This window comes from Cololabis saira, chromosome 2 (assembly GCF_033807715.1).
Source record: "Cololabis saira isolate AMF1-May2022 chromosome 2, fColSai1.1, whole genome shotgun sequence".
Classification (NCBI taxonomy): domain Eukaryota; kingdom Metazoa; phylum Chordata; class Actinopteri; order Beloniformes; family Belonidae; genus Cololabis; species Cololabis saira.
In genome coordinates this window covers 5,423,473-5,491,457 of record NC_084588.1, presented here as the reverse complement: position 1 = coordinate 5,491,457, position 67,985 = coordinate 5,423,473, and the positions used below count along the sequence as shown (strand labels likewise).

At 40.3% G+C, this 67,985-nt stretch overlaps 3 protein-coding genes across 3 annotated transcripts; 2 read left to right on the top strand and 1 right to left on the bottom strand.

The window, feature by feature from the left end:
* The first annotated feature begins 29,521 nt into the window (after positions 1-29,521).
* Positions 29,522-34,357, top strand: LOC133418967 (coiled-coil domain-containing protein 178-like). The gene is made up of 6 exons (XM_061707934.1): positions 29,522-29,614; positions 31,517-31,643; positions 31,689-31,792; positions 32,142-32,324; positions 33,350-33,570; positions 34,325-34,357. The coding sequence occupies exons 1-6, from the start codon at positions 29,557-29,559 to the stop codon at positions 34,355-34,357; spliced, it is 726 nt and encodes a 241-aa protein (XP_061563918.1). The 5' UTR covers positions 29,522-29,556.
* A 4,873-nt stretch (positions 34,358-39,230) lies between these two features.
* Positions 39,231-54,309, top strand: LOC133418959 (myosin heavy chain, non-muscle-like). Its single transcript, XM_061707920.1, has 7 exons — positions 39,231-39,283; positions 39,412-39,525; positions 39,752-39,897; positions 40,109-40,268; positions 43,723-43,872; positions 51,250-51,372; positions 54,172-54,309. The coding sequence occupies exons 2-7, from the start codon at positions 39,469-39,471 to the stop codon at positions 54,307-54,309; spliced, it is 774 nt and encodes a 257-aa protein (XP_061563904.1). The 5' UTR covers positions 39,231-39,283; positions 39,412-39,468.
* A 6,973-nt stretch (positions 54,310-61,282) lies between these two features.
* LOC133418951 (putative nuclease HARBI1) lies at positions 61,283-62,175 on the bottom strand. Its single transcript, XM_061707908.1, has 2 exons — positions 61,939-62,175; positions 61,283-61,819 (listed from the first exon to the last, which is right to left on the bottom strand). Exons 1-2 carry the CDS (start codon positions 62,173-62,175, stop codon positions 61,283-61,285), a joined length of 774 nt encoding a protein of 257 aa, XP_061563892.1.
* Positions 62,176-67,985: the final 5,810 nt, after the last annotated feature.

Genomic DNA, 67,985 nt, shown 5'->3' with positions numbered 1-67,985 from the left:
AAAATGGCCGACTTCCTGTTCGGTTTCGGCCATGGCGCCAAGAGACTTTTCTTTAAGTTGCGACATGATACAGGTGTGTACCGATTTTCGTTCATGTACGTCAAACCGTATTATGGGGCTTGAGGCGCAAAGTTTTTTCTGTCTGAACCAACCAGATGAAGGGTGGGCGCGCTTTTTGGCGTCTAGCGTCGCCACGGTAACGCTTTTGAAAGAGAAAAGTAATGCGTGTTGTCGCAGGATGGAGACGCACGTTTTGATGTATAACACACTTGGGGGCACGTTACGGTTCGGGCCGTATTAACTGCCGAAGGAATGGCATAAATTGCGCCAAAGTGACACGATTAATTCAAAATGACTGACTTCCTGTTCGGTTTCGGCCATGTCGCCAAGAGACTTTTCTTTAAGTTGTGTACTGATACAGGTGTGTAGCGATTTTCGTGCATGTACGTCAAACCGTATTGTGGGGCTTGAGGCACAAAGTTTTCCGGGGGGCGCTGTTGAGCCATTTTGCCACGCCCATTAATGCAAACCATTAAATATCAAATTTTTCGCCAGGCCTGACTTGCATGCAAAATTTGGTGACTTTTTGGGCACGTTTAGGGGGGCAAAAAGGCCCTCCTTTCGTCAGAAGAAAGAAAGAAAGAAAGAAAGAAAGAAAGAAAGAAAAAAGAAAAATTCCTACAGATACAATAGGGCCTTCGCACTGAAGGTGCTCGGGCCCTAATCATAAAATGACCCCGATATGTCAACAGACATTTAAAAATCATGTTCATTTCAAATACTTATGTCACTGACAACAGCACTCAAACCAGGATATTCCAGTTTAAAAAGAGGAGTTGCAGCCCTCAACTGATGTTTATGTTGTCATTTTTTGTTTTGGCCTGAAGCTCCACCCTCCACCTATCTCCCAATCACAAAGTCAGTATTGTTTCGGCATCCGGGTTGCCAGCTCGGCTCTAATTATCGCAGCAGCCACTACGAACGTGTTGGATGAAAAACCTGGCAACCTCTGGTCGGGGGGAGGAGGGGGAGGGTACATGCCGCTCAACAATATTTTGAAAGTGACTGCGGTACCAGTTTTGGCCATTTCTTACAGACGGCTCCTTTAAGAAAAAAATGACAATTAAAGCAGCACCATGTATCTTTTCCACCTTAATCTAATATTTCCAGTCATTGTGATGGTACATCAACTTCCAACAGGTTTAATGAACCTCTGTCATGGTCTGAGGGGTCTTTATTGCCTTCACTGGCACTATGTAACTTTGAGGAGCATGGTAGGAACCCTGCCACACTAAAAAACTACACATTTTTACGGCTTTGACTGCTTTACGGCATACGTCACTTCCCCCTCCTTCCCGATTCGTAGTCGAGACGAAAATGGGCGGGGCTTGGAGCTCAGAGCTCAGCAGAAGCTGGTAACCCGTTGCTGCGTTGTGGCTGCAGCAGCTCCACACGTAACAGACGTGGGGAAAAGATCGCTAATGGTTTAACTTTTCACCTGCTTGGAGGAAGAACCACGGAGGCCGAGTATCTGACATAACAAAGAGTCGTCGGCTCGCTTGGATCGCGGCTGTAACGACCAAACATAACCTTCCACAGTAAACCACAAACAAACACTCATAACGACCGGGGTCGGATCATTCACACGGGTTTTATTCCCACTTCTCGAGCTAAACGCAGTTGCTGGCCAGCTCTCTGCGCTGCGATTAACCCCAATCTTCAGATAAAACTAGTTCGTTGAGGAAAAAATATTAACTCTATTTGTAGCTGCAGAGCAAAAAAATATTGCTCACGCCTCGGAGCCTCTTCAAAGCAGTCAAAAAAAAGAAAAGAGAAGTAAGAGTAATACAAAACATGTACTGTATGTTGTACTATTATACTAATTTATTGAAACACATGGTGAGTCAAACATTTACCAAACCAGCTGCCAAACACTCCTAAACAAGGTAGCCGGTGACGTGGGTTGTGCAGAACTGCGGCAGTAAATCCCTTATAAAGAGTGGAGCTCCGACGAGGAGCTCCATTCTTTAGTAGGGATTTCATATGGATCCAAACCGTTAATAATCATTATTTTAACCATATACCGCTCCCTGGTTTCCTTGTTTAAGGTATCCCGGTAAATTCCAGTTCCTTTCCAGCAGTTTAACATCTTTTTTTTTGCGTTCCGTCTGTTCACTTGGTGAAACAGAAAAGTAGTTTTGAAAGTCCGTCCCGTCTTCATTAATTATCAAAACAAATGCACGTGACGGGACAGGAGTTTTCCGGCAGTACGCGCTGGTGCTCATGGGAATTGTAGTGTTCTTTCTGGTAAAGCACTAACGCTTTTGTCTAAAGGAGCCGCCAAACTCAACAAAAGCTGAAAGTTACATTGTGCTGCTTTAAGGTAGGAGAGCTGATAGACTGGCAGAGAGAAGATGAGTCTACCGATACTGTCCCTCTTGGTAAAGGTGGGATGAGGAGTCCTTTAAAAACAGCCAAGTGGCTGCTTACCCTCTCGCTCTGAATTTGATCCACTGATCGGCTCTGCTGTTGCTTGTATTAGAGGAATAAATCAATTAATCTCTTTAGCTTATTGTGTTTGATTTCCAACCAGATCTTTCTATTTTTTCCCTCTCTCATTTTGCTGTGTGGTTGCAGGACATGACGGTTACTCACCTGTGATCCATAACTTGTGTAGTATGTGTTTGAAATAAGTTTCGAGTCACCAGGGCCCTCATGTACAAAGACTTGTGTGGATTTCCTACTGAAACATGGCTTACCTATAAATTCCAGAAAACGTCCTACGCACAAAAAAATCCAGATGTATGAACCTGCGTAGGCATGAATCCAAGCACATTTACTTTGTACATCCCGATCAACGTGGAATTGAGCGCACATGTAGGAGTACCAGACTCCTCCCTGTCCACGCCTCCATTTAAATATGCAAATGTATTTAAATAGGCCCTCGAGGGCCGGTTTCCCTGCTTCATTGCACCATGATACAAGAAGCTGTGTCATCAACAGAACTATCCAGACTTTGATGACAAGCTGGTGACGATCATTAATTAGAATCAGGTGTTTTAAAGCAGTGAAACATCTAAAACATGCAGGACACCAGCCCTTCTGGGATTCAGTTTGACACCTGTGACATATATATATATATTTTTTTTAATATTCTTTATTTCATTCAAAAAAATAAAATATTTCAATACAAATACAAATGTTCTTAACTCGTGAATGAAAAGCAAGCAGAAAGAAGAAGAATCTTATCTGATCTGCCCCTTTTTCCAAGAAATAACTTCACAAATAACATAAATTAATCATATAATCTGTACATTAATGGAATGAAAATGCTTCCTGTTAACGTACACATATTCATCCATTGATGGTGCTTTTATAGCAATGTGTGTGCAGTCGATATCTCCGATTACATTAGGAAAACCGGCTAAATATTCTTTCTCTTCTTACTGCGCCATTTGTGATATCTTCTAACACTGCCAAAGCTGCCATTGTTGTTAACGGTATTTCTGCACCACTTTGCTTTTCTATCCACTCGTGTAATTGCAGACAGTTGAATGTGTTAATTGTTCATCAGTGTGTCTCTGATGTGCACATCACTCTGAGGGCTAATTGTTTTCACATTATTAACAGTTTCCCGGCAACACCACTAAGTGTCGCCAACGGACCAATAGCTGTGGAAACGTGCGTACGCCAGCCATGAAGTTGGCGTACGTTCATCTGAACGTTTGCGTGGAAAAGGGCGTACGCCATGTTTTTGTGCATACGCACCCTTTGTACATGAGGCCCCAGGTCCTTTTTGGCAAATGATAATTGTTTTGAAAGAGTGAAAAGAACAGTTATGGAAAAGGTGAATTATAAAAGCCTTTCTTTTATATTCAATTGAATTCAATTAAAAAATACTTCCTGATGGGTAATTAATCGATATATTACATGGAAAAAAGTTGTGGCATGGTGTGCCTGAATTGATTTGTAAAACTTGACTTGTTACATCCTCTGTGGGACCTTTATGCTTGCATACATTGAAATCTAAATTACGAAATTGTGTTAAGCAGCTCCTTTTTAACATTTTTTGTCCCTTTGCAACAGATTAGTCAACCTCTTGCTCGCCAATAGAAAAAATGCACATATTTCATTGGCTTCACATTTCAAATTTAGAGGCTACGTTAATCTTTTTTTCTTTTTTTAACTACCACTATAACATTGGAAGTTTCTTAGTGAAATACACTAACATAAGAGCTATAAGTGCACCATTTAATACTTTATGAACACATTTTTTCTTTTGTGTTTGCACTACAAAAACGAAGTCAAACAAAAAAACAAAATACTCAATGAATAGATCAGCATAATACCATGTATCATAGTGTAGAATAACATGCTGGAGTTGCTGAGGTGTACACTTTCCCAGAAAGGGGGACAAAAGGGGCCAATAGCTCATTCTGGCCCAGTGCCCTACTGTGGGTTAATCAGGCCCTGGTACTAACATACTGACCTCACTTTTCCGGATATTCTAAGAATGTGGGCAACCTCAAACTATTATTTAGCAGGGCTAATCAGAAATTATAAAGAAAAAGAAAACTTGAGCAGACAAAGACAAGACTTTGAAAGGGGCACAGCTGCAGAGAGAATGCTCACACCATGCCTCACTGCACACTGTCCAAGGCAATCTAATACACCTAGTCATGTGGTTCGTTTCCATGGCAGCAAAGATCCTACCCACTCCATTCGTAAAAAAAAACACAGACATATAACACCTCCCACTGCAGACCAGCAAAGTTTAAGAGAAAAGTGTTTCTTTCACTCGTAAATATCTCTTATAAGATAATGCTTGGCTGACTGTTGGTTTAGAGCACAGTTGACCAACCCTGGTCCTCAGGACCCCCTGTCCTGCATGTTTTAGATATTTCCCCTCAGAACCCTGATAAAAATGACTGTCATTAACAGACTTGTGCAGACCTGGGGCCGTATTCACAAAACATTCTTAAGAAAAAAAATCTTTTTAAGTGTCATTTTTTTCTTAAGTTCAAGAAAAAAGTGAAGAATTCATATTCTCCAAAAAAGTTCTTAAGTATTTTCGTAACTTTCTTCCTAAGTTTCTTCTTAAAGGGGACATATTATGGCATTTAATGTATATTTTAAACAGGCCTTGAATGTCTTAAAAACAATCTAAAGCTTGTTTTTTCTACCTAAATCAGAAATTCAGCCTCTGGGCCATGTCTATAGTTTTACAGATAATAAAGCCTTTTTCTGTGGTTCATTTTCAGGGCGGGGGGGGGCTATGATAATGAGGCTCTGCGCTGATTGGCTGCTTGAATGACGTGTAGGAGGGGAGGAGACAAAGCGTCGCTCTAGGCAGAAGAGCAGCGGCTGCGTAGCAAAGCGTGTCCACGGTTCTGCGTTAAATCGACACGTACCCCCGACACGTAACAAAAACAATTAAGACAATATTATAAAATATGTAATTTCCATCTACAGTCTTCACACAGGGTTCCTACACATTTCATCCTTGACACGCACGCACGCACGCACGCACGCACGCACGCACGCACGCACGCACGCACGCACGCGCGCGCGCACACGCACACGCACATACACACACACACACACTCACACACTAGGTGAAACAAATATTTTTCCATACTTTATTTTTCATTTTCCATACATTTTAATATAAACTGAGAACATAATCACGGCGGTTGTTACACCATAATGTGCCACACGTTGCATAACGTTGACACACCTACACTTACCTTGCAAACGACCACACACTAATCATGCCAAGACCAAGCTAACAGAGCACGCCAAACAACTGGAGCAAGCTGACACAGGTCCTTTCCAGGTCAATGCCAGAGAGAGGATACGACCTGCAGGAGCGCAGTACTTAACAGGTGATGCCGATTAACAATCAAGCACAGGTGATGCCGATTGAGTGGGAGGGGGTGGGGCAGAGCAACACCCGACCTGCCACACTGGCAACACGGGTATCCATCGCTGACGGCTGCGTTGTAGCCTGTCCTCCTCCGGTTGCAGATGTCTGCTGTCGATGGGCTGCGACGCGTTTTTTGGCACCTATTTTGATGTCAAACCACTTTTTTTTTTATCTCTGAGGATGATCTTGCCTCTGACCCAACGGAATTAATGGCATCAGTGACCTTCTCCCACGCAGCACTCTTCTTTTTATTGGTCACCTGAATTTAAGTTTCCAAAAAGTAATCTCTGGTTGCTCTCCACTTCTCCCACCAGAACCTCGATCTCAGCGTCTGTGTAATTCCTTTTCTTCGCCCTCTTTGCCATGATTTCGGTGAGGGGGAGGTACTCGATTCACGCATTTTTGAAGGGAGTGTTGCTGCCATATATGGTTAATTGGAGGCGTTTCTGTATGCAAATGACCCTCACCCGGCGCGAGCACGGCAGTTCAGAACAGGTGGGATTTATCATCACTGATGTGCGTACGACCAGTGTCCGCACGTTTGATAAATCCGGATTTTTTTGTACTTACACACATTCTAAATTTCATTCCTACGACAGAATTTAGAACCTTTTGTACGCACGATTGATAAACGAGGGCCCAGATAACCAAATAGATAGAGTGCCGGCAAGAATACTTCCCACATCCAAATTTAAAGCAGGACCACACTTATGTGAACATCTTAATGTTATGGATGTCTGGCGTTATTTGCATCCCTATCATAAAGAATACACGTGGAGTAATGTTAAGGGCTCTCTACAATCTAGAATTTATCTTTGGTTATTATCTTCTCATACATTACAGTTTGTCTCGGAATCTCTACATGGCTATGCTCCCTTTTCAGACCATAAAATGATAGTCATCCAATTTACTAATCCACAGGAACAGACAAAAACAACACGTGGTTATTGGAAACTTAATTGTAATATATTGAAAGATGAAACCTTCTGTGAATTAGTGAAAACAGTGGCTAGTGACATTTTCAACCATAACGAAATGAGTAGTGGGCAAAAATGGGAATTTTTCTAATTTAAAATCAGAGAATTAGCTATTAGACACAGTAAAGAAGTTAAAAATCGTAACAATCATAAAGAAATTGAAACTATAAATGAACTGAATTTCTTATTAAACAAAGGAAACTACGGTGGCCCGTACGGTCAAACACAACAGAAATGTGCGACACGCTATTTCAAATCTCACAACACAACACAACAGAAATGTGCGACACGCTATTTCAAATCTCACAACACACCAGAAAATTGCGACACGCTATTTCAAATCTCACAACACAACACAACAGAAAATTGCGACATGCTATTTCAAATATCACAACACAACACAACAGAAAAGCGTGACACGCTATTTCAAATCTCTTTGGCTGATTTATGGTTCCGCGTTACACCAACGCAGAGCCTACGGCATAGAGTACGGCGTAGGCTCTGCGTCGATTTAACGCGGAACCATAAATCAGGCTTTACCCATTCATTTATGTGCTACCGGCGCAGAGCGGAGCCCGGCAGCGGACGAGAGGCCGCCTGCTGCAGCCGGGTTTACGCTGCGCAAACCCTGCCCGAATTGAACATTGTTTAATTTCAAACAAAGTTTAATTTGTGCCGTGCTGGGAAGACATCTCGCACGTCCAATAGGAGAGGAGTTGGTGGAAGCTGGACCGACTCCTCTCCTTGCGCCGCGGCAGCACACACACATGAATGAATGGAGTTGTCTCGGTTGCTGTGTGGATTATGTTCTCACTCCAAATAAAAAAAATGAACCGTTTCAGGTCTCGATTGGAATCGGGCCGAGACCACCTCTCCTAGGCGATCTCGGAACGCTTGTTTTGTACCGTTTCAGAGCGCGATTGCTGTGTTCACATATACCAAAACGTTCCGATCTTGAGGGGGAAGCGTTCCCTGTATCGGAACAACTGCTTGAAACGGTACAGGTGTGAAAGCACCCTTAGTGTCACAGCTAACCAAATAAGGTCTGGGTCAGCAGATATTTTGTGTGGAGTCCCCCAAGGTTCTGTTTTGGGTCCTTTATTATTTTTGTTGTACTTGATCCCCTTGGGAAAAATCATCCAGAGATTTCCTGATGTCTCCTACCACATGTTTGCGGATGATATTCAGCTGTACTGCTCTTTTAAGCCTACTGAGCTCCACAGGCTAAATTCCTTAGTTCATTGCTTGGTGGAGATTAATCAATGGCTAAGTGTGAACACCTTGCAGCTAAACGTGGACAAAACTGAAACCCTGGTTATTACCCCTGATGCCTCCATTCCTGGGATTAACCAGTATTTGGGTGACTTGGGCCAGTCTGTTAAACCGAGCCTAAGAAACCTGGGTGTTGTGTTTGACAAAGACATGTCATTAGTGCAACACTGCAAACAGCTAACAAGGAATTGCTTCTTTCATCTGAGGAATATTTCTAAACTCAGGAAAATGTTGTTGAAAAATGATTTGGAGCTGGTCATTCACGCATTGGTGTCTTCGCGTTTGGACTATTGTAACAGTTTGTTCTCTTGTTTGTCTCTTGTAGAATGAGCTGTCTCGCCTGCAGCTAGTGCAAAATTCCACAGCAAGAATTCTGACCCGCTCAAATAGGAGGTCACACATAACCCCTATTCTCAAAGCTCTTCATTGGCTGCCAGTTTCCTTTAGGATCAATTTTAAAATTCTGGTTTTAACTTTGGGTAGTGACCGAAAGGACAAGATCGCGGATACAAGCGGCCGAGATGAGTTTCCTCCGCAGGGTGGCTGGACGCTCCCTTAGAGATAGGGTGAGGAGTTCGGTCACCCGGGAGGAGCTCGGAGTCGAGCCGCTACTCCTCCACATTGAGAGGAGTCAGCTGAGGTGGCTTGGGCATCTGTACCGGATGCCTCCTGGACGCCTCCCTAGGGAGGTGTTCCAGGCATGTCCCACCGGGAGGAGACCCCGGGGAAGACCCAGGACACGCTGGAGAGACTATGTCTCTCGGCTGGCCTGGGAACGCCTCGGACTCCCCCCGGAAGAGCTGGAGGAAGTGATGGAGGAAGTGTCTGGGGTGAAGGAAGTCTGGGCATCCCTGCTGAGGCTGCTGCCCCCGCGACCCGGTAACGGATAAAGCGGGGAGAAGATGAGGGTTTTAACTTTCAGAGCTTTGCATGGTCAAATATGCACTATCCTGCATATTTGAGATGTTTCCCTCTTCCAACAAACCTGATTCAAATGATCAGCTCATCATCAAGCTCTGCAGAAGCCTGATAACGATCCTGATCATCTGAATCAGGTGTGTTGGAAGAGGGAAACATCTAAAACATGCAGGGAAGTGGCCCTCCAGGAACGCAGTTTGACATCCCTGGATAAAGGTAACATAGCAGGTGCTTCAGTTTCCTCAGTCAGACATAAAACTAACGTTACAGTTATCACAAACAAGTCAGCATGAGCATGGACGTCGGAACTATTTTCTGAGAGGGGGGGCGGGATTGTTTTTGGGAGGGTCGGGGGAGAGACGCACACTTACAGTATCAATGATTAAGGAACTATAATGCAGCATCTTAATTGTTAAGAAAATTAAACGAAATAAATGAATGAATAAATCAAGCCTTTATTACAGTTTTTCTTGATTGCCTAAGCATGATTTTCAAAACAGGGCCCGTGGTTTCAAAACACTACACACAATTAGCACAACAACACACCAAATTAGCAAAACACTACAGATCCTTTGCAAAATTAAACACGCTTGTAAAAACTATACACTTCTTTTTAAAAACCACACTTTGTTACCATATGAAACACACACGTTTCACATTACTATACTCTGTTTGCACGAGTTACACTCTGCTGTGATAAACCTAAAACACTTTTAGCACTTCTACGTCCCTATGATTAGAGTAGGCTACTATCAACAAAGTACAAATATACAGTTTTTCTTAATTGTTTTGGCCCATTTTTCCATTCAAAGTTTACTTTTTCAAAACAGCTCACACAAAGCCCTTAAAGGTGACCTATTATGGCATTTAATGTATATTTTAAACAGGCCTTGAATGTCTTAAAAACAATCTAAAGCTTGTTTTTTCTACATAAATCATAAATCCAGCCTGTGGGCCCTGTCACTAGTTTTACCGCTTCTAACCTCTTTTTCTGCGCCTCATTTTTAGGGAAGGGGGGGGTATGATATGAGGCTCTGTGCTGATTGGCTCCCTGAATGACGTGTAGCAGGGGAGGAGAATAAACCTCGCTCCGCCAGAGCAGCCCGAGCCTGTAAATAAATCCCAACACTGAATTTTCACAAATGGCAACTTTATTGTTAAAAAAATAAAATATGAGTTGTATATAAATAACATTTATGCACTATTTAAGCCGGATCTGCCCGGCGGATGCTGAACGCTGGCCCCGGAGCCATGCCGGGCGCCCAGGAGCAGCGCTGCTAGAGCAGCGCGCATCACCGCGGCTTTAACGGGGGAATCTGACCGGTTCCGACCGGCCGGGACCGCAGGAACCGGCCTGGACTGGTAGCAGGGACTCCCGGGGACCGACCAGCGGAATTTCAGCCGGATCTGCCCGGCGGATGCTGCGCGACGGGCGCCGCAACGCCACGGCGGGCGCACAGATCCGCTCCGCGGCGCATCCGTGGCGCATCACCCGTTATCGGGGATCAAACTGACAGATTTGCCTGAAAATCTCGGAGGGTGAAGCTGGTCCGACCTGGGACAGACCCCCGAGGACCCAGCTCCCAAACCACCCGGGAACCTGGATGATTTAACCCGGATCCGCTCCGCCGTGGCGCCACGTCCGACTGGCTGAAGGATGGAGCGCTCCAGCCGGGGTAGAGAGCTGGTTGTGGGCGTGGTTTCAGCAGCGGAGGCTGAACCTATGGAAATCTGCTCCCGTCGTGACGTCACGACGGGAGCAGATTCTAATCGGCTCAAAAAAAACCACGTGACACTGGGGGACTCTGTCCGGCGGGGGTCAGACACCTTGCAGAAATTCATGGTATTTTGTCTCCCCAGTGCTGGCAGGGTGAGGGGAGACCACTTTATATATGTTAAAACAAGAAAAAACGTGTTTTTCATAATAGGTCCCCTTTAACAGAAGCTGAAATAACCAAAACACTTTATGATGTTTGCAGAATGACACCACTTTCTCAAAACTTGTCACACATCCATCAAAACCAAACTTTTCCATCAAAACCTAGAATTTTTTCTCAATTGAACATGTGTGTTTTCTCATTTATTTACTGTAACGATGGATAACAAAATTGAAACCACAGCTATCAATATCAACTTTTGTTCAACACCCTCATAGTATTGACTATTTTACAACTGACAACATACTACAATTTGGGTTTTGTATTGAGCACTCTAACTTAGTTATATAACTTAGAAATATACTGTCACAGAGTATTTACAGTAAAATCAGAAAATGTGTATACAGTAAAATATTGTAGATCTGTTTTTGTATTGCTGAAGTTCCTGTCAACACCATTGATTTACATTTGTTCTACTGTGTACAAAATGTCAAGATTCTGACAGAAAAATATTTATTGCAGTACTTGTCACGTACTGTAAGCAATCAAAATGACAGGGTTCAATATGCAGTACAACAAAGGTCAATTCTCAAAGAAAGTACTGTAAATGAAACACAATGAAATGAAACCCTGTAAATATGAAAAAAATAAAAATACAGGAAAATTACGCATTGTCGACACGGGCCTGACGATCAGGCCACATGTCCTCGTCCACGTCCTCCTCGATCTATGCTTGGTGTCAACTTCAAGCTATTGACCTCTTTGATAGGTTACTTGCTTTGTTTTGCAAAGAGAGTTCACACAGGTGCTGATAATTTTTAGAATTGAGAGAGCAGTTCCAATTGGCTGCTACAAAGTGTCTGCAATGTGTTGCCATGGTAAATCAGTTATGTTTTGTGTCTCTTTGTGAGAAGTGTGTTAACTGTTTTGAAAAGTGTATTACAGTAAAAGTCAAAGAAAATTGTGTGAAAGCAATGAGAAATAGTTACAGTAACCGATTCGCCAGAGAGGACTCTTGCTGTGCAAAGAAGGTGTGAGCATTAGATAAAGTTGACCCATGATGTGCAAAATGTGTCAAAGCAATCGAGAAAAACTGTAGTCTTTCTCTGACTTTTGTGCTTGGAGACCAATGAGCTCACCTGCTGCTTTCTATAGTGTAGATACACCTGATTGGTGTGTCTACATTTAAGCAAACAAGTGTTTGCACACCTGATGACTGTGTTGAACCAACTGGTTGGACGGTGTGCTAATTTGACAGTCAGTGCTTTGGTATTGCAAAGAAGTGACTTTATGATAGATTTTTGTGTCTAATGTACGTTTAGTGTGTTTAGTGTTTTGAAAATCACTGTGTGTAGAGTTTTGCAACAAGTGTGAGGTTGACAATGTGCTTATAGTTGTGCAAATATGGGCTGATGTTTTGCTTCTTGAGTGTAAGGTTTTGCTAATAGTGTACTACTTTTAATTTTAGTGTGTAAGCAATCGAAAAAAACTGTAAGACACATAACACTAGGCTATAAAAACAGCATTCAGAAAAAGAACAGTCTGCGCTCCAAAGGGCTTTCACACTTTTCCAAAAGTGGACCTTCTCTCAGTTGACCTGCTGATGAATTCTTAAAGCAGGGCCGAAACATCGCATTCATCAATAAGGTCACTATGCGCATTCATAATGGCCAAATGCGTGAGTCTTTCCTGCTTCATAGTATTGCGCAGCCAGGTTTTCAATCTGCGCAAGGCAGAGAAAGAGCGCTCGGATGCCGCGACAGATATGGGCAGGGCCAGACAGAGCTTTATGAGCTTCTCCACCTCCGACAGCATGGAGCGGGTTTGGGACTGCAAGGTGTGCAGGATGGACACAACATCCTGAATGGTGATAACTTCTCGCCCCCTACACACGTCCCTCAGTATGTCCAGCTCAATGCTTAGCTGCTCTCGTGAGAAGGGGCTCAGTTCCGGGGAACCCACATCAACCTGTTTCCCTTGGGCCGCCTCAAGGACTGCCTGCTCTCGCCCTGCAGCTATGCGGAGTCCCTCCTGATCAAAACGCCGCTCCACCTCTGAGCGCACCACGTCCAGGGCCTCAAACATTTCCCTCTTCCACAGGCTTGGATATTCTGCAATATTAAATATAACATCAATTAAATAACAACCAACCCATAGTTTACACATGGGCTGCTTATTTAAGCTGGGTCAAACTTTTTTTTTTGAATTATTTAATTTCAAGTTCATTCATTAAAGCAGCACAACGTAACTTTCAGCTTTTCTGAGTTTGGCGGCATCTTTTGGACAAGTGTTTTACCAGAAAGAACACTACGTTTCCCATGAGCACCAGCACCTACTGCCGGAAAACTCCCGTCCCGTTGCTGCATTTGTTTTGATAGAAGACGGGACGCTTTTCTGTTTCACCAAGTGAACAGAAAAAAAAGATGTTAAACTGCTGGAAAGGAACTGGAATTTACCGGGATACCTTAAACAAGGAAGCCAGGGAGCAGTATATGGAGAAAATAATGATTATTAACGGTCTGGATCCATATGAAATCATTACTGAAGACCCATGTGTTTCAATAAATTTTGTATAATAGTACAACATACAGTACATGTTTTGTATCCCTCTTACTTCTCTTTTCTTTTTTTTGACTGCTATATTATGCAGAAGAGGCTCCGAGGCATGATTATTTTTGTTTTCCTCGTGAGATTATTTTTTTCTCTGCAGCTACAAATAAGAGCTAATATTTTTTCCTCAACAAACTAGTTTTATCTGAAGATTGGGGTTAATTGCACCGCAGAGAGCTGGCCAGCAACTGCATTTAGCTGGCGAAGTGGGGAAAAAAACCCGTGTTTTGATCCGACCCGTCTGTGTGAGTGTTTGTGGTTTAAGGCTGATTTATGGTTCTGCGTTAAATCGACGCAGAGCCTACGGCGTAGGGTACGTGGCGACACGCACCGTACGTTGCGCGTCGCCACGGACCCTACGCCGTAGGTCTGCGTCGATTTAACGCAGAACCATAATTCAGGCTTTACTGTGTGGAAGCCGGTGTTTGGTCGTTACAGCCGCGATCCAAAGCGAGCCGACGACTCTTTCACTCTTTTACTTTGTTATGTCAGATACTTGGTCTCCGTGGTTCTGCCTCCGAGCAGGAAACCGTTGAAAAGTTAAACCATTAGGATCTTTTCCCCACGTCTGTTGTGTGGAGCTGCTGCAGCCATAACGCAGCAACAGGTTCTGCGGAGCTCTGAGCTCCAAGCCCCGCCCATTTTTGTCTCGACTGCGAATCGGGAAGGAGGGGGAAGTGACGTATGCCGTAAAGCAGTCAAAGTCGTAACGATTTGTAGTTTTTTAGTGTGGCAGGGTTCCTACCATGCTCCTCAAAGTTACATAGTGCCAGTGAAGGCGATACAGACCCCTCAGACCATGACAGAGGTTCATTAAACCTGTTGGAAGTTGATGTACCATCACAATGACTCTGGAAATATGATATTAAGGTGGAAAAGTTACGTAGTGTCGCTTTAAGTTCAAATTCATGAATTTGGTTTGTTATGAAAATGAAAAATACACAAACCGTTGTTTGTGTATTATTAATTACAGGCTCATTTCTCAAATAGGCGTACGTGGATGTACAGTATTATTGAACTATTGTATCGTTTTTTATGTCATAATCTATGAATAGATACATAATATCTGTCTGTCTATATGTGTGCGTATTTGTTGCATTATTTCAACATATACAATTACAGGCTGATGAGTTAAGCTATGTGTTATTTAAAAATACTGTTGGCATTATTATTATTTATTTATTTACCCTCTATGTTCCCCAACTCCCGTTCCTCCTCCTCCGCTGTATGGCGAAAACGCGCTGGGGTCTTGCTCGTGCGCGCTGGATGAGGAGGCTTTAAGTTGTAGCGCTCTGCGTACTGCTTGGTCTTGTCCACAAGGTCAGCGAAGGTGTCTTCCTGTCGCAGTGAGTTGAGTCGCTGGCAAAGAAGTTTCGCAGCTTCCACTGATCCAAGGGCTGTGACCTTGATGCCTTGCAGTGACCGAGCCACGGATTCACACGGAGTAAACATGGTAACGCAGGTAAACAAACCAAAGACTGTGCGCGTAGTGGTGCCCTTTTTGAGCAATCCTGCCACTTTGGCACGCGTCTCCCCCTTGACAGTCCTGTCACTCTCCAGGGTCCTGAATGTCTGCAGCATCTCTCCATAGCAGGCCAGCAACCGTGACAGTGCCACAACTCTGACGCACCACCGAGTTGGACACAGGGCAAGCAGGTTTATCACTTCTCCACATCCAAAAAGAGACTGGTATAATGTTTTTCTCTTTGCTGAATCATTAATAACAACAGTGACTTCTCGAACGAAGTTTAGTGTATCAGCAACAAGGCGCACTTCTTTTGCCACTTCTTGTAACACTAAATCCAGAGAGTGATTTGCGCAGTGAACAAACACGGAGTCAGGACATGTTTCCTTTAATCTTGCCTGCACTCCCGTGAACCTCCCAGACATGTTGCTGGCTCCATCAAAACAGTAGCCTTTCAGCTTCTCCATTGGTAAATTGAGCCGAACAAGGACATCTTTTATGCACAAAAACAGCATCTCTGCTGTTGTGTCTGGGGGGTTGTAAAAGCCTAGAAAGAAATTCTGAATGTCCAGATTGTGATCAGCAAAGTGTATATTGCATGAAAACTGTTCTTTGCCACTGAGGTCGGTGGTCCCATCAGCAGTTAAGCCAAAAAAAGGACTTTGGGATGCTTTAGCTCCGATTTTTCTCTGAATGTCATGCGCAAACAGCTCCAGAATTTCATTTTGGATGCTGCCAGACATCCAATTGTCTCTTCTTTTCATCCAGTTCTCCAGGTCAGGATCAGTGCGTACCCTTTCCACCATTAGCTGCCATAACACCCCATCCCGATTTGCAGCCCTTCTCAGAGGAAGTCCCTGGCGCCCCAGGAATCTTACGCAGCTGAAAATGAGCTCCAGCATTTTCCGCGCTGTTCTCTGCTCTTTAGCAGCGGCCTCAGAGAGTAGTGCATTAATTGGCGTTGTTTTCAATGCAGCCAATCTTTGCATCGCATCTAAATGAATGCGAGTCTTCTCGTGGTCTCTGATCTTCTCCGTTGCTTTTCTCCAATTTGAAAAGCCTTTATCTTTCAAAAACAGACTGTCAGTGTCTGACCCGACCAACTTGCTTTTGACAGCTGACCTGCACACACCACACACAATGCCATCACTGACCGCAATGTACTCCAGCCACCGCCACTCTCTGAACCAGGCGGCCTTGCAGGAACGACTGGAGTTCTCACCGCTGAACTTCCTGGCAGGAAAATTGTAATCCTGTGGTGGTTTGAATGATATTGCCTTTTGGCTAGCACCGGGTGGCGCTGGGGAGGGAGGACGAGGACCGCCGGGTCTTTCTGCTGCCTGCTGCTGTCCGGTTGCTGGGACACAGGGTCCAGGTGTCTGTCTCGGACGTTTAGCTGGGTCAGGCGGTTTTAAAAAAAAATCTGAAATTCTTTTCTGAGACATAGCTGGTTAATTGAACTCACATTGTCATGTAAGCTAACAACAATGCGCGCGATCATATCAAAACAACAATGCCCGCGAAACAAAAGACTTTGTTTGTTTATTTAGCCTACGTCACACTGAGCTGTCAGATGCAGCCTGGCTCCGTACAGTAGCCTATGCCAGGCTGCATGTCACATAGCCTAGATCTGTGCATTATGAGATAAATGTAGTAAGTCAGACAAATTCAGTTTAAATTCAGATTCTTTATTTTTATTTTTTAAGCATAATGCTGTGGGTAGGGAGGCTGATGGGGGGGGGGGCGGATGGGAGGGGGTGCGGCCGCACCCCCCGCACCCCTAGTTCCGACGTCTATGAGCATGAGTCAAACGATGATAAACAACCATTTTACTCCTGTGCCAGAACATAACGTTTTAGACTAAACGTTTGCTTCACTTTGTCTGTCTTCAGGTCATGTTTTGTCCATTTTGTGGACTTTTCACAGATTATTTCCCCCATTTTAATCACCCAGTGCTCCTACCTAAGTCAGTCCTGGGCATTGCTCCATCTACCAACCCCGGGAGGCCCTGCAATGAGCTCAAGTCTCCTCCTTACTTGAGGAGTGAGCAGGCTGCTTCTTTTCACCAGGCAGGGTGGGGTTTCTCTGGCCGGACGTGGCGCGTGGAAGGATCATGTTATTCCCTTATTGTAACCAGAATATCGATATCGAATCGTATCGTATCGTATCGGAAATCGTATCGTCTGGGACCTAGTGTATCGGAATCGTATCGTATCGGGAGGTCAGTGATGATACCCAGCTCTATTAGTAGTATATTTTTAAGTTTTGCAAAAAAAAAGGGTTTATAGCTTAATTTTTTTTCACCTGGCAGGCCTTCATCAGGGAGTGAATTCTAAAGAATCTGAGTCTACATAAGCAACTTTAATTTCTTACTTATTACTGCTTATTAAAGTTATTCTATGCAATTTCCTAGAGCTAGCAAGATTTGAAAGTGGCGCTTCCTCTAAGCCCCGCCCCCCCCCGCCCCCACCCACGAGCGCTCCGTCCAAAGCCTCGCCCCCACAAACACGAACGCGCATACGATTATTAAACATTTTGGACAGCACATTTACAGCAAAACTACTCCATGTCTCATTCACCTGTAAGCGAGGCCGGTTTTAGGGGGGGCAAGTGGGAGGCTGTGCCCACCCAAACGTGCCCACCGGCGTCTCCATCCCAGAGAGCGTCGGTGAACGGCACGGCAGCGCTGCGGTGCGCTGCAGGCTCTAAAGCCGCAGCTACGCCGTAGCCTACGGCGTAGCCTACGGCGTAGCCTACGGCGTAGCCTACGGCGTAGCTGCGGCAACACAGCCCGCACGGCACCGCAGCGCGCTGCCGTGCCGTTCACCGACGCTCTCCGCTCTAGCCGTGAGACGCCTACATCCCCACGGACCCCATACAGCTTCCGAGCCGGAGCTGCTGCGGCATTTTCACGGCTGCGGCTGTTCACGTGTCCCCCCGGGCTGCTGCTGCTGCTGCTGGGCAGAGAGCAGCAGCCTCTGCAGCAGCAGCAGCAGCAGACTAACGGCTCCCGCTCCCCGGTCACACACAGCGGGACCGAGCTGCTCTGGAAATAACTACATAATATCTATATACTGGGGTCCGTGGCAGAAGGGAGGGAGGGAGGGGGTTACACTGGGACACTGTGAGCCCAAGAGGGACCGTGAGAAGTGGACACAGGGGGGAAGCTGGAAGCGAGTGCGCGCATGGGACAGGGCGGGGGGACGTGGTCTAAAATGAAGACATCTGATTGGTTCTTTCCCTTCCTGGACCTGGACCAATCCGTATCATTCGGACCGAATGGGGGGGGCTTAAAGGGGCCATTTTCAAAATTCTTGCTAGCTCTAGGAAGTTGCATAGAATAACTTTAAGTAATATAACTCATGTTCATGTGTCTAATACAGTGTTATAATACATCCTTTCCCCAGGTCATGAAACTACAATGGTGGATGAACTTATCCATAAGTATTTCACAGAAGGCCATACTTATGAAATAATACTCGACTTACTGACAACTAAGCACAACATTTCAATGAGTCTTGGGACTTTAAAAAGAAGACTACAAGATGCAGACCTAACCAGGAGGACTAACTACACTCCAATTGCTACTGTGCGGGCAGCTATTTCTGCAGAAAAGAAAAGAAAAGAGAAGAAATTCAGGGATCAGGCAAGCTCTTAGGTTACCGAGCAATGTGGCAGACTCTGAAACAGAAGTACTCTTTTACAGTAAGAAGATGTGATGTGATGCACCTGATGGGAGAACTGGACCCGCTGGGGAAAGAGAAACGTTCTAGACACAAGTTTGTCCGAAGAACATACCACTCAACTGGACCCAATGAAGTCTGGCATGTTGATGGGTATGACAAATTGAAACCTTTTGGAATTGCCATAAGTGGCTGTATTGATGGCTTTTCCAGAAAAGTTTAGTCAGCTTGAAAGCCTCATGCCAGCACCAGCAACTCCTGAGGGAGATAATGACCAGCAAACCCGCTACGAACAATTACAAAGACAAAGTGGTTTGACACCACTTCTTCAGTGGGAATCTGCTGTAGAGACATACATCACCTTGAAGAGGTGCAGAAAGATGGCGCCGCTGTGTATGGCTGGCCGTCTACCTCTGCTCTGTGTTTTACTCCTATTGCTGTTAATAACAGTTTTTGTTAAGAATGTGTCACCTCTGCTGATGTATGATCGCCAGACCTTACTAAATATACAGGATTCAGTGATCAAGCCTATCATCCATGGATGTAATGGACAATCAAAGACGCTCCCTCCGTTTTTGGCGTCTGTGCCCCACTACCTGCAGCGTCCACCTGTTCACCTGCCCCGCAAACGTTGCCACAGAAAGCGGGGGAAACGAAGCGGTGCACTCGTCCGACTGAGAGCCTACCTGGCGCGGCCCTCAGCACATGATCCTCGTCGGCTTTCCTGGAAGTATGATGGCTTGTTCGTGCGGCGCTCCTCGGAGATCAGCTGGCTCCGTTCACCTGTCCCGGGCACCGCCTCCCAACATCCCCGCCGCCCGCGGCGGGTCAGCGTCTGCAGACGGGGCTCCGTGCAGCAACACCTGCGACCCGTTGCTCGAGCATCTGAGCAAACTGACCGCACACCGATGCGCTTTGCTCTCATTAACACGAGGTCTGTTGCAAATAAAACGTTCATCCTAAATGACTTCTTCTCAACACGTGAGTTGGATTTTCTGTTGTTGACGGAAACGTGGATTAAACCAGGTGATGACAGCGCCTTCACTGAGCTCCTCCCCCCTGGCTGCTCCTTCCTCAGCTCACCGCGATCATCTGGCCGTGGAGGCGGAGTTGCTTCAGTATTCAGGGATGACTTTAGATGCAAGCCTTTCTGTGTGAATAACTATTCTTGTTTCGAAGTGCAGTTGTTCACAATAGATTGTGCTTGTCCGATCTTATGTGCTGTTGTCTACCGTCCACCTAAATATAGCAAAGAGTTTATGGAGGAATTCTCTGAGTTTTTAGCTGAGGTGGTTCCTAAATATGATCAACTCCTGATCTGTGGGGACTTCAATATCCACTTGTGCTGTCCTGATAAAATGGCGAACGACTTTAAATGCCTTCTGGCATCATTTGACTTGACTCAGTTTGTGGATGGGCCAACTCATGAAGCCGGGCACACTTTGGATTTAATCATTTCTCATGGGCTGCCTGTCACAATGGTGGAAATTTCTGAGACTCCCATCTCAGATCACTTGCCCATAATTTTCAGTGTCCCTGCTCCTCCACCTGTCAGTAAGCCTCCGGCTCCAGGTTCTCGCCGTCGGATTATTACTTCTTCAACAGCTGGGGAGTTTTCTGTTGCTTTTGTGGACTCTGAATTCTCTACCCTTAATAAGAGTGTTCCTCCTGAATGCCCTGACAGCTTTCTGTCATCTTTTTATTCTACATGCACTGGGATCCTGGACACTATTGCTCCTTTTAGGCGCAGGTCCTCTAAACCTAAGGCTGACCCCTGGTTGAATGGCTCTACCCGGACCCTCAGACAGCGCTGCAGACAGGCAGAGCGACGCTGGAAGAAGGATAAATTACATGTATCGCTTGAAATACTGAGGGACAGTCTCACTCAGTATCAGAGGGCTGTGAAAGAGGCAAAGTCCAAGTATTTATCCAATATTATTTCTACTAGTGGACATTGTCCTCGTGTGTTGTTTAGTACCATGAACTCTGTTGTGAACCCCCACACCTCTCCTTTGAGTGATGCTACTGTATCCACCTGTGAGGACTTTTTACACTTTTTTACTGACAAAGTGAAGTCTGTCAGAGCACTGAGCAGCTGCAGTACAGGCTCGGACCAGCCTGTTACTGCCTCACACTCTGTCGTGTTTGACCATTTTGATCCTATTTCTCTTTCGTCCCTCACTGATATTGTGGTACATATGAAAACTACAAGTTGTCCTCTGGACATTCTTCCAACTAAATTGCTAAAAGAGGTGCTTTCTACTGTTGGGCCTTCCCTCTTGGTTTTAATGAACACTTGTCTCAGCTCAGGATGCGTCCCTGATTCTTTTAAACATGCCATAGTGAGACCTCTTCTTAAAAAAGCACATCTTGACGCCAGTGTTCTGTCCAATTTTAGACCTGTTTCTAATCTGTCTTTTATTTCAAAGGTCATCGAGAGAATTGTTTTTAATCAACTGCAATCGTTTTTAGAAAATAACTGTGTGCTTGAAAAATTTCAGTCTGGGTTCAGGACAAGGCATAGCACTGAGTCCGCACTGTTGAAAGTGCATAATGACATTGCCCTTTCTGTTGATGCCAAATGTCCTGTAGTTTTAGTTTTGTTAGACCTGACAGCGGCATTTGATACAGTGGATCATTCAATCCTCTTGTCTCGCCTTAATCAGTGTGCTGGTATTCGTGGCACAGCACTGAAATGGTTTAAATCGTACCTGACAAACAGAAGTTTTTCTGTAATGATCGGCGACCTGTCCTCCTCTGCTGCTCCTTTGTTCTGTGGTGTGCCCCAAGGCTCCATACTGGGCCCTTTATTGTTTTCTCTTTACATGTTGCCTTTGGGCTCTATCATAGCCAGGCACAACCTATCTTTTCACTGCTATGCAGATGACCTGCAAATTTATCTTCCTGTGCTCCCAAACAAAAGTGGTGCTCTTCAAACCCTTTATGACTGCATTGCAGAAATTAAAATGTGGTTGGGGCGAAATTTTCTGCACCTAAATGAAGGTAAAACAGAATGTATTTTATTTGGTGATTCACCACACTCTGGTGATCTATCTTTTAAAGTAAAAACATCTGTGAGGAATCTTGGAGTTATTTTTGATAGCAGCTTAAAATTTGACAAGCAAATTGACAGCGTGGTCAGGACCAGTTTTTATCAGTTACGGGTTTTAACAAAAGTGAAGCCATTCTTAAATCGCGCAGACTTGGAAAAAACCATTCATGCTTTTATAAGCTCTAGAATTGACTACTGCAATGCGTTGTATGTTGGTGTCTCCAAGTCTTCTCTTAACCGTCTTCAGCTTGTTCAGAATGCTGCTGCACGCTTTTTAACTAGTACTCGACGTCGCGAACACATCACTCCGGTTTTATTTGCTCTTCACTGGCTTCCTGTTTCTTTTAGAATTGATTTTAAAATTTTAATCTTTGTTTTTAAAGCCCTCAATGGGCTTGCCCCTCTTTATTTATGTGAACAAGTGCGTGTTCAGAACTCCACTAGAGGCCTACGGTCCTCAACTCAGCTCCTGCTGGAAGTCCCTAGGACCAGGACTAAACTCTGGGGTGATCGGGCCTTCTCGGTAGCTGGACCCAGGCTCTGGAATAAGCTGCCCCCAGAAATGCGCACCATCACTGACTTTGGGGTTTTTAAATCCAGACTGAAAACCTGGTTATTTAGACTGGCTTTTAATACATAGTATTGATGTGAAATATTCTTAATTTAATTTTAATGGTTTTATTATGTTGTTTTTAAATTGTTTTGTTTTAATGTGGATTTTAATGGAAAGCACTTTGGTCACCCTGTGTGTTGTAAAGGGCTTTATAAATAAAGATTGATTGATTGATTGATTGAAGAACATGGCTGATATTTAATATATACTATTTGTCCGGTAATCCTTTAAAGTACACACACCAAAGCTTTCAGAGATTTAACAGAAGAGCCTGCAGTCAAAGAATTTTATTTTTTACATTTTCAGCGAAACGAGCTGTCTTCAGTGCCACTTAAATGTACATAAAATGTATACTCAAAAAAATACAACAAATTAAAGAATTCGGCATTATTGCTACAAAATCATAAATGAGACTTCCACCTTACCTCTAAACCAAGCTTCGTCACAAAGACCACATGACAAAAACAAGGACATTAGCAAAACAGGTCCAAAATTCTGGCCAATGCTATAAACATAACTATAAATCAAAATATTTTTTTCCTAACATGAAGTACAACACATACACAGTTTGACAGTCTACTGACCAGACTAGACCGTCCATGTCTAACCTACTTTGTGTCTACCTTTTACAGGTTTGGTTCGAAGGAGAAAGTGCTATTTAAAAGCACCCGAAGCCTGGGGAATTCTTTATCCCGAAGTTCATGTTGGCCTCGAAGATGGTATAGTTGTCCAGAAGTGGGAGCTTTAGAGTGTTGGCACATGTGTTTGCCATAGGGAAGTCTGAACTGGTGAGAAACTGAAGGCCTGGCTGAGGATCCATGCCAGCAGGAAGTATGTGTGGCACACCTGTCGCGAACATGAAGACCTCCTCCAGTGTTACTGAGCTGTTGTTTTCTGTCAAAGCATTGAAAGGGATCAACGGAAACTTGTTTCCACAATGAAACTGGGATTAATATTTGTGTTGACAGCTGGACAATTAAAAGGACACTGACTAACCTTCACAATCAAGAAGATAGTCAGCCCAGAAACTTCTTGCTTTGTCCTCCTGGATCCTCCTGTTGCTTCCTTGTAGACTAAGTTGTGGCTGAAACAGGTTTTCAATGTCTGCAGCAGATAATTTGTCATCCAAATGGCAGAGAATGGGGGCCAGCACCGTAGGATGCTGCTGCAGTGCAGTTAGAAACTTCAACTTGGAAAGGCCATCCTTGAATCTAAAATACAACAACAGGTTGCTGTTTGAGTTATAAGTAAATGAGACAATGACACAATGTTTTGTTGCAGTAATAGAACAAGAATAAAATAAACTACCTTTCAATTGCTCTGTGGTTCCTGTCGATTATATACCACCTGAGGTACTCCTTTACAATCAAGTGTTTTTCCTCCACTGATTTAACATGTTTGAAGCATCCTGCAGTCTGCAACATGCTGCTGTTCTGTGCAATCAGGTCTCGCAAGTGCTCCAATGAGGATGCATTCTCAATCTAAAAAACATGAGAAACCCTTTAGTCATTTCAAATGTAAAAAGTAATCATGAATAAGTTATACCAGAAAGCTACAATGACAGAAGGTCTTTAGTGGACACAACTGCTCCTTTTATCAACCAGTTACCTATGCCAAAATGAAACAGCTCTCTATGATCCTGATACCTGCTATAGCACTTTCCCTATTTCTTCATCTGTAATGTCTCTTATGGATGAGGTGAAACTGGACTTCCCTGCAATGTGGCTAACCGGATCCCTTGACAGAAAGTTTGGGCCAGGCCCACCATGTACAATCGACACAGCAATCATCTTCCCAACCAAACTGTATTCATCTTCTCTGATTGCTGCATGAAGAAATGCAGAGTTATGAAATGTTAAATTGGCTCCTACACTAAACAATGATACATGGTTGTGTGTAGTTTCAACATTCACCATAACAGTACCTGTTGCATTGTAGACAAGGTAGCGGCTCTCCGCAGGTCCGTCAAATATGGGTCGTTGGTTTAGCTTTTTCATCAGAAGAGAGAGGAATTCTCTTTTTGGTCCACCTGTGTCAAGACCTTCCTCAAATCTGCCTCCATCATCAGAAAACCTTACCAGGAGGTCCTTTTCCTCAGAGAATGTTCCCCTCTTGAATCCTCTGAAAGCCCCATCCCAGATGTCAGACCGGCAAATGTTAAATCTGCTCACGGCATGGCGGTCAATCTGGAGTGCCAGGTTTGCAATGGTATATGACACAGATTCCTCTTCCACCCTACAATGAGTTATATCATAACCATCTTACTTAATACACTTAATTCTGCACGACAACAGACCTGTTTAATCAGAAAAACGTCAGTTTTAATAAGGATAACCATTCTCTTACTCTGCATCCTTTTCAAACCGCATCTGCCCTCATTACTGTACATGTCATCCAGATCCTCTACTACAGTAGGTGCATATAGTTGGGTGTATTTGCTGTGAAATAAACACATGTACATTGTTGGCATTTCCATATCAATTACTACACTTAAAATGTGGGGAAGAATAATACCTATAGCATGCAGTTTCCATTGCACATTTTGATGTTTCTGGGCCCCCTTCTGAGTCAGAAAGTAAGACCTGTCTCACAAACCATAACAGGGATTAGACAGGTGTGTTGCAATCATAAATTATGCTATTGCATGTCCCATTTGGAAGGAAATGCTCTATTCTAAAGTAAAAGAAGATTACATTAATCTCTAGGTCAGTGTGTCACACATCACTTACAGTAAATGTGCTTTAGGACAAATTAAAAGTGAGAATATTTTCAAGCAAAACTATATTCACATCACAAAATATTATAAGAAAGAAATTACCACTTCTGAATCAATACATGATTCTCTGTCATCAGCACTGGTGCTATTCAAAGTTGGTTCCCATAGCTGAAAGTAAAACAAACGTGGATTTAAAACTGTAGCACTTACATTTGACAGACAATTAAACTGATTGATTTTTAAAAGTGTTATTGTGATTATAATTGCTAACATTATGATTATCAAGATAGACCAGACATCTAGGCAGCATGACAATATTTATGTCAAAGTGGTAGTTTGGCACACATCTCAAAAATATATTGTATCCTCAGCTATTTAAAAATAGGAGTTTGTATTGCAATTAATATTTTGTTCAGCTCTGCAAAGAACCTACAAATTTAGAACATGGCAAATGTTACACTCACCACTGTGTCAGCTGAATTGAATTCTACAAAGCTTCTGCTTGTAATGACCACCTCTGAGTCTGAATCAGACTTCTCTGAGTTTGGTTCCTGAGCTGTGAAATAAAACATCAGACATAATAACACTAAAATGTAGAAATACTAGATTAATGCAAGAAAGCTAGTCTTGTATGGCCATTTATTTCACAATCACTTACAATGGGTAAGAAAATCTTCAACTGGACAAATGTACACTGTAATGCGCTGGTATGCCTTTCCCAATGCCTCCTTATAGCATTTCACAGTGAAGGGCTTTTCTGTTCCTGGTATATTTATCATCTTTGCACCATCAGGGTAGAGAAGAAAGTAGGCTCTGCTTTGCAAATTTTGGTTGAAGTCTTTCATTTTTTGTACAGCAGCTTTGTGCAACTGCTCTGCATCTAGCTCTGGTTTCACAACAAGCAGTAGAGATGTTCCTCTGACAGGTCTGAGCTCTCCATCTATCAGTCTCATAAGAGCAACTGAAATCTAAAGAACAAATATGAAGGCTACTATTAAAAGGTTCACTGACTCAGTGCAAATAAATGACAGAATGAACTATAACTAGGTAGGCCTGTCACAATAACAGAATTTGCTAAATGATATATTGTCCCAGAAATTGTTCTGATAAATTATGTTACTGTCGTTGTTATTTTGAGACCAATTCTCTACTAATCTAGTAATGAAATGCCATACTAATACAAGTACACCCTTTCAAAAGCAATACACCTTTATTTCTCAAGAATATTTAGCATTATTATTGGAGTGTGAAGAAGATATTTTAAATATTCTAAATAAAAAACATAAATCAACAAAAAACAATAACAACAGTGACTCTCAGTCATCCAGTCTTTTTCGTAGACAGAGAAACAAACAAGGAAAACAAATGTGCATGCAAATGGCGATATATTGAAGCCAGCAAAATAAAGTTAATTTTTATATATTGTACAATTTACTGATTTATAGAACTGTCACTGTCATGTGCGATATACCTGTTAAAAAATGTATTAGATACCTCGGAATCCAAATTTGTAAGAATCTTAAAGAACGCCAAGAAAAAAACTTTAAACCCAAAATACAAAAGACAAAAAATATACTTAATATGTGGCTTCAAAGAGATCTCTCCTTGATAGACAGAGTCCTTTTAAGTAAAGCAGACGGTATCTCGAGATTTGTTTACCCTATTCTTTCTCTTTTTATCCAACAATCTACATGCAAATAAATAAATAGTGCTTTAATTAACTTTATTTGGAAAAATAAATGCCATCGTTTAAAAAAAGAGATCTTAGCTGGTCCTAGAGGTTTTGGTGGCTTGGAGATCCTAGACTTTATAGATGTGAATTACACTTTTAAACTGAAATCGTTAAAATAATTTTTGAAAGCTCCAGAGTCCTTTTGGTATTTTATACCGCAGAATGTCTTTAGGAAAATGGGAGGAATACAATTTCTACTACAATGTAATTACGATCCATCCAAATTATCGCAAAAATTATCAAAATTTCATCAACAGTCTCTCACAGCAGCAAAATTAAGCTTTGTCCATAACTTCTCCCCTCACAAAAGCATAATTTGGAACAATAAATACATAACTAGGAAAAATAAATCATTATATTTACAAAACTGGATTGACAGGAATATAATTATTCTCGCAGACCTACAAAATGATGAAGGTAAAATTCTAAATTATGAGGAATTCCTTAAATCTAAAACCTTTCCTATCACAAATAAAGAATATCAATTGGTAATAAACGCTATTCCTAATGGAATTCTTCAATTGATGAAGTGTCACTTTGAGAGGCCAGAAGTACAAGAGAAGGATATCTCCCTTCTTGTTGACGGTATAGATATTAGAAATAATAAGTGCATTAATAAACACATAAGAAACTACTTCTATAGTAAAAGGAAAATAACCCCAAGAGGGAAATTTGTTTGGAACTCCCATTTTTCGGACATTCAATGGAAAACAGCGTGGCTCCTTCCCTATACATTTGCAATCTCAAACAAAGTAAAAGAAGTCCAATATAACATTTTACATCATATTTACCCCACCAACCAACTTATATCCAAATGTGTAGACATTGATAGCAGATGTGTATTTTGTAAACATGACGAAGAGACCATCATACATTTGTTTTATGAATGTGAACATACTTTAAGTTTCTGGAAAAAATTTGAAGAATTTTTTGACATACAAACTAATAATGTAATTAAATTAGAAGCTAAAGATATCTTACTTTATTACGAAAACCAAAATTACAAAATTCAACAACTGGTCAACTTAATGGTTCTTATTGCTAAGTTTCACATTCAGAAGGCAACATTCTCCAAATCCTGTCCATCCTTAGTTCCCTTCAAAGTTGACTTGAAAATGTATTTTGAGACAATACAATTGGTTAATAACAAAAAATGTAATACCACTGTCAACTTCATAAAATAAATGTTTATGGATATCTGAATGTATTGCCTTCCTTTTATTATTTAGTGTAATTGTTAAGGTCACGAACTACTTGCACTTTATTGAGCTTTTTTTGTGAAGAGAATAATTTTATATTTTTTGGACTATGATGATGCCTATGTATGTTTGTGTTTTATATTATTGAATGATGTCTGCCATTTATTTTAATGTTATTGTACGTTTCTGGAATTGAAATAAAGTTTCATAAAAAAAATTAAAAAAAGACGTTCAGACTGGTTTTCTCAGCGCAGGTTGACATCATTTGCACAGGAAGGTTAGATTTCTACCGTCGGACTCTTTGGGAGACGATGTGTAAAATTCCCACAGATAATGATAAGGATCATCACGTGACGGCGCTGACGCTGCGACTGCAACGTCTCTCTTCACCTGTCAAGGCTGATTTATGGTTCCGCGTAGGCTACGCGGCGACGCGCACCATACGGTACGCACGCCGCGTACTATACGCCGTAGGCTCCGCGTTGGTGTAACGCGGACCCATAAATCAGCCTTCATTCGTAAAGACTGCACTGGGCTCGTCGAGTATTTTAAATGTGCGCGCCGCCCGCTGGTGAAACAAGAAGGATTATTCCGTAATAATTGGACCTAAACAGTGAAGCTAAAACTCAAATTCCAGTTCATGATCTGCAGAATGAACAAGTTCACGTTCAAGCTCTTTATTTGTAAATATGTTGCGTTCAGTTCAACGTTCTCACAGAAATGAACGAGTTCAATGAACACGTTCACGAACACTGCCCACAACGTACAAACCTTATCCATTTACATGTGATTAGACCTATATCTCTGTCTTTTTCTTCCTTTAGATGGTAGGCTACAGGTAGGCTACAGGATACTAAAAAATAATATGATTCACGTATTATTCCACTGTGAGAAATTAGGACTTCCCAGTCAAATGGGTTGCAGTAGTGTTTTTGCTCTCATAGTCCATACTCTGTGGAACTGTCCATTCAATATACACCGATGAAATTTTTTTTTTTTATCTAAAATATCATCCACGTGAAAGATTCTAGAAATTAAAGATTTATTTATTTATTTGCCTAGCTTTATTTGAAGTGCTCAAATCAAATTGAGCAACGATGCTCTTGAACGCAACTGACCCTCTCCAAGCGCAGCCCCGCCCCTTGTTGCCTAGCAACCGCCCAAGAAGATTTCTTTTACCACCAAAAGCGAGTCACATAGTTAAACATACCAGGCAGATAACTGGCAACTAAAAGTGTATCGATAGAGGTAAGTTGATAGCCTACCAATTTTCTCTTTCACTTTCTGCCATGACAACGACCCCCTCAGCTCATGCATTTGTCATGAGACCTGCTAATTAAACCTGTACTTATTTTCATCTGAGAGATCGACACGGGGGAAGGAGTCCGTTGTAAGTTTAACTGACGTTTACTAACTTTATTTCACGATGTAGTTTAGTGAAGAAGATGTAACTTAAATGACTTTGGTTTTTCCCATAGTAAAAGCATAAAAGGTCCCACCTGGAAGAGGTGGAGGGATGGCAAACATTAAACCCCACACAGCCTCATCCAAGACTGGACAAGGGAGTCACCCAGGTGAGCTGATACAGTATTCTGCTAATAGTAAAGAGTAAACGTACCCTAAAAGTCCTCCACCGAATGTAAAACTATGTATTTTCACAAGAAGTACAAGTAAAATGTTCTTCTAGACTCTTACTGTCTTAATATCTGGTGGAGAAAGCTCAAAATGAGAGGAAGAGTTTCAAAAAAAAACAAACTTGAGTGTGTTTTTAACTTTGATCCTGGAATCGGTACTGGAGTTGTCAAAGAAAATTAGGGAGGATGGTGGATTTTATGATATGGGGACAGATAATTTGTGCTGATTACAAATAATATAATATATTACAAATAATAGCAGTGACCAAAACACCTGCAGAAATACTGCAGGAATGACATAGCAGCAGTTAAATGCAGCCTTCTGTAAGCTTTAAATATCCACTGGACTTACATCAAATACATCAAAACACTACAATAAAAAACAGTTTTCTGAACTTATCAATATGACTCTGTCCTTCACAGGATAAGTAAAATGGATCACTGCAAAAACAGTATTCACAATATTCTTAACAAGAATATTTGTCTTATTTCTAGTTCTCATTTTGAGCTTTCTCCATATTAAGACAGTAAGAGTCTAGAAGAACAGTTTACTTGTACTTCTTGTGAAAATACATAGTTTTACATTCGGTGGAGGACTTTTAGGCAGTACTGGAGTTGAGGGGGGATGAGGGGGGATGGCATCCCCCCTGAAATAAAAACGGTCCAAATCATCCCCCCTGTAAAACTGCCATCCCCCCTTTCCATCCCTTATGTCATTTCATCAATGAATGTGGTTTTACTGCTATTTCAACATTTAGTCATCACCAGAAAAATAACACCAGAAAAATAACTTATTTGACAATTTTCAACTGTTTCATGTAAATTTTCACTTGAAATAAGTAGGAAAATCTGCCAGTGGGACAAGATTTATCTTCTTATTCCAAGCAAAAAAATCTTGTTCCACTGGCAGATTTTTCTACTTATTTCAAGTGAAAATCTACTTGAAACAGGTGAAAATTGTTGTTTTTTCCAGTGATGAGTCTTATTTTACTAAAATGAGACATTTTAACTAGAAATAAGACAAATATTCTTGTTAAGAATATTGTGAATACTGTTTTTGCAGTGATCCATTTTACTTATCCCCAGTGCTGTATTGTTTTTGTGGGGTGTGGGTTCAATAACAACACCGTTACTTGAAGATGCAGGCAGGTTTATGTAGCAGTTGTCCTCCAAAGCAGTTCGTCCTGCCTGTAACTGCTTTGGAGGACAATTGCTACATAAACCTGCCTGCATCTCCAAGTAACGGTGTTGTTATTGAACCCACACCACACAAAAACAATACAGCACTGACCAAAACACCTGCAGAAATACTGCAGGAATGACATAGCAGCAGTTAAATGCAGCCTTCTGTAAGCTTTAAATATCCACTGGGCTTACATCAAATACATCAAAACACAACAATAAAAAACACTTTTCTGAACTTATCAATATGACTCTGTCCTTCACAGGATAGTTCTTTATTTTCTGTAATGCAATTTTAAAAAAAACAGAAATGTCAAACATTCTGGATTCATTACAAATCAACTGAAATATTGCAAGCCTTTTATTATTTTAATATTGCTGATTATGGTTTACAGTTTAAAGAAGAATATTCAAATTTTTTGAGATAGGATTTTTGAGTTTTCTTAAGCTGTAAGCCATGATCAGCAATATTAAAATAATAAAAGGCTTGCAATGTTTCAGTTGATTTGTAATGAATCCAGAATGTATGACATTTTTGTTTCTGTAATTGCATTACAGAAAATCACAATATTCTAATGTTCTGTGACAGTCCTGTATGTGTTATTCATTACTACTGTGGCTTTTGCTTTTTTGTACCTTTTTCTCTCTGTCAAGATGTAGGAGCGCTTCAAGCTGTCTGCTCTGGTGGTCCCTCACCATGTGTCAACAAGTTTATGTACCATATCAATGAGATAAAGAAGTTACAAATATGCCAGCAGGTAAGCAAATGTCATATGAGATCACATTTGTGACGGCTATTATCACAAATATCCTTTTACTGTATGTCTAAAAGGCAATTACATAAAAAAAGAATGTTTTTGTCCACCTTGCATCAGTCTGGAGAATATCAGCCACCAGCAGATCTGTACATTGAAGGCATAGGAATTCCTGCCAAAGGTCAACAAACTTTGTTTCAGTTTCAATTTCTATGGTGTTCTAATGTACTGTATTTTCTCATGTTTTCTTTAATCCTTCATAAGTAATACCAAAGATCAAGAGCATCAGTGTCTAGATTTCACTGAATTTACCTCTCACTGGCTCATATCTTATATCTCAACACCTTTTTACATGTCACAAAATCTTTACTTATGCTAATAATATATAAAGCATATGTTTACCTACACTTTGCACTTGATTTAATTTTATTCAAATGACTTCACAAATCTAACACTTATGTTTTATTTTAATTGACCTGAAAGTTATCGTACAATACAAAGTGCCAGTTGTGCTAATCTTCCTCCTCTAGATCATTGTCCATTACAGAAAAAGGTAAATGATGTCTTAACCGAAACTGTGCATTTGGTTGAGTGTTTGGAGGCCGATCGGCAGCATGTAATGCACGCTCTCGACAAAGAGAAGAAAGGAAAAATATTGCTGGAAAGCGAGCTTGAGAATCTTTCACTGTTGAAGCAAAAAGCTATCCAGAAAGGTCAGTTACTTCAAGGCTTCACATCATCACAGATCTTCATGTCTTTAAAGTACACTGGAAAAAATAAACCTAAGCGCATGTAAATATAACATATTTAAATCTGTGATATTAACAATTAAAAATGAAGTTTGTTGCTTTACGTGAATACATCTAGTTTTGAACTTAATCTGAATTTGTTCAAAAAACAAGACATTGTGCATTTTTTCCTTAACCAGCAGTATTTATGTGAATCCCAGGCAATCTTTTCATTTACACACAAACAACAAGCAATGATCTTGTTGTATTTACCTTTCCTTTAACAATTTTAATCTATTGGGCAGATTGAACGTTTAAATGAAACATGCTTTATTTGTTTAAGTAGAACAACCACAGTAAAAAATATCTTGCTTGATCTACTTTAAAAAAATTAAGGCGACTTTTTCGCATGAGATTTTTTTTGTTTTTTTTCATGTTTCTTTATTGGGTAGTCGATGTAATGCATATTACACAATAAACATTTTTTCAAGTATTCGACAGAATACCTCGTTTTATATTTTACCACACACACACACAAAACAAAAACAAAAACAAAAAAAAGTAAAATAAATAAGGACACAAAACTTAACATAACAAACACCCTGCATGAGATTTTTATGTAGATCAAGAAAATAAACTACTTAATTTTTAGTATGTACAAAATCCATTTGCAAGTAAAGTCAACTTAATTTTGATAAATAAAGTAAATTTAATTTTGATAAATTAAGTCAACTTAATTTTGGTAAATAAAGTCAATTTAATTTTGATAAATAAAGTCAACTTAACACAATTGAGTTGACTGCACTTGCTAAATGTATTATTTACATACAAAAAATTAAGTAATTTATACAAAGACTAGTCTTTCTTGATCTACATAAAAATCTCATGCAAAAAGTTGACTTATTTTTTTTAAGTAGATCAAGCACAATATTTGTATCAGTGTAGTTTGATGATATTCGGAAACCTAATAAATAAACTTCTTCATTTTTGACCATTGTCTTCTTTTTTAGAGCATGAGGCTTCCAGTAAAGAAATCGAGGAATTGAAGTTGCAGCTTAAACTGGAAAAACAGAAATTTGAGCAGGTCCAAGAGAAATTGTCATCCGCTGAGGTGTTCAATCAGCACTTAAAGGAAGACATGGGATTTGCCCTAAAAGAAGTATGCATTGCAAGAAAAAACCTGGAAATCCAGAAAGATCAGCTAAATCAAATTAATATGGCACAAACCGAGGTAAGTTCTTGTCTAATTAATTGTACCACCAAGGTTTGATTTGTAACATGGTAACATGTGACAAACCGTTAAGGCAATTTTCTTGAAATGATCTTGCTAACATTTCATAGCTGTTGAGTGTGTTGTGAACATAGTCTGTTTATAAAGTAACAAAATACAGTTGATCAGATTTGGTAATATTCTAAAATGAAACCACACAAAATGTATGTGCTTTTGATAGTACACCAGAACGTAACTGATAAGTGGTAAAGGCTGGTAAATCAATGGAAACGGCTGGAAGAACATCTCCAAAGAGCATCATTATGTCCTTCTGAATACAGTTGCAAATTTAATTCAGAAGTTAAGGGTCCACAGGATTGCAGCTTATCTCCCTGGACATGGAAAAAGAAGAAAACTGATGGCAGCACATTTAGATTTGATGACACATTCATTTTGTTGTAAAAAGCAACTCTTCCAGTTGAGACTGTTACCAAAAGTGAAGCCATACTTATCTTATAATGATTTGAAAGAGTGATGCATGCTTTTATCACTGCATGATTGGATTATTATAATTATTTGTTGTGGATTTAGATCAGACATCTCTTTCTTCACTTGGGGCAAAATGCTGCTGCTCAGGTCTTAAGTGAGAACATCATGCCAATATTGACATCACTGGCTTCCTGTTCGCTAGAGTATAGATTTTGAGATTTTACTGATTGTTGTTAAGGTTTTCCATGGATTTCTGTGAGCTTTTACATGTTCATACTCCTGTCAGAGCACTGAGATCCTCAAGTTACATGGTCCTTGATCCAGATCCAGACTTAAATGTAGAGGTGACTGTGCTTTTTCAGTCCCTGGTCCCATTCTTTGGACAAGTTTACCACAACAAATTAGTGCTGTTAAAAATGTTACTTCATTCAAATCTTTCACCGAGACTAATTTCTACTCATTGGCTGACAATTCAAGCTGAACATTGACATTTGGTGATTAAAAAAAGAAAATATTATGTTATTATTTTACAGTATTACAGTATATTATGTTTTCTCGGTCTGTTTTGTATGTTGTATGTTATTTAATTTTGACCTTTAACCAATTTGGTTGTTTTTAAATGTTTTGAATAAGTAAATTTGACCTTCACTTTGACCTTGTAAGTCAAGCGACAGTTCATACAACTGTTGAACAAAGCGGCCAGAAAGTCTTCCAAGCAGATTCAAGGTGAACCCAAAGGTCAAGGGACATTAGTGTCTCACCACCTTATGCTGTTTGAGATAAATTAAAGGACCATTAAAAAGCCTTAAAATGCTTATTGACAAGCCACAAAGCTTTTAGGAGAAGTTGCTTTGGTCAGATGAGACAAAATTGGGGATTTTTGGGTAAGCCACATCAGCTCAACATTCAGAGAAACCCATATAAAGCATTAATTTTTCATTTTATTCTTTATTTCATTCAAAAAATAAAACAAACAATTCAATACAAATACAAATGTTCATAAATTGTGAATGAAAGAAGAAGAATCTTATCTAATCTTCCCCTTTTTCCATGAAATAAATTAACAAATAACATAAATAAAAAAAAAACAACAACAACTAAGTAAATAAAAAAATAAAATAAAATTACCGCCGTCTATGGGTATGTCAATCAAACTTAACTAACATATTTCATTATAATTATTTTTGACAAGTTGCATTTAGTGTGTAAATGTTCATCATGCTTTCAGAGTCTGTTAGAGGTATTGCAATGTAGCTATGACAGATTATTGAATATTTAGAGTATAATTGTGTTTTGTATGGAAGACTCCTTTATACATACAGTATAGGTTTGAAGAAGTAGAAGAAAACACTTAATCCATCACGTTACATGTTTTGTAGGCCAGTGAAGTTTTATCAAAAGCACAAAAGGATGCGCTGCTAGCTCAGAAGGAGTTAGAAGAGAAGAAACTTGATGTCAGAAAGGAGAAGAAGTTAATGGAGCGTGAACTACGAGCTAAGAAGAATCAGCTCGGAAAGCACTGGTGAGTATTTTTTTTAGAAAACATAAAAACAAATGGGTTCACCACTTAAGTTATGCAACTGAAATCCATCCATCCATCCATCCATCCATCCATCCATCCATCCATCCATCCATCCATCCATCCATCCATCCATCCATCCATCCATCCATCCATCCATCCATCCATCCATCCATCCATCCATCCATCCTTCTTTGATTTGAAGTAGTCATTTTATTTTTTCAATTAACCAAAGGGCCCCGTTAAGAAATTAAATATGACATAGACAACAAAACGCGTGACGTCCCCATATATGTATGCCAGATCTTAGGAGGTTAATTCAATGAATTCAATCAATTCAATTAATTTTGGAAACAAAAATTGTAATCATTGGTAAACAGTAACATCAAGAGTATTGTTAGACTATTTCTTACTGACTTTGAAGTACTCTGCTTTTGTCCAATTTAAACGAGAATGTTAAAATTTCCACAATTAACTTCAACTTTGACCCATGACTTCAGCACCCACACCCTGGGTGAAAACAATGGGGGAAAAAATAGGGGATAAAAATAAAAAAAAATAATATTAACTTAAATGTCAGCTGAAAGAAAAATGACTGGCTAACGTAGTGAAAGCTAGAGCTTCTCAACTAATCCTTTTAAGTATTTTTGGCCAGAAAAAGCCAGAATGATATTAATATCACATAAATACAAAACTTAATGTTACGCACAAATAGGAGGAAGGAATCATTCACCATTCACAAGTGGAAATGATGGCTGAAGTGCATGTGTCTTTCAGAAATCAAGACAGAATATGTGGCAATATGTAGATTTTCTTTTTTTGATACATTTTTTTTTGTGATCATTGGGAGCCAGAATTACAATGTAAATCTCAATGAAATCTAAAGCATTTGTTTCAAGCAGAGTGCTTAATGAAAATGCATTCAATGAGGTTTTGATTTTTGGATAATAAACTAATAATTATTTGTCTTTCTAACCACATGTTATTGTCAATCATTCTATAACTTGCAATTTTTATTCACATACTTTTTATGTTTGAACTCTACCAGATTAACAAAACAATCATGTGAAAAGCATACAACAAAAGATTTGAATAGAAGTTCTGTATCAGAGCACAAACCAAGGTTCTGTATGTTGAAGTGCACGTAACCATAGCAACAATACTTCTCATTGACGCAGACAAGGCAATTCTTCTCTCTGTAAGAGAACTAACCATCTATTAAAATAACTAGAAGCAACTATGACAATTCTTTGCATTCAGATGCCCTGATATACATAAATGATGGGTCATTGCTTTTGCTTTTTGTCAGTAATATTTAAAATCAAATAAATACATTTACTAAGGGTTTGACACCAGGTTCTTGAAAAGGTAAAAAAATGTCTTCTTTTTCCCCTCTTCTTTCTGTCTCCAGGGAAGATTTGAACCAGTTGAGGAAAGATGAGAAACGTGATCTTAGTGAGTTAAAAACTGCTGAAGAGCTCATTGATTCAACAGAAAAAGAGTGTGCAATCTTAACTCGGGAAATCCGTAAAAAAGAGACGCTCCAGGACATTGAAGAAAAAAGGGTAACTCATGCCGTTCATATACATGAAAGTTTTTGAAAAGGAAAATTTCATTGTTACATATTTTCTCCTTTTATTCAGATTTCCATGCTGAAACAGACAATTGAGAATACAAGACAAAAGAGTAGGCAACTCCTCTCCGTGCTTGAAGACCTTGAATTTAAGACAGTAAGGAATGGCACAAAAGTGTTCTTGATGGTTTCATCATCATGGACAAGCAGATATAATGCATCTACAATAATACGTCCAAGCTCTTGTTGAAGCTGTGCAGTAATGTCTGAAGTCATATCACCTTAAGGTGTTTTGGACATGTGTTTCCATACTGTATGTAATGTAATCCACAGAAATGTGATGAGGAAGCAGAAGTGTCCCGCTTAAAGGAGCAACTCCAGTTAAAAAATGAAGCTTTTGCAGCTCTCCATAAAGAAAACATTGACATGGAACATATTATAAAGGGCTACAGGATGAACATTTCTGAGAGGTACAATGTCACAATCAAAACAGATGTGAAATATGAATTACCAGTACTCGAGTTGTAAAAAAAAATCAGGGGGGGTGGTGGATTTTATCATATGGGGACAGATAATTTGTGCTGATTACAAAAACACCTGCAGAAATACTGCAGGAATGACATAGCAGCAGTTAAATGCAGCCTTCTGTAAGCTTTAAATATCCACTGGGCTTACATCAAATACATCAAAACACAACAATAAAAAACACTTTTCTGAACTTATCAATATGACTCTGTCCTTCACAGGATAAGTAACATGGATCACTGCAAAAACTCAAAATCTTAACAAGAATATTTGTCTTATTTCTAGTTAAAATGTCTCATTTTAGTAAAAAAAATCTTATTACACTTAAAACAAGACTCATCACTGGAAAAAACAACAATTTTCACTGTTTCAAGTAGATTTTCACTTGAAATAAGTAGAAAAATCTGCCAGTGGAACAAGATTTTTTTGCTTGTAATAAGAAGATAAATCTTGTCCCACTGGAAGATTTTTCTACTTATTTCAAGTGAAAATTTACATGAAACAGTTGAAAATTGTCCAATAAGTTATTTTTTGGTGTTATTTTTCTGGTGATGACTCTAAATGTTGAAATAGCAGTAAAACCACATTCATTGATGAAATGACTTTGAAATGATTTTGGCCGTTTTTATTTCAGGGGGGTTTCCATCCCCCCTCATCCCCCCTCAACTCCAGTACTATGGATTATCCACTATTAAATGATAAGGATGTGAGCCACTTACCTGTGCTTATACCATACAGTATGTATACACTAGTATATGATGTTTTATAGTAAAGAAACAACGGCGCAGCTGTATGAGGAGATGCACCAGATGGTCCAGAAAATCACTGACATCGATGAGCAGTACCAAAAGGCCACAAAAGAAGTGACAGATAAGTTAACCCTAGTTGAAGCTGAGCATAGTCTCTGGAAAAACAAGCTGGAAAAACAGAAGGAGCTCAACCTCTTGGAAGATCAGAGAGCCACGGTCAGTGACAGCATATGTCAATTTTCTTCATGTAGTTTATAGAAAAAAAATATGTTATTCGTTTTTGCAAGTACTGTTCAGTGTTCTTTCTTTACTCTGCAGAAAGAAATTGACGATTTGACTAAAGAGCTGGAAAATTGCAGGAACGACCTGGAAGCTCAAAAGGTACATTTGTGAATTGCTTCATTTTCTTCATCCTAACCAAGTATATTTTACGCAGACTAAAGAAAGTTGTTGGAATTGCTGGTTACATCATCCGAAATGTACCACATTAAAATATGCCATTTTATTTTTGTAAATTTTTCAGAACACATTGATTGCATAAACTAAGTTGCCTTGTTAATAAAATGACTCACTGTCCATAAGAATCAAGCACTTTGTTTTATAAATATAGTTTTGAAAAAAAGGATGCATCAGTTGCTTTGGTTTGTTCAGTTCCTTCTCTTGCATTTCGTGGTTGAGTGTTTTCTTCTTTTGTGTGTTTTAAGACTTAAGTATAATCACATTTTGTCTTTTAATATTGTTTCCCATCAGGCTCAGTTTGAATATGTCAATAAAAGACTGGAGCAATACCAAATTAAATCAAAGCAAACCAATCAACAACTTGAGGAAGAATTCCAAGATGCATCCTCAGCAACAACAGAACTCGAAGCAATAATAGAGGTACAGAAAAGATTTGATAATACTTCCTCTTAGTCTGAAAAATAACTTTTTAGCAATTTATTAAGACAGATTTAAGGAACTTTTTAAATTAGTTTAAGTCATTTTCTTTTCTGATTTGTTTTGAACAGAAAATAAAAACGCTGACGGATAACTGGGAAAAGAGTCAGTGTAAACAAAATGAGACAATGGTCACTCTAGAGAAAGAGAAAAAACTCAGACGCGACCAGCTGAAAACTGCTCAGGTAAGAATAAAAAGTTGCATAAAGCAATTTCTTTTGAGTCAGAGAATACGTTTCTAAGAGAATACGTTTCTAAGTCAGGTTGACTCTGTAAAGTTAACTGAGCACAAAAGTCATATCTATTTGATTAGTCGTTTTCTATCGAACAGTCTAATTCTTTAGCCTAACCTCTGTGGAAAATATGGTTTATGGACTTGTTTTTAACATAACTACTTCTCTTTATTTACAGGAGTCATACCGTGCCACTGTAAAGAGATTTGACCTCTCAGTGAAGACGATCACTGACCTTACGGATAAAATTGAAGGATACCAGGATGCTTCATGTAAAATGCAAAATAGTCTTGAATGCAGGCAAAAACTCAAAGCATCACTTCAGTAAGTTACAGGACATCCTCAGTGAAAAAAGAATAAGAAAATTTGTATTTTTTGGGAGGAATTTTAAACTTTTTCTTAAAAAAATGTATTATAGTAAAATGCTAAATCTATTTAGTATTAGTTTAACCTCCAAGAATATCTTTTAAGATGAATAAAAGATACATTATTTCAGAAATGTATATCTATTTAAATGTTTGATTTCTTCTTGCAGAAGTGATTTTAATAGGCTTGAGAATAAAAACAAATCAGCTGCTCATGTAATGAGCCTCTTGCAGTCTAATGTTGATGGCTACAAACAACGAACACAGCGATCCGTGCAGACACACACGGCTCATATTACAGCAAGAAAAAAGCAAATGGAAGAAAGCAAGGTAAGAAAAAAAAAGACACAAAATCCAAATAACTCCTTGTAAACACATGACTTTTTGTGTCAGATGCTGTAGCGTCAGAGACGAGCTGGAAAAAAACATCTCATTGTTTAATTGTTTTTGGATTAGAGTCAGCACATTGCTTGTCAAAATACTTCCTTTAATATCCGGGGAAAAGAGCAGTGTGCAATTAAAATGACAAGCCATGGTCAATCTCATTTAACACAAATGACAACTGGCTGTTGTTATAGTCTTTTTGTCTGGGGAGATTTGATGATGCATGCCTTTGTGAGATGCTTCTCCTTTTTCTGTTACCTTTGGCCAACGTTTTTATTAACAACATGAATGTAAGCATACAGTTTTCTATACACTAAATAACTACATGATGTGGACTTCTAATGTGAAATCGCCATGTGGAACATAGTTTCATTAAACGGTGATCAAGAATGCATTAGTTCAAAACAAGAAAAGGCAATGGAGCTTAAGTCGCTAAAGTGCAGTAACTTTAACCCTTGTGCTGTCTTTGGGTCAAGGGAGGGTGAAGGGAGAAAAGAAGGAATGAAGGAAAGAAGGAAGTAAGGAAGAAAGGAGAAAAGAAGGAAGGAATTAGGAAAGGGAGTAAGGAAGGGAGAAAAGATGGAAGGGAGGAAAGATGGAAGGGAGGAAAGAAGGGAGAAAAGATGGAAGGAAGGGAGAAAATAGAAAAGAAGGAAAGAAGGAATGAAGTAGGAAAGGGAGTAAGGAAGGGAGAAAAGATGGAAGGAAGGAAAGAAGGGAGAAAAGATGGAAGGAAGGGAAAAAGGAAGGAAGTAGGAAAGGGAGTAAGGAAGGGAGAAAAGATGGAAGGGAGGAAAGAAGGGAGAAAAGAAGGCAGAAAAGATGAAAGGGAGGGAAGAAGGGAGAAAAGAAGGAAGGAAGTAGGAAAGGGAGTAAGGAAGGGAGAAAAGATGGAAGGAAGAGAGAAAGGAAGGAAAGAAGGGAGAAAAGTAAAGAAAGGAGGGAGGAAGGAATGGAGAAAATAAGGAAAGAAGGAAGGAAAAACAAAGAAGGTAATAAAGGAATGATTGACGAAAGGAAGGTAGGAAGACAAAGGAGTGAAGGAGGGTAAAAAAGGAGGAAAAGAGGAAAAGAAGCAGGAAGGAGAGAGCATGTCAGGAGGAAAGAAGGAAAGAAGAATTGGGTCATTTTGACCCAAAGACAGCACAAGGGTTAAAGAAGTTGTTGGCGTGAGACAATTTAAGAATTAGAAGTCTTCCTCATAGACACAACTCCATTAGCTAGATAAAAGTTAGCCGTGCAAAAAGGGTTTAGTCTTTTTTACTTGATGAAATAAGATGATATGACAACAATACTCCTCACTAAATAAAAAAAGCGTCAGACTCAGGTTCTAGGGAAACTGGTCACTTTCATCACTGAGACTAATATAAAGCACACATGTCTATATTAGCATGACATAATAAGTATCTGTGCATTTGGAAGTCACAGTGCATGAAGCAAAATGATTAGACACCTTCAATGTGAGATTTGTTTTATAAAAATGCTGACCACAGCTCCTCTGCTCCAAACTGTTGCAAGTCCCACTGGAAGCTTAAAGGTCGTTGTTTTTTATTATTATTTTTAATTTGGTTAAATACTAAAGTATATAAGGATCAAATTTGTTGAAATTTGTAAAGAATCTCCATTCTTCTCTATTCCGCCCATAAATATGTCAAAGGAGTTCAGTTTCCAACAAGGACCTATGTTTTCATTTGATCAGGGCTTGTTGTTTGGGGAGGACAAAGTAAACAATGCAAACTGCCGACGCTATCAGTTTCTTATGGGCAATGAAGTGTAATTTGTTCCATTTACACTTCACACCAGCATCAGATGGGCTTTGTCAGTGCTGCATGGAGTAATTAAACCTGAAATCAATAGCAGGCATTAGTCATGTTGACAGCCCTCTTTCTGCTGGGTTAAACCAGAGACGTTCAATAAACGAGACAGCCCACTACGGTTCGGTTTCCTGTATCTGTGTCACGTGACTGCCCTTTAGGAGACCGGAAGTAGGTCCTGAGTCTATTGAGTCCTATGGGAAAAGTGAACGTGAGCACAGATTATTACCAATTCCTTCGCCCCATAGTAACCTAAGTAAATATGGGACCCATTTTTCAAAAGCCACAAACCTTCTGAACATTCTGACACCAAAATGGCAATTTTCAGACCGACAGATTAGGAGAAAAATGAATTTTGTTTGAGACCTGTCTCTGTCTGAGCAACACACTCTCACCAGATTTGGCTTTCATCGTTTTCCCATCGGATAAAATGAAGTTTAAAACTAAAATAAAACTTGCTTCTTTGCTTAATAATACTGTTATTTTTATTATTTAAGTCTTTTTCGAAGAAAGTTGTACTGTATCTAGTGTTGTATGTTCCAAAACGATGTGGGGAGAGGGGCGGCCACGCCCACTTAGGAGACAGGAAGTGTATACCATTTCATACCATTGGCAGTAACGGTAATGCGCCATCTTCTGTATAGAGGATCTTTGGTTAAACCCATCACTTTAGTGCTGTTCTGTTTTACTGCAGAGACACACTTCATTATGTCTGCAGGTACAGTTGAGAGATCACACATCCCCTCATCCAGTACCTGGGAAACATTGTTCAAACATGCACAGAGATTTATACTGACTGATTTATTTGCTTGATGTCACTGAAAAGTGCTAGTTGTTGTATGTCATTTATGGTGCCATATTCACCAGCATAAATTCAGACTTCATTTACTGTATCATAAACACATAGCAGGGCAGTGTCTCAACAAAAATGTCTTGTGGCTGCGTTTTTATACAATACGCACTGCATTTGGAATATGCAGGTTCATTTTTTTTGGAAATACATTGTTCCTGGAATTGATAGAGAGTAGTTGTGAATAATGAAAACATTGACCAGCATGATTATTCATAACATATTTTTCTTGTTCAGTGAAACTTATAAGAAAATATTTGTCATACGAACACAGACCTGAACTGTTATTGTTTTTTTTTTCAATTGCAAAAATGTGCTGTGAAACATGAAATATCTTTGCTTCCAGCCCTTGCAGCTATTTTTCAGTATATCAATGATATTTGGAACCACATTACTACACTGGGTTGTGTCAAGCATCCACCACGATCTCGTAGTTCCAGTTTAAGTCTGGCTTTATTAATATCAGGACAGAATCCGTGTTCACCCACACTTCAATTCATTCACAGCAGTTTAGTTTAGTTTTTTTGCTCAACATTAGTTCTTAAACTTCTGCGGCCATGTAAATATAATATCACATCACATCGTATCAGTGTTATAAGAGGTAAAAACTTTTAGGGTATGTATGTCACAGTTACTGAGTTACAATACTGCTCTTCTTCGTCTTTTTGGGTTGTTTCAACAGCCCACATGCTACTTTTCTATAACATTTAACCTGAAGCTTTTTTCTTCTGTATAGGATGCACTAAAAACTGCACTGGAGCTGAACAAACGGTTGGCAAATGACTACAGACGTTTAAGGAAGACCCTCCCGGAGGCCAAAAAAGAGGCTTTTTTAATGCAGAGCAAGAAAAGACAAGCAGAGGAAACATTTAATTATTACACACAAGTAAAGTTTATATATTTTTACCCTTTTACCCTGCCTCTTTTAAGGTAAGGTTTTATTTATCATAAAAGCATAAGTATGTTTTATTTTTATGATATTTGTCTTTGCATGGACAGACATTTTAAGGAAGTTTTTGTTTTATATCCAGTGAGGACATTAAAGCAGCAATCTAATACTGATTAGATAACTTGAGAGGAGGAGGAGGATGGATGTGACATCATGTAATGATAGCTGTGTAGTTTTACCACCAAGGGGAGTAAAGCAAGAGGTTGATGGTAAATTTAAATGCTCTAACTTCTACATTATCATGATTATAGTTTGGTATACTAATAAGAGGTGAAACATTTTATTATTTTTGCAATACAAATGAGCTTTTGCTCACTGAATCAATTGGTTCAGATCAACAGCAAACAGGTTCTGACAAACAATGTGCCTTCGACATAAAAAATATGATCTTGACTAGTTAATGAAAACAACACAGCAGCCTTTTTCCTTTTTTTTAAATAACTAAAATAGAATTACACATGACAAACATAACACCAGGAAGAAGAGTCACTGCTCCTGCAATAGAAAATCATATTATTTGTTCCAAAAATGACTAATGCCAGTACTTGAGCAATTCCTCATCTAAGTGCATGAATGTTATCAAGTGAGAAATGCATGCAAAAATAAAATCCCGTGGACAGGATTTTCTACGCTCATGATCAAAGCCTGATTTTCTTTTACTCTGGATTCAGCCTTCACCATTTTTTTGTTTGTTTCAACTATACACTTTTATAGCAGCTGCTTATGTGTGTGTGTGTGTGTGTGTGTGTTTTTTTCTTATGGCTTATTTCCGTTTCATAACAAGCTTATGATCAACATTGTACACAAGTGCAGATGTTGGCCTAAAGGCTGAATTATGCTTCTGCGTCAAAACGACGCCGTGTCTACGGCGTGTGGTTTTTGTACACGCAGAGGACACGCCGTCACATGCGCCGTCAGTGACGTGCACCTCCCGAAAATTGTAACTACACGTCGAGGAGACGCCGTCCACACGCAGACCGAGAGGGCTGTGATTGGTTCGTTTGAAAGCGAAGCATTTCCGGTTTCCGGTTTGAATCAGTAGTGAACTTCCAGGGCTTTTTTCTTCGTTTATGTGTGATTTTTTTTGTTTTTGTTTTTTGCACAATAGTTGTCCTTATTTCTTTGATTTACTGTGACCGGAAAAAGTCGGATAAACCATTCAGAAAAAGATCGCTAACTAGTGGCCGCGGGGGGTACTGCACCGCGACCAAACGGAGAGACGGAGAACTCTGAACGATTCGTGACGGCACCACGGGTGCGCCGTGTGCTCTGCGTGTGTGTGACGCAGAACCATACCCGCACCTTTACACATTTAACCTGAATTATACATACACATTCAAGAACTCTTCTCCTCTTTAAAATATATCTAATTATCCTCATAATTTTTGGATGTTATGTTCCAATTAGTATATATGTTATACAATGTGGTTTCCCTTAATGCAGTGGTTCCCAAACTTTTTTTGCCAGGCCCCCTTTTTGTACATAACAGAATTTTTGAGCCCCCCCCCCCGACCCCAACACAGACACACACATCTTTTGCATTCAAATGCGACTGCAATTTATTTCATATATTAAACATATGTGCAAAGAAACTGTCCATCTCTGTAAAAATAGATTTTCAACCTGACCAGCTCCCAGAGATTGAAACAACAACAATACAAACAGGAGCCAAAATCTAAACATTTGCTCTACAAAAATTACACCTTTAATCCCCACATCTTTTCAGTGATGTGAGTGGGCTTGCTTCATTTCTTTTCTCCTTTTTACTGTACAATACAGTATGCATTACTTTCAACATATTTTTGAAAAACAGCAGCAACAGCTAAACAAATAATCAAAATTTCAACAATTCCCACACCTTTTCAGTGAGTGGGGTGGGCTTGTTTCATGTTACATATCTCTCAAACCGGGGTTGCAGGTGAGAAACTGCCACATGCATCTTCCTTTCAGTAGCACCAGGTAGTTGTGGGGCCTTAAGCAGCAGGTCCCCGGTTAGATTCCCGCCGGCCAGACCATTACTTCATGTCATTCCCCCAGGGCCGGCTCTACCTAATTTAGTGCCCTAGGCGAGATTGCTCTCCGGCGCACACATCTCCTTGGCACACACTTGAGCTGAAGCAAATCCACTGTCTCTGTAGCCCACAAGGGAAGCTTCAGTTTTCCTTAGAAGATCAACTGCAACATCCATTTGCATTGATTCTGACTGCAATAATTTGCTGACATGTTTGATGTTTGTCAGGATGTCATACCAGACCACAGTACAGATTGAGAATCTGTAAGATCCAACCTCTTCAGCTAGAGATGCCTCGATTTTTATAGTTGGGTCTGTGGTGTTGTCCCTCACCTCTATGAGTGCATCTCTGACTTCTGCAGCCTGGTATCTCACAGCCTCTACACCGTTGATCCGACTCTCCATCTGGTATCTGACCAGGATTTCAGGGTTGTGGTGACATGTTTTTTTAGAATGCATCATCGCTGAGTGGAGGCAGAAAAAAGTGTGAACAGCTTCTGCAGGTAGCCAAAGTAGGAAGTGGCATCTGCAGAGCTTTTTGCTGCATCAGCCACCACCAGATTCACTGTGTGTGCTCCACATGGCACAAATAGAGCCCTGGGGTTTTTTCCAAGAAGCCCGGCCTGGACTCCTTTCTTCTTCCCTTTCATATTCGCTCTATTGTCGTAAGACTGCCCTCTACAGTCTTCAAATGCGATGCCGAGTTCTTCCAGTCTCTTCAGAATGAGTCCTGTGGACTGCTCTGCCTCAAGGAACCCCATAAAATGCTCTTTTATGTGTGGGGTGTCCTCAACTGCAACATGACGAATGATGACAGATAGTTCAATTCAATTCAATTCAATTTTATTTATATAGCGTCTAATACAACAGAGTTGTCTCTAGACGCTTTCCAGAGACCCATACCCAGAACATGACCCCCGAGCAGTTATTACATAAACAATGGCAGGTAAAAACTCCCCTAGTGGGAGAAAAACCTTAAGCCAAACAGTGGCAAGGAAAAACTCCCCTTTAGGAGGGAAGAAACCTTGAGCAGGACCAGGCTCATAAGGGGGGACCCTCCTGCCGAGGGCCAGACTGGTGGGTCAGGGACGGCAACAGCACAGCAGGCAGGTGGAAGCAGCAACGGGATGACCAGGGGTGGGGACCGCAGGCCAGTTGCTCTTTATGGCTTAAATCAGGGGTGCAATCCAAAATTATTGAAAAGTATTTGTTCTGTTGAATTTCTTGGACCATAGCCTCAACAATCTTTTCAACAATGCAACCTATGAGCTCATTTTGAATATTTTTTCCTAAATTGGATGTATGGCTAACTCGTGTCAAACTTGGCCATGAGCTCTACTTCTTTCAGGAAGTTTCCGTTATCTGGTTCATGAAGTCTTTCTGTGGTACCTCTAAGAGCAATATTTCGTTCTGCCAGTGACTGTATGATTGCCACCAACCTGGTCAGGACTTCACGCCACCGCCTCCTTTCAGCTTCTATTAGTGCCAACTCAACTCCAACTCAAATCTTTTGTTTGGTCCTTGTCAAGACGAGTTTCAAGCTCCTTCCATGAGGTCATGTGTTTCCAATGCTCTGGACTGTTTTCATGAATTTTAAGTACATCACTGCAATTCTTCCAGTCATTTAGTCCATCACTGATAAGTTTATATGTTTTTTGTGAGAACAGCTTGCAACAGAAGCAGTACAAGCTGTTGTTTTTAATGGAATATACCATCCAACTTCTCTTGATCTTTTCTCCATTGATTAACTGTCTATGGAAGTAGTGGTGATGGCAACTTCTCCCATCTCCTCTTTTTGGGAATTCAAAGTCAGATTTCAGCTGATATGGCCCTCTGTGGACTAATTCCACCCTCACCTTATCAGACAGGGAAGGCCAGTCAGCAGGGTCCAATGGTGCTGCCTTGAGAGATTTTTCATGGACTTGAGGATGTGTTGATGGGCCTGGGGTGTCCTCAGGCTGTGGAACATTGCACGCTGCGCTTGTCCCTTCACCTGCAAGAAAATCAAACACACATGCAAATATAAATAATAATCCTTCAGTATTAGTAAAGTCACAATGATCTACAAATTACAAGACATCAGGCAAAAAACACATCTTAAGCATGAATTAGGAATAACAATTGTATTGTTCAGTGATGTGACTACAACAGAACTCACCTGCTTCATGCTGACTTGCAGAGGTGGGTGGTATGGTTGACGTAGTAGTGCTGCTGCTGCTGCTGCATGATGCCTGACTTGTAGCTGTATTCAAACAGAGCACATCCATACTGTCACAACACTGCATTAAGTTTGTTGTGTCAATCTCACTTAATAAATCACTTGATTTTAATTGACTAAAAATTATATTTATTGGCATTACTAACAAGGTTGTACCATTCAGTAACAACAATAGCATAGTAGTGTGTCAGAGACCACAAACAATTGGATAAACTTACATGCTTCAGAGAGTGGTGTTCCTGTGGATGTGTGATCAGAAGGCCCCTCTCCAGAAGCTGTTTGAGGTGTCAAATATTTTCTGAGTGCATCTAGACAGACAGAGTAAATGTATTAAATTACAAGCAAAAACAAGTAATAATAATAATAATAATAATAATAAAAAACTGCTGCAGCTTGCATTTTCATCACTTGGCTACTGATTTTCAGCACAATATCAAAAGTGATAAGACAGTAGAACTATGCACCAGCAGCAGCAACTGTGTCAGTGGGCACACAGGTGTTAGTGATGACTATGGTAAAGTTAATTTTCTACTCGACCAAACATAATGACTAGATGAAACTGAAATAAAATACCAAATCAGACTGGACATCCAGGCAGGCAGAGATGATAACTGTGTAGAAAACTAATTAAAACTCATCACAAACATAAACAGCGCCGGTGTAGTGCGCATTTCACATTAAACAAGCTAGCAAGCTGCTATGTGCTAGCGAGCTACCACAAATAAAACGTCTCTCCACACAAAACGGCATAATTAAAAAAAAAATGGTAGGCCTACAGGCTAATGTTACCTTTATATTGCGACTTCCTCTTCTCCTCTTCTTTTCTTCTCTTTCGGTTCTGCGCACCCGAGGGCTTAGACGGCCTTTTCATCTCATAAATAACAAAAGCATCACCTGTCTGTGACCTGATTCTGAGCCCAGCTCTGACCCTGAGGTGCGCAGTGTGCACCCGTCATGTGATTCAGCAGCTGCACCACCACATTTTAGGAACATCATTGTTTATTCATTTGTTAATATTTATTATTTTCAAAAGAGAACACACAAAGGAGGGCGACTGGTCATAGTATATTATTTTTATTTTTATTGTTTCGAATTTTTATTTTTTTTTCCCTCTAGGCCAAGGGGCGCCTCGCGCCTATCATGAAATAAAACATTACCTTGATAGCAGGCATCTCTCAAAAAGAGCATATTTAGATTAAGTTTGAAGCAAGACAGAAAATGCTTCAAATATACACTGTTGTCTATAAAGTTGGAAGAATTTAGTTTTCATTTTGGTCGTCTTGCATGAGAAGAGGTAAAAAATGTTTTATTCAAACTTTATGGGCAGCAGTGCATTTTTAAATAATGTAAATTCCCGTTGGAAGCCTTGTCAGCCTTTACACATCATTTGTATGTTAAAAAGCACTTGAACCCTTTACTAACACATAAACTGAGATGAATAATTGTGAATAAGCAGTAAGTGAGATAACCATCTAGTGTCCCTTTTGCCTCTTTGACTAAAACGTTACCAAGTACATGCATTAAACAGGGTTCAGGGGGGGAGCAGACTTTGTAAATGTATTGCATTACTTGCTACATATTTCAGGTAGTCAGGTGAGTTTTTCCTTTTTATGCAATTTAATTTCATCACTCCACAATCACTCAAATATTTGTTAATGAAAATATGCATGATTAATTAGCTTCTCATCAAAATCTTTCAGAATCTTCTGTACATGTAAGCATTGCTCTGTTTATGTGGAGACTTTTGGCTCTTAGGATTTAACAGGGAACGCCATAAAGAGCATTCTTGTTATTGTCTCTCTTTCAGGAGCTGATGACTGAGCTAATTCGCTTTAGTTTTCAATGCACTGGGGAACACATTGCCAGGCAATGATAAGCTTTGTAGGAAGAGTAGAGATATGGAGGGGGAAGAAAAGCAATGGCATCTATCAGAATGTAAACCTCTTTGCTTGAAACTGTTCAAATAATAAAGCAAGCAGCATGTCTTTCCAAGAGACTAGGAATCATTTCTGGTTTCAGTCTCACTCTGTATGTATGTGTAAAATATGTCTTGAGGGGATTGGTACACTGATACAAATATTGTGCTTGATCTACTTAAAAGAAATAAATCAACTTTTTGCATGAGATTATTATGTAGATCAAGAAAGACTAGTCTTTGTATAAACTACTTAATTTTTGTATGTAAATTATAAAATGTGCAAGTACAGTCAACTTAATTGTGTCAAGTTTACTTTATTTATCAAAATTAAGTTGACTTTACTTGCAAATGAATTTTGTACATATTAACAATTAAGTAGTTTATACAAAGACTAGTCTTTCTTGATCTACATAAAAATCTCATGCGAAAAAGTTGCCTTCATTTTTTTAAAGTAGATCAAGCAAGATATTTTTACTGTGGTGTTCTACCTAAACAAATCAAGCATATTTCATCTAAACGTTGGTCAATCTGCCCAATAGATTAAAATTGTTAAAGGAAAAGTAAATAGAACAAGATAATTGCTTGTTGTTTGTGTGTAAATGAAAATATTGCCTGGGATTCACATAAATACTGCTGGTTAAGGAAAAAATGCACAATGTCTTGTTTTTTGAACGAATGCAGATTAAGTTCAAAACTAGATGAATTAATGTAAAGCAACAAACTTCATTTTTAATTGTTAATATCACAGATTTAAATATGTTGTATGCTAGAACAAACCTGCTGAAGCATTTAGAGAAAATGAACCCCCCACCTTGGCAGCCAGATGTGACTGGATTCTGATGAGTGCACACGAGTGGCAGAGAAACCAAGAGACAATCACTACGTTTACATGCAGTCAAAATTCGGGTTATTGCTAATATTCGGGTTTTAAAAGGGTTATTGACTGCATGTAAACGCAGTCAGTGAAATTCCTGTCAGGCCCGTGTACTGCAGAATGGGCTATTGACTGCTTTCTCTATTTCCCTCCATCAATCTTCTTGAACACTGCCATTCATTAATTTGCGAATTTCCCCGCTGTGGGACTAATAAAGGAATATCTTATCTTATCTTATCTTAATTTCCTCTCCTGCCTTACCAATTCCTTTTCTGTGCCTTCTCTCCCTCTAGAGCGCTTTGTTGCAGAAGAGGATGCACAAAGATTTGGAATACTTAGGACAACGCGCCCTCAACAGCCAGGCTAAACTGGATCGGTGGGAACAAGAGACCAACGAGAAAATAAAAGCAGCCGAGGTACAGTATTTGTATATATACATGTAAAACAGGCTGGCAAAAAGTGCACTAACCACCACCATTCATCTACACAGCCAATCCCTTTATTCAACCTTCATTCCAGTGTAGGTATTCTGCTGGATGGTAGTGCGTTCTTTTGCATACCACAGTAACTCCATGTTATGCTTGGCATTGTTTGAGCTTGCTAGTCATTTGCCTTGTGTCTTCTTTGCCAAGCAAGAGCAACGAGGGAAGTGTCCACCAAGACGTCAGGCCTCGCTGCTATGGTGGAGTTCTGAGACACCGTTCTTACATTTCTGTCTGTAGCAGACCCTGGATTGAAGAAAGATAGAGAGTCTCGACTGATGCGTAAGGTTTCTTTATTGAAGTCGCATCCGGAATCATGCCGACATTCTTTCATTGAGTCCTTACAACACCGTGAAAACTATATAGAAAAAAAAGGATACAAACAATTCATAAAACTAATTTCCACAGCGCGTACGAACAACTCATGAATGAAACAGGTATTAGTTTAATTATACAATGCTAAAACATATCAATTATATCGAATAGTCAAGAAAACAACAAGAAAAATAAACAAACATCATACCTCGCTGCGCTCTCCAAGAATGCGAAACAAAGGAACTCCTTTCCTCTCACACAAACCGAGCAGACCATCAAAAAGGGGATTGTTTGTTGGTCACCATCAACACCACAAAAATGTATGGACTGACCGGCACAGAGCCACAGATGACAAAAGGGGCCCAATCCTGTATGAAATGCCCAGGGAAGTTTTAAGGTTTACCCGGCTGCCGTGAAGCCAGCTGATAATCAACAGCCGGGGCCGCCCGCCAGACCTTTTAAATAATGTGGGCGGATTTCCAGTCAATTTACATACAAATCATATTAAACACATACAAAATACAATATATACACAAAAGTAATTAAAATTTTAAGACACATCCAAACAAAAAATGAAAAGACTTGTATAAGCCTTAGAATGCCCTGCTGGTAGAGACGCACAATTTAAATTACATATTTTGGTCAACTAATATGACTAAGCATAAATTACATAGAAACACCAGCCAAAATATTTAAAAAAATGAAATAAATAAGGATTTAATCCAGATTTAAAGTAATTAAACCTTCATATTTTTTAGTTTTTATACATTTTAAGGATTTAAAGTAATTAAACCTTCATATTGTTTAATTTATTTTTTTAATTGTAGTTTTCAATTTGTTAATATGTGAATTATTCAAGTTTAATCCACTTTTTTTTGTAAATTCTTTCATTTAATCTGAATTTAAATTACATATTTGGGTCAACGTGTAACAAACATGACTCAGCATATATTATATAAACACCAGCAACAATATTGAAACAAAAAAATTAAATAAAAAAGGATTTAATCCAGATTTAAATTAATTAAAACCTTAATATTGTTTAGTTTTTACATATTTTAAGGGTTTAAATTTTTTGTTTTTTGAATCATCTTTTCTCCTCAGTTATTTTTTCCCTTTGGCCAGTTTGTTTCCAACAGCTCCTGCCTGGCGCCCCCTGCTGGTAGAAACGTGTGTCGCAGGCTCTGACGCAAATCTTCGTTAACAGAAATGTTGAAATTTAATATTTATTCTACATATTTTTACAGCATTGGAAAATGTTAAGAATGTTTGTGTCATGTTTGTCCTCCTATAGAAACCACATTAAAACTAAAAATATATTTCCCTCCCCCATTTACTTCCATTTTCAAACATTTCTGAAAAAGCTCCAGGAGCCACTAGGGCGGCGCTAAAGAGCTGCATGCTGCTCTAGAGCCGCGGGTTGCCGACCCCCGTGCTCGACTGTCTATTTAGTGACCCTATGTCTGAAGCTGGGCCCGCCTCTCTAAATAAGTGTATATGCACAAATCATGCATGTTTTACTCACATCCCACTTCTTTTTAAGCCTGTTTTTTGGTTAACAGGTGAGGTGGGGGAAGGATTTGGGGGCAGGTTTTTTTAAAATAAATAAATACGAGGGGATTTTAAAAAAATGCATTCATCATCTTAACATGAGCTGTTTATATTTGTTTGCTGTTACAGGCATGTAGGAAAAAAGTATTCTTCAAGTACAATAGTTAGGTAGAGCTTAAAGGAATCACCAGAAGTCTCGTCAGGTCCACTTCTTATAAGTGACTTTGGTTTGGAATTTGGTTTTCAGGCTGGTTGCTGAAGTGAATCTGTGATTATTTAGGTTTGCTGCAAATTAGCACTTTATTTGTAAGCACAAACATAAATTGGTTGTTCTTATGTAGAAGGATCTGTTTCTTCTGCCCCTTCATTTTCAGAAACACAAAGACATTCAATCAGAGTGATAAGCCAAAATAAAGGGATTGATGAGCTTTCTACAGCTATGTTGCTAACAATGCTGAGGTAATGCAGAGGAAAAACCGCAATGATTAAGTGACGGCGCGTGGTTTGCGCCGACGCGTACCACACGCCGTAGGCACGGCGTCGTTTTGACGCAGAACCATAACTCAAGCTTTAGTCAGAGAATTTCTGCACGGCCAGGCTGGTTCACATTCCCAAGTTGGTTGACACTGCCAGGAAGTTTAATAGAAAAACTGAATGCTGAGGTTTTTAAAACGCAGGAGCACTGAACCTGGACATGGTTCACCAGGAACGTTGTTCAGCTTGCCTACAAAAACAAGAACAAGATGGTAACTTTACTCTCACACTAGTACTTATCAACCGTGTGTGGGATGCACACAGAAAGAGGATTTGGCATTTGTACAAATCAGCCTGTTTTAATTTATTCTTTTTCTTTCTTTGTTGGAACAGGAGAATTTGTCGAAAGATATTGAGCTCATCGCATCATTTCGGGAATCCCTGACAGATGACTGGACCAAGACAGATACCACGGACAATGCTTCGGGTCAAGAGCAAGCCAGCTCAGATGCTGCCGGATTAAATGAGTAGACGAGTAGATGCCTTCAGTTCAAATAGCAGTGTAATTGTAATTCACCTGTACCAGACAACTTACTCATCCTAGCACGCTTCACTATTCCACCCCTCTTTACTTGCTGCAAATCCATAACAATGAAACAGGTGACTCTCATGCTGCTGTCAGGACTGATCTCATTTTAGCTGGGTGAATGATTGCAATCATCAGATAATTAATCTATGTCACCATTAATTGGGAAAGAGAATAATTACAGGCCATGCTGACAGAAATTCTACGCTTCTCCAGATTCCGAGATCTAATTACAACTAGTGAAACCCTGTGACCTTAACTAGCACTTAGTAAACCTTGAGCAACTTGACCATACCCAGTTAGAAACCACTGACTATGAAAGCATCACCCCACACCTCTCCACTCTTCTTCACTCACTGAAGCCCTTCTCAATCACTTGTCAATATATTTAGTCTTAATTTTGTGTACAATTTAATTTCGTAGACGTTTTTTGTGGAAATTTCACGTTCTTGTTATGGCACCCCATATTTCCGCACTCTGCGCACTGACTGAAAGCTGTCTGTCTTCATCCTTTACCGATATTCAGTCTTCATTTTGTGGAAGTTTCAGTTCAGTTTTTGGAAGTTTTTTGTGAAAAGTTCTCAATCCGGTTTGTGGAAGTTTTCAATTCATCTCCAGCTCATTGTGAGTTAGAGATGAATGATTAATGAATACATTTTAAATGCTTCATTTTGTCCATGGATCATTATTTAAGTCCTTTGTGGGAAGGACCTGAGAAAGGAGTGAAAATTATTGAGACATTAGCCTGGAGCAATCCAGGGGTAAATAGTGTGCACAGAAGGATGTTGTGTGCGCACTATCCACTGGCTTTCTAAAGAACCCTGGGGAATCACTGTTTTCAATTTCGAATCTTAACTAAATCACATTTAGTTCTTGTAGAAAATTGATTTTTGGGTTCATAATGTTTAAACAGCATCAAAACAACTGCACACAGACCATCGTCTGCACTACATCCACTGAAAAAGTAAAGTAAAAGTATTACTAAATGAAGTGAAAAACACAATAAACGGAAACTAAAAAAAAAAATCTAGTTTTAATAAAAATGGGAAGGGTAAATATCATTCTTCAATGGTACAAATGTTGATAATTGTAGTTTGACTGGTGACATTGTCACACACTGCTTAGAAATACTCACATGTACTTGTGTCTGTGTTGACAGAGATACTTTCAGATGCCTCCCTCACTAGTGAGGACAGAAGGGTGTCAGAGTCGCTCCTGTAGTTTCTTGTGCTGGCCCCCCCTTCGCCTCCCTTTTCTCTCTTTTGTCCATGTTGCAGCATCCTTTGCCGGACACCGGAACCTGCAGGTGGTCGTGGGTGGCTGTAGCTTGCATTACGGAGCACAAGTCTTTCCCTGACCCTGCACCCCAACCTGGGACTTGCTGATTGGGCCGGAGCTTCGGGAGCTGCGTGCTGGCCTGCGGTCCCCACCCCTGGTCATCCCGTTGCTGCTTCCACCTGCCTGCTGTGCTGTTGCCGTCCCTGACCCACCAGTCTGGCCCTCGGCAGGAGGGTCCCCCCTTATGAGCCTGGTCCTGCTCAAGGTTTCTTCCCTCATAAAGGGGAGTTTTTCCTTGCCACTGTTTGGCTTAAGGTTTTTCTCCCACTAGGGGAGTTTTTACCTGCCATTGTTTATGTAATAACTGCTCGGGGGTCATGTTCTGGGTATGGGTCTCTGTAAAGCGTCTAGAGACAACTCTGTTGTATTAGACGCTATATAAATAAAATTGAATTGAATTGAATTGAAGGGGCAGAGCTGGGTAGAGTAGCCAAAGATTGTAATCAAGTAAAAGTACTGTTACTTCAGAATAATATGACTCAAGTAGAAGTAAAAGTAGTCATCCAAATAATTACTTGAATAAAAGTAAAAAAGTACTTGGTGAAAAAACTACTCAAGTACTGAGTAACTGTTGAGTAACATCTGATTTATTTTTTTAACAAAACCATTCAAACAGACAAAAGTACAAAATAATCATGTTCAGGCAAATTAAATTAATAAAATAAATTAAAATTAATAAAAAAATAAAAAATAGCTTAAATTAAAATAATCTTAAAGTAAATTCAAGTACTTTAAATAATAAAATAAATAAAATAATAACTTAAGAAATTAAGCACAAGTAGCACAAAATTTCAAGCCTTTGTACTTTTCCTTTTTAACCAGGCAGAACTAGAACAAACATGAACTCATAGAAACTCTGTGTGTGTTTGAGTCTGTGTAAATGTGACAAAACAGGCAAAAACAAACATTTTTCTCAAAGAATCACCCAGTGATGTCATGAGATTGACGCGTACGTGGATAAAAGGGATAAAAGAAAAGTAACAGCTCAACGTAGCCTAATGTAGCGGAGGAAGAGTAACAGTTTCTTCTTCACAAATCTACTCAAGTAAAAGTCAAAAGTATAGTGATTCAAAACTACTCCTAAAAGTACAACATTTCCCAAAACTTACTCAAGTAAATGTAACTCGTTACTACCCACCTCTTGAAGGCGGCAGTATGAACACAATAACCTTGAACGGATAACTGACTGCAACTGGGTCCAGTCTCAAATGTTAACATAGCATTTACCCTGTTATTCCCTCTCGACCTGAGCATCAAATCATTCATTTATTTAGAATACTGACAATAACTTTTTCACCGAAATAAAGAATAATTGAATACTGTACTGTTCTTTGCAGTTTATTGCCTTGACTTTATGACTTAAATTTTAATGAATCTGTTTTGATGTTTTTCTCGCTGTGTCTTAAATTCACTAGCAGTCTAGGACACTGTTTCTTCTCCTGCTCAAATCCTCTATAGTTATCGCCAGCAGTCTGCTGTTTAAGCTCACATTTGTCCAAAACTGCCAGGGTTCATTTTCATTAAAGGAGGCCTGCATACACAACAGCTTGAAGCTCACTAGTGTTTATATCGCCATTTTCTCATTAAACTCACGCTCATGGGTATAAACTGCAACAAGCAAAAGGTCAATGGGGATTTCCATCGCTCAAAACTAAAAAAGTTAACACTCAAATGGTCCGTGGCCAAGTGGAAGGACAAAACTGCAAAATCATCCCCTTAACACATCATCTGATGTAGACTCCTCCCAATGGATGTGGAATAGAAGATTATTAACATTCAATCATACCTTTTCAATGAGGCGAAATCTGAGAGGGACAGCCTTTGATTAAGACATTCATCAACACAATTTGGGCAGAATCTGATCCCTCACGTTGTCACAGATAGATCCACTGCTCGTCGATTGGAGTGTAAAGTTTTCCATCTAGTGTACCCACAGCAGCGTGGCCGAACACAAGACAAAGGCAGGCAGGGAATCAGCCACAACACAGGACAGCATTTTTATTCCACTTTAAACAAATGTGTTATAAAGAACGGAGATGTGGACTGCATGACCTCATAAGTTGGCCTAGGACAAAGGAATTCAGCTCGCTGGGATGCAGTTGTAATGGTGTTAACGGCACGTCAGAGCTCAAGCAGCAGTGGTGCGTTAGCTGTGGAGTCGTTCAGCCAACCACGACTGTGCCTTCTATACAGAGGTTTCTGACTCCCTCTAGTGAGCCCTAGAGCTCACTGTACGCTGAAGTGATGCCGTCCATCTCCAAGAGGATGTGCTCATCCTGCCCTCATATGGCTGGTCAGCCCCTGGGGGTTAGTGGAGGATTAAGTTGAGGGGATGAATGACTAGATATCTGTCAAATACTTCCTGAAGTTAGAATTTATGACTACATAAGGGGGAACGATTGATATGCTTTTTCCTCGCTGCAAAAGCAATATTCAAGAAGTTTTATTACATTATACACTCATATTATCTAATTATTCATCAGGATTACAAATCCTCCCAGAGTACCTGCCCGTGACATACAGTCAGTACTTGAGTTGAGGGGGGATGAGGGGGATGGCATCCCCCCTGAAATAAAAACAGTCAAAATCATCCCCCCTGTAAAACTGCCATCCCCCCTTTCCATCCCTTATGTCATTTCATCAATGAATGTGGTTTTACTGCTATTTCAACATTTAGAGTCATCACCAGAAAAATAACACCAGAACAATTTGACAATTGTCACCTTTTTCAGGTAAAGTTTCACTTGAAATCTTCCCATCTTCTCATTACAAGGCAAAAAATCTTGTTCCACTGGCAGATTTTTCTACTTATTTTAAGTGAAAATCTACTTGAAACAGGTGAAAATTGTTGTTTTTTCCAGTGATGAGTCTTGTTTTAAGTGTAATGAGATTTTTTTTACTAAAATGAGACAATTTAACTAGAAATAAGACAAATATTCTTGTTAAGATTGTGAGTTTTTGCAGTGATCCATTGTACTTATCCTGTGAAGGACAGAGTCATATTGATAAGTTCAGAAAAGTGTTTTTATTGTTGTGTTTTGATGTATTTGATGTAAGCCCAGTGGATATTTAAAGCTTACAGAAGGCTGCATTTAACTGCTGCTATGTCATTCCTGCAGTATTTCTGCAGGTGTTTTGGTCACTGCTATTATTTGTAATATATTATATTATTTGTAATCAGCACAAATGATCTGTCCCCATATGATAAAATCCACCATCCCCCCTGAGTTTTTTTTACAACTCGAGTACTGGCTACAGTGAACCAATAATCTTTTTACATGGGTACAAGATGATTACAAGTACGAGTACAAGTCAGTAGACATCAAATAAAAAGCTGCCCATCCTTGTCCTATATAGTGCTGAGTGAATGAAAATGGCCGGGTTTCCCAGATCCAACTTCTCTTAAGGATTTAAGAGAGGTTCAAAGAAGGTTTGAACTAAGAGAGAATCCTAAGATACGGGTGTTTCCCAGATGACTTCTTAACACCGTTCTTTAGTTTCGCTCTTTCAGAAGCTCTTTGGAGGAGCTGTCCGGTTCTGAAACCAAATAATCGATGCCAGGCAAATCGATCACCGATCACTATCAGCGCATTTTCACAGCAGCACTGCTACCTAACGCACTAATTCCCTGCTGCCTGTGCGTTATAATGAAAAATTAAGATGATAAATATAATTCAATGACCCTTTTTCATGATGAAAACAAGACTGCAACTAAATAAGAAGTAGTCTTGGTAAGAGAATAATGAGGAAATGTATTGTTTTTATTAAATGTGAAAGATGGACGAATTAGGACAAATTATCTTAACGATCAGCATATAGGACCACATTGTATTCTCGTGACTCGTAAAACAGAATCCTTCACCTCGAAAAAATTTTCTGAAGTTTATTTAGCTGCTTGACCTTTTTCATTATTAAGCAGAATCTTGCATTCATCAACGTTGTATCTGCAGATGTTTGGAGACACACGGCGGGTGTGTGGAGACACACAGCGCTGCTCCTCAATGCACTAATTCCCTGTCATCATAGGTGACAGGTGTGTTCAACAGGTGTATCCAAGTAGCAATCACATCCATTTACGCACATCAATCAGTTACTGAGGATATTTTTTTTTCTCCCACTAGGGGAGTTTTTATCTGCCATTGTTTATATTATAACTGCTCGGGGGTCATGTTCTGGGTATGGGTCTCTGTAAAGCGTCTAGAGACAACTCTGTTGTATTAGACGCTATATAAATAAAATTGAATTGAATTGAATTGATATAAAATGACCTGTGGGTAGGTGCACACATTAATGATGGCAGAAGTAATGAAGCAGCGGGCCAAGCGGTCACCAGCATTCACTGCTGAGGAGATGGGCATCATGGTGGATGAAGTGTGGCAACAGCGGGACACCTTCTTCGGGGGGACGAAAGGAAAAAGGAATATATTGGCCAAATGACGCATATGGCAAGCCATCGCTGAGCGCATGGCTCCCTCCAGCCCCTGTGGCCTACGAGAGTGGGATGCAGTGAGGAAGAAGTGGCAGGAGTTCCAGAGCCAAACTAAGAAGAAGGCAGCGAGGGTCAGGCGAGAGCCAGGCCACGGGTGGTGGCTCACCTGCCAACACGGAGCTCACGCCAGATGAAGAGAAGGTGATGGCCATAATTGGCAAGACGGCATCTGAGGGCATTGAGGGCGGGGTAGATGTCCTGGGGAACGAGGGGCTGTCGGAACCGGTGGATGAGCCATCTGGGAGCGGGGTCAGACCAGCACCAACCTCCCCGGCCCCAAATACCGAGTCCGAGGAATACGTCGCCCTACACCCACTCCCGCCTGTCCCCGAGCTCCAACCTGCACCAGTAAGAACCGGCGTCCGCATGCGGGGTGGCCGCACACAGCGGCCTGCTATCAGCACCTGCACCTGCAACGAGACGCCGGTGGACCTGGAGAGGGAGAAGCTCGCAGTGCTGCGCCGTATGGAGGGCCACCTCCATACCTCCTCCGAGACGTCCACTGCCCTCCAGCAGCAGATCGTGCACATCAAGCGGGAGAAATTAGAGCTGCAGCGGAGACAGATGCCACTTCTCGAGGCGCCGTACAGCCGACGCTCCAGAGGGCGACTCTCCCTGTGAATTATGGATTATTGATTAATTTCCTGACATGTTGTGTTTATATTCATGGTTGAATTAAACTTGGTTCTCTTTTCATTCTTGTGTTGTGTGATTCATAGGGGTTTCAAAATTACACAGAGGGTCCCTGTGAATTGACCATTTTATTAATTTACTCCAAGAGTACTCAGGCCATGTATAAGTGTGTGCGTAATGTACGCTTTACGCATGACACACGCGCCTCTTCCAGCCAAAAACACATGTAAACTCCCGAACACTTTGCTTTAATGTTCAATGCTACACCTTCAAAGCACTGAAACATTGCAGCAATAAAGTATTCTTGAAGTTAGTGGCGGAGTTTAGTAGCCTATAGACAGTTATGGGTGGTGTGGTGATAGTGGGTTTATTGCTGGTTTTTTTCTTAATGTTTGGGGATTAAGGAAGTTGGTTGGAGCTCAGCTGACTGCTTGGTGACTGGTGAAAGGGAAGTGAAATCAGAAAAACAGGTCAATGAGCTCCTGTCTTCTGTGGACACCGGCTTGGTGGAGTGCTGCTCGGGCATCGTTCGGAGGTCCAGGGACCAGAGGTGGGGCATCGTCATCTTCAGAATCCTCGTCCTCATCCAAGGGAGGCGGCTCATCTGCTCCGGCGCGCACAGCCATGTTGTGGAGCATGGCGGTGACTACGATGACACCACAACTCTTGGTAGGTGACAGGCGCAGCCCCCCCGATGAACAATGGATACAACGGAACCGTGACTTCCACCTGCCAAACATCCGTTTGATGTGGGTCCTAGTGTCTGTGTGCGCCTCATTAAACCTCTCCTCCGCTGGTGTTGCCAGGTTGGTCAAAGGGGTCACCAGGTAGCTGCGGAGAGGGTAGCCGCTGTCCCCAAGGAGGAAGCTCCAGCCAAACTCCTCCCTAGCAGCCTTCTGCCCCACAGCCGAGTTGACAAACACGTAGCTGTCATGGGTGCCCCCCGGCCACCTAGCAACGATGTCCGTTATCAGGCCCTCGGGGTCCACCACCGCCTGCGTGTTGATGACAGAAAAATGCTCCACCAAGGACGGATTGAGAATGGGGATCAAGGTGCCATCCACTACACCAATCACCCGGGGATCCCAGCCATGGCGTGGAATCCTTGGTGGACCTGGCGGATCTCCTCCCTTGTGGTGGGCAACTGGATGTGCGCTCGGGCATGGTGCAGGAGGATCGATGTCACGGCTGCCACACTCCGTGACACCGACGCCTTGCTCAGTCCGGTGCCGTCCCCCACCACCTCCAGGAAGCTCCCCACTGCGTAAAAACGCAGTGCAGCCAGTAACTGGACCTCCGGGCTCAGGGCGAAATTGCACCGGGTTGCCCTCCGGATATGTGGAGACACCATCGTGATGAGGCATTGTATTTCAGCCCATGGAAGCCGGTACCTCATCTATTCAATTAAATTCAATTCAATTTTATTTATATAGCGTCTAATACAACAGATGTTGTCTCTAGACGCTTTCCAGAGATCCAGAACATGAACATAAACATAAACATAAACATAAACATAAACATAAACATAAACCCCCGAGCAATTATTACATAAACAATGGCAGGTAAAAACTCCCTTAGTGGGAGAAAAACCTTAAGCCAAACAGTGGCAAGAAAAACTCCCCTTTAGGAGGAAGAAACCTTGAGCAGGACCAGGCTTATAAGGGGGGACCCTCCTGCCGAAGGCCAGACTGGGGGAGTCAGGGACGTCAGCAGCACACAACAGTCATGTGGAAGCAGCAGCGGGATGACCAGAGGGGGGGGGGGGGGGGGGGGGGTGCAGGCAGGCGGAAGCAGCAACAGCAGACATCCACGTAGGCAGGTGGAAGCAGCAACGGGATGACCGGGGATGGGGGGGGGGGGCCCGGGAACACAGGCCAGAACGCAGCTCCCGAGGCTCCAGCCTGCAAACATGCACAAAAGAGAAAAAAGGGGGGCTGGTACAAGAAACTACAGGAACGATGGACAAAAATGATAGCTATGAGATATTTATAATAGATAAAAATGGTAATGGAGAAGAGAGGCAGGGAAAAGGAGAGGAGAAGAAGGGTGAGAGGCACCGCCCAGTGGATCATGTCGGTGCCCCCCTGCAGCATAAGCCTATAGCAGCATATCTTTAATTTAAATACCTCTTTAATAAAGAGGTATTTGTTAAAGAGGTCAAAGAAGTATGCTGGCTGGAAGTATTTGAAGCCAATAATCCAGAAATGGCCCTGACTAAATTTTATAAATTATTTTTTCCACTTGTGGAAAAACATGCACCATCAAAAAGGTTCACTGTCAGGAATACAATCACACCCTGGTTAGATAATGAAATTAAAGAGGGTATGAAAATGAGAGATCTAATGAAAAAAACTGCAATTATAACCGGTAGCAAATGTGACTGGGATCTATATAAGAAAAAGAGAAACTGTGTTACCAAACTAAACAGGAAAAAGAAGAAATTATATTTCGAGAATCGAGTAAAGGAGGTGGGGAATGATAGTAAAAAACTATGGAAGGTCTTAAATGAACTGACAGGTAGGAAAGATAAAAACAATCCAGCTTTTCTGGAAAAGGATGGTGAGTTCATTACTAAGCCCAGTGGCATTGCCAATTATTTAAATGATTATTTTATAAGCAAAGTAGTGAATCTAAGAGAAAGTATGACTCATCTAAGTAATGATATATGTCATATATTAATAAGAAATACAATTATGAAAAATAGAAATTCTAAGTTCAGATTGGTAAAAGTTAACACGGACAAGATTATTGAACTATTGACAAAGGGCAAAGACAAACCAGCTGGTCTTGTTGGCCTAGACAGCAGAGTGTCAGCAGAGTGGTTGCTGATGACATTGCTCCAGCGTTGGTTCACATCATAAATTTAAGCTTTACATGCGGCACATGTCCTCTTGCCTGGAAGCAAGCTAAAATAGTTCCACCACCAAAAAATAAGAGACTACCTTTTTCTGGCTCAAATAGTCGTCCAATAAGCCTGCTACCGATACTTGGAAAGATGATGGAAACAATTGTGTATGAACAAATTAATAATTATTTATCAGATAATGAAATAATCAGTACTTCACAACATGCCCACCCCTGGTCATCCCGTTGCTGCTTCCACCTGCCTGCTGTGCTGTTGCCGTCCCTGACCCACCAGTCTGGCCCTCGGCAGGAGGGTCCCCCCTTATGAGCCTGGTCCTGCTCAAGGTTTCTTCCCTCCTAAAGGGGAGTTTTTCCTTGCCACTGTTTGGCTTAAGGTTTTTCTCCCACTAGGGGAGTTTTTACCTGCCATTGTTTATGTAATAACTGCTCGGGGGTCATGTTCTGGGTATGGGTCTCTGTAAAGCGTCTAGAGACAACTCTGTTGTATTAGACGCTATATAAATAAAATTGAATTGAATTGAATTGCATATAGAAAGGCTCACTCCACTGCAACGTCATGTCTGATGATTGGCTGAAGGAAATTGAAATGAAAAACATAATTGGTGCTGTATTTCTAGACTTTTCAGCGGCTTTTGACATTATAGATCATAACATATTATTAGAAAAACTGGCTTGTTACGGCTTTGAGCAATCTGCACTCAACTGGTTCTACAGTTATCTGTCCAACAGGATGCAATCTGTGTTTTTTAATGGCAGCTACTCAGAAAACAAAACCATAACATGTGGAGTTCCTCAAGGAAGCTGTCTTGGTCCTTTACTGTTCACAATCTTTACGAATGACTTAGAAAAAGTGAATACAGTGATGTACGCGGATGACTCGACTATATATGCTTCTGCAAAGACTAATAATGAATTAGAAATTATTATAAATAACGAATTAATTAGTATAGCGGAATGGGTCAGAGCAAACAAGCTAGCCTAAATTTATCAAAGTCCAATTGTATGATTATCGGGTCAAATCATAATATTGATAAGAATCCTGTTTTGTATATCAAGGTCAATGACATCATCATAAAACAAGTGGACGAAACCAAACTTCTGGGAGTAATAGTAGACAACAAACTTTCATGGAAAACACATATTTCTAATATCATTACAAAGATGGGGAGGGGTATATTTATTGTAAGAAGACATGCATTCTATATGAATCATAGGATTTTAAAAACAGCTATTCAATCACTTATACCATCAAACCTTGACTATTGCCCAGCAGTTTGGTCCAGTGCTAATGGTGAAATGTTGAATGCTTTACAAATTATACAAAACAGAGCTGCCCGCACTATTCTTAAGTGCGACAATAGGACAAATATAATCTCTATGCACAAGAAACTCAACTGGTTATTGGTCAAAGACAGACTCATATACTCACTGTTGATTGTGATAAGAAACATATCTGTTTTAAAAAAGCCATATGATTTGTTTGAAAACCTCTCTTTTAGTGCAGAAAATCACTGTCACAACACTAGACATGCAACTGTTGGAAATTTTACAATACCTAAGGTTAGATCTAATGCCATCAAACGTACAGTCCTGTATAGAGGAATGAAAGAATGGAATTCTTTACCCAATCATGTAAAACTCGCTAACAATAATCAATTCAGAATACTACTTAAAAAACATCTATCCAAGTAATGGTTTCGGTATGGAATAGTTGTGTATGTAATATGATTGTTTTAGTACATGAGATACAATGGTATTATTGCATAGTAGTGTCATTATATAATAGAGATATATGAGTATATGTGTATGTATGTATGTGTGGATGTGTATATATATATATATGTGTCTGTGTGAATATAATATAGAACTGACTTGGAATGTTAGATATGATAGAATATTATATGATGGGTATATGTATGTGTGTATGTATGTATAGGTATGTATGTATATATATGTATGCTAGGTATATATTAGGTATATGTGGGGAGGATATAGTTGACTTGGTTTCTGTTCTTGTCTTGATTCTTAAAATATCTTGATTTTGTATATATATATTTTTTTTTTCTTCTTGCTCTTATTCTGTATTTTTATTTTTTAAGTTCTTTTTTCTATTTTGTTTTATTTTGTATTGCATTACTTTGTTAAGACCCCAGGAAGAATAGCTGCAGTTTCTGCTGCAGCTAATGGGGATCTCAATAAATAAACAAATAAACAAATCTACCGCAAAGCTATATTTGAGACTAACTATTATAGTTTTGTTCTATAGCTGCAACTATGACTACTGACTCTAACACACTAGAGTTTACACTACTTAGGGCCCGATTTACTAAGATCCTAAATAAAGAGTACTAAATTGCGTGTGCACTGAAAAAGTTTGCACGTGCTGTTGTTGTGTGGTTTGCGGGTGATCAACTAAGAATGCGTGCGCAATTGATAACAGGTGCAAACAGCAGTATTTAAATGAGGTGTTGCGTCTTAAGGTTTGCGAGCGCAAACTCTGCGCCATGGAGAGTCTGGATGGAATGCACAGTCACAAGTCACAAGCGCAAAATGAAATTGAACGAGTTGGAGTTAGAGATATTAGTGGAAGAGGCAAATAAACACATTCATGAACTACAGCAAATAAGTTTAAACATTACCAAAAGAAACGCAATATCGGAGAAAATCTGCGATAGAATAAATGCAGTTGGTAACACAAAAAACGGAAAAACGTCTGGTTTTTCATATTTCAATTTTAGGCACAGATCAAAAATACGAAATAGAAAAACGGGCCACAGGACTGAATTTGATTTTAATTTTTTATTGGTCGGGTTTGCGTGACCCGGCGGTGCTCGGCATGATCTGAGGAGAAAAAGACAATCAGACACAGAGCTGGAGAGCGCTTTGATTCAATCTATTTATGAGTTAAGTTTTTATTCAGATGTCCACAGTATATTGCAAATATTATATATTATATAGCAAACACTGACAGTAAATGTGTGACAGACGGGACCATCATATGGCAAGAAGAGAAGAGAAGTGTTCAGAACAGCGCACAGAGCGCACAGAGCAGAGAGCGCTTTGCCACCTCGGTGGCAAAGCGCTGTATCCTGGGGTGACAATGACGTGATCTGTAGTTTGCATTATTCGCTTTGGAATACTCAATTTAGATATATACTGCATGGGATTTGGACTCAGAATAATGGCTGTACACAAGTATTTACAGCTGATAATGAATCACTGTGAATACATCAATGTCAGTTATGTGTATTGAATGGATGGATGACAACTAAAAGCGTAATCAGACAAGCTTTTCTGTGTTATTTTGGACATAGACTAACATGACAGCTCGGACATCATTTTTAATCATCTCTCCAGTCTTGATGCTCCGGTCAGCTCGAGACAATTGTCTCCAGCTGACCATGGCATGCCGTGGCAATTATAGCCATTATTCTGAGTCCAAATCCCATGCAGTATATATCTAAATTGAGTATTCCAAAACGAATAATGCAAACTAGTAGATCACGTCATTGGCGCACAATAAGAAACACTTTTTTCTCCATGAAAACACGTGATTTATTTATTATCACAAATAAAAAAAATGAAGATGCCTCCTGTGGCAACCGTTTGCTGAATAATACTCGATTTAACATTCAAATAAAATATTTCTCCTTTTGCATGTGGAGAATCCTCACCACAATAGTAATGCTGTGCAGATTAGCACCTTCCTTTCGAACGTATTAAATACAGACGCAATCACAATCCCCACAAAAACTTTCAGGCTTGGTAAATCTCATTGCGCGTGGTAAATGGACCAATTTGCATCTAAATACCCAGTATTTAGCGCGTTCTGGTGGGTACGCCCCATATTGATTATTCATCAGGGCAAAAGTACTAAATGAATAGCGTGTGTTATTTTGCGCACGCTATTCTTTGCACGCTGTTAGTAGATCAGCTGGCACCTTGGTTTGCGGGTGCTGTCAAGTTTGCACACGTTTTTACACACGCAAACCTTTAAATCAGGCCCCTAGAGATTTACCAACACCAGCTAGAGGTTTACTAAACACTAACTATAGGCTTTACTAAACAGAAAGGTTTTAAGTTTAGTTTTAAAGGTGGAAGTGGTGTCAGCCTCCTTAACCCAGATTGGAAGTTGGTTCCAAAGTAATGGTGCCTGATAGCAGAACGCCCGGTCCGTCTGGACGTCCAGGGGATTGAAGTGCTGATGCACGAATGCGTTCATATAAACCGTTCTGCTTCGCGCACAGCAACGCGGTTGATTTGCGGCGAGAATATGCTGTATAGCAGCCATGGTAT

Coding starts and splice junctions, on each gene's coding strand:
- LOC133418967 (XM_061707934.1), top strand. CDS start 29,557: ATGGCAAACATTAAACCCCACACAGCCTCATCCAAGACTGGACAAGGG. Junction 31,644..31,688: donor TGTCATATGAGATCACATTT/GTGACGGCTATT, acceptor TATGTCTAAAAG/GCAATTACATAAAAAAAGAA. Junction 32,325..33,349: donor GCAAAAAGCTATCCAGAAAG/GTCAGTTACTTC, acceptor CTTCTTTTTTAG/AGCATGAGGCTTCCAGTAAA.
- LOC133418959 (XM_061707920.1), top strand. CDS start 39,469: ATGGTCACTCTAGAGAAAGAGAAAAAACTCAGACGCGACCAGCTGAAA. Junction 39,526..39,751: donor ACCAGCTGAAAACTGCTCAG/GTAAGAATAAAA, acceptor CTTTATTTACAG/GAGTCATACCGTGCCACTGT. Junction 43,873..51,249: donor CATTTAATTATTACACACAA/GTAAAGTTTATA, acceptor CTCTCCCTCTAG/AGCGCTTTGTTGCAGAAGAG.
- LOC133418951 (XM_061707908.1), bottom strand. CDS start 62,175: ATGGTGTCTCCACATATCCGGAGGGCAACCCGGTGCAATTTCGCCCTG. Junction 61,820..61,938: donor CAAGGGAGGAGATCCGCCAG/GTCCACCAAGGA, acceptor ATCAACACGCAG/GCGGTGGTGGACCCCGAGGG.